The sequence below is a fragment of the Clarias gariepinus genome, chromosome 14 (assembly GCF_024256425.1).
Source record: "Clarias gariepinus isolate MV-2021 ecotype Netherlands chromosome 14, CGAR_prim_01v2, whole genome shotgun sequence".
In the NCBI taxonomy this organism is placed as follows: domain Eukaryota; kingdom Metazoa; phylum Chordata; class Actinopteri; order Siluriformes; family Clariidae; genus Clarias; species Clarias gariepinus.
In genome coordinates this window covers 3,556,609-3,628,697 of record NC_071113.1, presented here as the reverse complement: position 1 = coordinate 3,628,697, position 72,089 = coordinate 3,556,609, and the positions used below count along the sequence as shown (strand labels likewise).

Genomic DNA, 72,089 nt, shown 5'->3' with positions numbered 1-72,089 from the left:
GTTTTTGATGATCAGAAACATTTAAGTGTGACAAACATGCAAAAGAATAAGAAATCAGGAAGGGGGCAAATAGTTTTTCACACCACTGTATAAACACTATAAAACACATATATTCCGCTAACAAAAGCTTGTTATGTTTTACTTTGGAAGGAGTGATGGGGTCCTTTAGAGCAGATTTTATTATGCTTTCTTCATAATAATGCCGGTCCTTTGTTCCTGTAAATTTATAGTAAGTCGAAATTCAGTCATTTTAATCTATTCAGCTACTGTATCTTGTTAAGTAAAATGTGCTGTACATTATATTGAACTAACCTCCAAAGACTATTGGTCCTGGTTCCTTACAGGATATGGTCCCGCAAAAGTAAAATTTTACAGGATGTTTGGCCTTAGGTTTTGCTACAGTAAGTGCCGATCCCCCCTTTTTTTGTAGTTCATCAACACAAAGCATTTTTAAGCCACAGTTGTTTCTTACATTGTCAAAGGTCTCTTTGACAGCCATCCACTGCTGCGCTCTGCTTAGATAAATATGTTAAATCTAAAATATAATGTATAGTCACTAAAATTATTATGCTTACTGGGCTTTGTCATAGGTCCATCCAAGTTTCTTTATTGACCTTCTAATGGTGGAAATTGATCATTTCAATTGCAGTTGGATCTGAAGCTCATTTTAAATCTGTTCAGCAGACCGTTTATCATCCTTGTACAGCATTTCTTCAATGCACTGAAGTAGAGCACTATACAAATAAAAATTGCATTTCATTCAATGTCGGATTTATGTAAAATTTTAGATTTTATACAAAACAAATACTACAGTAACATAACCTACCTGGTCACTTTCAATGGAGTTGGTGTTTTAATTGCAAGAGTCAGGCAATGAGAACAATGTCGTCTGTTTGTGTTGTTGGAGACATGAACACCTGACTGTATCAAGAATGTCCTGATATCAAAGAAAAGGTGTCCTGATTTCCACAGAGACCTGATCTTATTGCTCATTTTAGAGAAAATCTTCGTCATGGCCGATAGTGTGGCAGAAAGCTCAAGCTCAGAAAAGGTTATAGGCTAGCATTTAAAAAGAGACCAGGCATCTCTTGATTATTAAAGTTTTTTTTATTTTATTTTACAGTATATATTAGCTTACCTATCTGCCTTTTTCCCTTCTCCTTCTTCTTCCTCTTCTTCTTTTTTTCTTTTTCTTAATGTTCTGATTCTAGTTGTGTGAACTAGTGAGGATAGGTGTTAAGGTGTTAATTAGGTTGATTAAATCCTGGTAGAATGTACGGGGATAAAAACGAAGAATAGATTCTCAGGTATGGGCTGATGCTTAACAGTTGCGCAATTAGCGTTCATCTCATACAAAACATGCATCGCCACGCTTGGAAGCTCAGTTGTGAGTAAGACGAAATATAGCCTTCCCTGTCCCAGGAGCTGAATTAAGTTAGCCTAAACTAACTTTAACAGTGCGAAGTGCAAACGAACAACGAATCTGCTTTTCTTCGTCTTTTTCATTTTCATTTTCTTCTAAATGTCCTGATTCTAGTTGTGTGAACTACAACTAGAGGATGGGTGTTAATATTATGGTGATTACACCCATATAAAATGTATGGGGATTACACAAAGAAGAGATTCTCAAGTGGGCTAATGGTTAACAGTTGCGCAATTATGTTTCTATTCAATAATGCAAAACACAATTGTATTTATTTCAATAACAAACAAGAATATGATTGACGATTAGGTAATATCCCCGGTAGAATTATATATGCATTTTTTTTAAATAATTGTTTTAATGTATGGCTCTTTGCCAGGGTAAATCGTTCAGTGACAGACTGATGTAACTTTCCATGTAAAACAGGTATATCTGTACAAATAAATAGTTTAAATGTACACACAAAAAAGTTCTGGGTTATTTTTTCTACCCAAATGCTGGGTTGCCTCAGTTGCACCTGGTGGTCATTTTACGAATTACTTTAAAATGCGACTGATTTATTTTGGCCGCTGTCCTTTTGTCGCAGCGGTGATACCAATTCCCCTTGTCTACCTACTGTAAATAATGTATCTGAATTTATTATTCTCCTTTAATTTCCAAAAAAGATTCAAATAGATTATTATTTTTTAAATTACAGTGTTTTAAAAACCTCTTACTGGAAAACTTTTACCTCATGTAAACATGTCTTTGAGTGAATTTCAAACATCGCTGATACTTCCACACCAGTAGGGAGGGTAAGACAGATTTTCCTGATGCCCAGGAAAATACGTTTCCCATACTTCAATTTTAAAGACAGTGTGTTCATTCTGTGCGTTGTGTTCCCTTTGCCGTGTGTGTGTGTGTGTGTGTGTGTGTGTGTGTATATATATATATATATATATATATATATATATATATATATATATATATATAAACTTATAATTATATAAAACTTGTTGGCCAACACAACAGCCTGATGAAAGTGGCCAATCAATTCACTTTAACAACAACAGTTCACATTTATATACAAATATAATGAACATTACTGTAAATCAATAAACATTTACAAGCTATGCTGAGGCAAAGTTATAGATTACAGCGATACATGGCGATTGAAGAGAGCCACGGTTACCGCTGCCCGCATGAAGTACTTACCATTTACTTATTCACGTAAACGCCTAAAATTGCAGTTTAAAGTAACGTTACACTTGCCACTAGATGGGGCTGTACACCTTTAATGAAGTAAATATGACTGTAAGTGGCCACTAGAGGTCGATTAGAGGTAAATCTTACACAGTCAGGTCATTCATGTGACTGGGCTTGAGGTTGTAAGCCCATGAACAGTTTCACTGTTCAGATTTCTCTTGTCCTAAGCAAACTCAGTTCGTGTAATTCTGGTGCTGTGCACTGTTACATTGCAGTGCCTTATGTCAACATTTTTGTGCTGTTTAGCCCAGAGACCTTAAAGCTAACATTTACATCAGAAAGAAAGTGTAAAGGTTGCACCCTTGGTGAGCGGAGCTAGGTGTGTATTTTTTGGTTCCATGTTTAAAAGAATGAAAATCTTTAATGATGTAACATTTCTACATTTACTGTTTTTGGAATTTAGTTTTTCTTGTGTACCTTTTACCAGAAAAGTTTAATGTGTTGCAGATCAAAATATTGTTTATGTGTTAGTTTTAAATAACTTAACGGTCATTTTAATGTGCATGGCATATGTACAAATGCATGATAATGCACTGTAAAATATGGGAAGATTTATTTGGAAATTTGTGTTATGCCAAAGGCTTATTTAATTAGCTATTTGTGTGTTTACTTTTAGTTTTCGCGGTGCTTATGCTGGATGAAGGATAATAAAACCAATTGCACCTGTAAGAGACTCTCTCCCTTGTATTCATGAAGAAAAGGGCTGCGAAAAAGACAATTACTGCCATTAATGAATTGTACTTAATAATTTACAAACCATAAAATCCCTTCAAATTAAACTTGTTCTATCACAGTTTTTTCCTACCACTATGCCCACAAATTGCCACCATGCACAAAATCTCACCATTTGTGCTTTTGTTGCACACAAAAAAAGCACTCCATCTATTAAAAGATTACCTAACCTAAGTATAACGTCAACTGCAAAAAAATGTGTGCCCTTTCAGAATATTTTTTAAATTAAAGTGCAGGGTAATTTGTTTTATTTTTACTATATATTTAGAATATGAACATTAGTGGGTTGTGGAACAAATAATCTGAGTTTCCATTATTTCTTATGAGGAAATTCGCTTTGATTTGAAGGTTTGAAATACATTGCAGATATGCTCACTGAATATAAACTGAATATAAAACAGACTCAGATCATTAGGATCGAGTCAGTTAGAAATACCGCCTTTAGCCATTATGCTTCCTGGAGTTGGAACTAGCTTCCAGAAGAGATCAGATGTGCTAAAACATTAGTTACAATTAATTCTAGACTTAAAACTTATCTGCTTAGCTGTACATTTATTAAATGAGCAATGTGCTACATCCGAACTGACTGTACTGTATTTTATGTTTATTTTATATTTTCAACTGCTTTATTCAGATTCTAAATATTTTTTATAGTTTTAAAAGCTTTATTGCAAACTGTTTATATTTTTATTTTTAATTAAAATTTTAAATAATTTTAAACATTTTATTGCTATTATTTTCTACTGTATTTCATTTTATGATTATTTTTTCCCTTTTATGTAAAGCACTTTGAATTACCATTGTGTATAAAATGTGCTATAAACTATAGCTTGCCTTGCCAAATAAGAAATGCCTACATTTTATTTAAATGAAAAATTTGTACTGTAATTTTACTACAGTGATTATGAATTAGTTTAATTAGTTTAATGTTGCATTTGAATTTATCTGCTACAACATGCAGATCTTAATCACAGCTTACAAACATGGCTACTGTGAAGTTTAACATTCAACATTGTTATTTTAGCCCACCTAATTAATAATTAAACACAACTGGTTTTAATCACACACCACTTTAGAATTTATTTAAGCTCTGATAAGTATAAGCTTTGAGTTCAAGTCTGTACCAAGCTTTGCATTGCTGATTGCTATTATGGTTATTTTGTCTTTGATACTGCCCAGCCCTGATTTGTACTGTTTGAAGATCGTCTGAACTGTTTTGACTACGATATGGATTCCAGCGTTTGTGCATTTGGATTGTTGAAGTCAGTTGACTTGCATATCTATATGATAACGTAAAACGGTTAAGAGGTTTAAAGTGAAATATTCAACAAAACATATGTGTGTAATAATAATGTCCAAATTCTTTGTTGATGGCAGACTAAGCAAATAAGTGTTGCAAATATGTATGCATGCATTTCACTAACAGATAAATTATGTAAATATTGTTTTCAAAAGCAGCCTTATTCACTTGTTTTTTTATGTTTTCTTTTTATAAATGTTAAGAACAAATAATTAACCTATTTACCATTTTATTTTATTATTATTATTTTTTTAAATGTATGTTGTAAGCATATTTTAATTAAACATACTTGTGCGTGCAGCAATGTTATTGACAGACTATTAATCTTAGTAAAATAATATAGAGGTAAGGTGAGGAAACACAGGTGAGCCAAGGACAAAAGCAAATGACAAATACATGATGTCATAGCAGAAAAGACATGAGGTAATGATGCTCAGTATACAGTATGTACCCAACGAACCCTAGACAAGTTGTCATCCTAGACATGAGACGCTCAGTGTACAGTGTGTACCCTGTACACTGAGCTCTCTGTACACTAGTAAGCTCTGGTACACACAGCCTTCTGTACGTGACCATGTATTCTATGCTGGGTGGTGTTTTTAAGGCAGTAATGTGGACGGTAATTTATAGGCGTAAAATCATCTAAGTGGTGTGCATTACTACAATTTAAATGTAAATATATATGGGTATTGCTGTAGTTTAAAAAGTTTAAATTGCTTTTGAATTTCAATTACTTTAAGTTTTATATAAAACAAAGTCATTTCAAATTAATCTATAAATAAAGACTAATAAAAAAATGAACGGCGTCACATTGCAATGTATAAGCATCATTACATAGGAGGCAGCTAATACATTAATACATACATTAACTTAATCCATAAATAAATACATAAATTACCTTAAACACATTTCCTGTTATATTGAACCTCCAGTCTCACACAGTATGATGCAACACTCAAGGCTTCTTTCTACTGCCATCTCAGAGAGTTTTTCCTTCCCACTGTCACCGTCGTCCTCGGCTTCCTCATCAGGGACAATCTGATCATTTTGATTCATACTGTACACGTTCACATTTCATACAAACTTAAATAATTCTTTTAATTGTGTGAAGCTGCTTTGCGACGATGTCAATTGTTAAAAGCGCTATACAAATTAAATTGAATTGAATACCCAGAGTACATGATGTAATAGTAACCCTAGACATGATGTAAGCTTAGACATGACGTAATCTTAAACATGATGTACTATCAGCAGGCATGATGTACCATCAGCAGATATGATGTACCTCAGACATGAGGTGATCATAGAAATGATGTAACAGGTGTTGGATACACGTGCAAAATGTGCACCCACAGTTGTGCACATATGTCTAAAAGGAGCATAGACAAATAACCAAAAGACACAATCAGTTTTACAAATAATAAGTTTAAAAAGAGCAGACGCAAAAATAAAATAGTATGTGCATCTACATAGTGAGTAATATAATAATGCAAAGTATAAGGCCCAACATTAAAATACCAAAAAAAAAAAAAAACATAGGGGGCCAGGGTAAGCATCAATAGCAAAATAAAATGCATAAGAAAGTCGCACTCAAATCAGTCTGCTCTTGATGATGCTTGGATATACAACCTCGGCATTGCAAGGCTGGGTCACTTGGGTTTTATTGCTGCAATAAATCCTGCCTTACTTACTGCCTGCTTTTCTCTTGTTCTTATTACTAGAAATACAGTATTTGTTTAATATTTTAAATTAGGGCAACATTAACAAGTGGAAGGTAAAAATCTCCCACAATGTAATGTAAAAAACTAATTGTTAATTATTATAAAAAGAGCATGTCCTAATAAGCACATGTTGTAATTAAATAACAAGATGTACTTATTGATACTTTAACAGAGGTAGAAGTAAGAATTTAAGTTTATAACCAAGAAATGTCACCTTTTAGTGAAAGTTTAAACATTGGACACCAAAACCCAACAACCTTTAACTCTGTCAATTTGGTTATCCATTTAAAAGGCAAACACAACTGGAGAGAGGTGAAAATAAATGAGCCTGTGTGAAAGATGTTCCATTCATCATTACAATTATTTTTAAAAGATGAGGCTTATCATTGAATTTTTTTTTTAAATAGACAATATACCCTTTATTTAATTTAGATAGGTGCTCAAACTTAAAAATGCATTACAATATCTAGAGATATATTCAAAATTCACCAACATATACATTTTTATTGACTGTATTGTTTTATTGTGGTTTAACAATATCTAATAATAAAACCAATAGTACTTTGTAAGTGGTTGTTAAAAAAAAAAAAAACCTAATGAATTTGTAACTGGTGTGAGTGTTTACAGTGTTGGAATCTCTGGTTTGCAGCCCTTTGGGATTCTAAATATCTGCACCAGAAATACATTTTGCTGATGTTTTAATGTTAAATAATCACGTGCATAAATGAATTATTTTGTTAATTCTCCATAGGTTCTTAGCATGATTCAATGAGCTTATCTATATATTATATTATATTAATCTATATACTATAATAATATAGTACATATAATATATTAATATCTATATACAGTATATCTATATACTATATTAATAAAGTTCTTTGAATTTTTTAATCTTGAATAAAGTTAGAATTAATGCTTAATCTTTACATGTGATGCAATAAAGATCACACAATAATCAAAACAACCACACATGTGAGGCATAATTTAAAAAGTTTAAGCCTATATTTGTCACATAAAAATTACTACACAGTGAAATACTTTTGATAGCATATCACAGCTTGGAAGGCTGGAGTTGGAGTGCAGGGCAAGTCATGCGCCAACCCTGAAGCAGACAGGGTTAAACTTTTAATTTGGTTAACTATTTGAAAGGCAAACACAATTTGAGAGAAGTGAAAATAAATTTTGTTTTTATAACCCGTTCTAAACGCTAGTTTTGTTATTGAATATAAAGTTGTCGTTTTTTTTTTGGGGGGGGGGGGGATTTTGTATCATGTTCACTTCTTTTTGGGAATGCAAACAAAGAACGTCTCTGACAAAGATGGACTGGCTGACTCCATCAAAGACGAGCTGGCTGCTCGAGACCTCCCTTCCTCTCTTCAAGAGCTCATGGATCTCGCTACCCACATTGATGCCCGTAAGTGCGATCACCTTGTCAAAGCCCACCAGTTGCCCTATACCCCGGCCCAAGTCACCATCCCAGACTTCACCAGGACTAAAACCCCACCTAAACCCATGCAAATTGGCCGTACACGCCTTTCACTAAAGGAACGTCAACGCCGTTGTGATGAAGGTTCCTGCTTCTACTGTGGCCAAGTGGGCCACTTGGTGCAATCCTGCCTGTTAAAAGCCCAGGCCCCCAGGTAATTCTGGGAGTACAAGGGGGCCCTACGCTCAACCACCTCCCAGATGCGCGACCACTATTCTCGATAACCTTGAGCTACAACAATCAGTCCCATGTCATGAAACCCCTTATAGACTATGGAGCCTACCAAAACTTAATAGCAGCATCCACCATCAGCCGCCTCAAGATCCCATCCCATTTACTCAGCCAGCCATTTTGCGTTCAGGCACTCGATGGGAGCAAACTTCCACCAATCACTCATCGATCTGCCCCACTCACCTTACAGTTCTCTGGTAATCATTCGGAAACCATGTCTCTCATGATTATCCAAAGCCCCCATGCACCAGTAGTTTTGGGTCTCCCATGGCTCAAGAAGCACAATCCCCACATCAATTGGACTGGGAACAGTATTCTTGAATTGAGCCCCGCCTGTCTGTCCTCCTGTGCCCAGTCTGCTCCCCTCAGGAGCAAACCCACCTCCTCAGAAGAGGAGATTCCTGGTCTTTCCCAGGTTCCTGTTGAATACCATGACCTCAAGCAGGTGTTCAGCAAATCACGCCGCCGTCTCTCTCCCTCCCCATCGCCCTTACGACTGCACCATCTATCTCTTCCCCGGCACCAGCCCCCCACGAGGTCGTCTCTACTCATTGTCACGTCCTGAAAGAGAGGCCATGGAACAGTATATCTCTTAGTCCTTAGTCGCAGGGATCATCCGCCACTCCTCCTCCCCAGCTGGTGCCGGATTTCTCTTTGTGGAGAAGAAGGACAAATCTCTTTGCCCATGCATAGATTATAGAGGGCTAAATGATATCACAGTCAAGAACCGCTACCCACTTCCATTGATGTCGACAGCTTTCGAATTACTCCAGGATGCTAATGTTTTCACGAAACTCGACCTCAGAAACGCTTACCACCTGATAAGGATGAGAGAAGGTGACGAATGGAAAACCGCCTTAACACCCCCACTGGCCACCACGAGTACTTGGTGGTTCCATTCGGCCTAACCAATGCCCCGGCTGTGTTTCAGGCCCTCATAAATGATGTTCTCCGTGATTTTCTCAAGACCTTCGTTTTTGCCTATCTTGACGATATCCTGATCTTCTCTCGCTCACTGAAGGAACACAAAATCCATGTACGGCAAGTCCTGCAACGTTTAATGGAAAATAAGCTCTATGTTAAAGCGGAAAAATGTCACTTCCACCAACAATCCACTTCCTTTCTGGGCTACCTCATCTCCCTATCAGGAATCCAGATGGACCCAGCCAAGATCAAGGCAGTCACTGAATGGCCTACCCCATCGCCCAGACGTGAGCTCCAACGCTTCCTGGGCTTTGCCAATTTCTATCGACGTTTCATCAGAAATTACAGTTCAGTGGCTACGCCTCTCACCACGCTCACCTCTACCAAAATCCCACTATTCAGTGGAACCCTCAAGCCCAGGAAGCATTCAACCAGCTTAAACACTTATTCACCACAGCACCAATTCTGGTGTTCCCCGTCTCTTCACTTCAGTTCATCGTTGAGGTGGACGCTTCCGAAACAGGCGTTGGAGCAGTCCTCTCCCAGAGATCTCCACAAGATAAACTTCACCCATGCTTGTTCTTCTTTCGTCAGCTTACACCACCTGAATGTAATTACGACATCAGAGATCGTGAGCTCTTGGCAGTTAAGCTTGCTTTAAAGGAGTGGAGACACTGGCTGGAGGGAGCCAAATATCCCTTTCTCGTCTGGACGGATCACAGAAACCTCGAATATCTTAAGTCAGCTAAGAGACTGAACGCACGTCAGGCACGCTGGTCACTATTTTTTTCCAGATGTGATTTTACGTGTCTTACCGTCCAGGCTCTAAGAACACTAAACCCGATGCCCTTTCTCGACAATTCGCCACCCCGCAGGACACACTTACTACAGATACCATCCTATCACCCCAATGCCTGGTGGCTGCTACTCGGCTGGAAGTAGAAAACCAAGTCCTGCAATCACTAGAGCATGAGCCAGGTCCTAGTAACATCCCTCTCGGGAAGCTCTTCGTTTCAGCTTCAGTCCGTCCTTCAGTATAAGAGTGGGGCCACAACTCAAAGTTAGCATGCCATCCAGGGGCTACTCGCACTCTCGCCCTACTACTGCAACGATTCTGGTGGCCATCCATCACAAAAGACCGCATGCGACATATGCACCAGAAACAAGTCACCCAACCGATCACCTGAGGGTCTACTCAAACCTCTCCCTATCCCCCACCGCCCATAGTCCCATATCGCTCTTGACTTTGTCACTGGGCTACCCTCCTCCAACAATAACACGTGTATACTCACCATAGTTGATAGTTTCTCCAAAGCCGCTCACTTTGTTCCTCTACCCAAACTCCCTTCCGCCAAAGAAACCGCCAAGCTCATGGTCAACCATGTATTTCGTCTCCATGGCCTCCCTTTAGACATAGTCTCCGACAGAGGTCCCCAATTCTTAGCCCAATTCTGGAAGGCTTTCTGTAGGCTAATCGGCGCAACACCTAGCCTCTCGTCCAGTTTTTACCCTCAGAGCAACGGCCAGACCGAACGCGTCAATCAGGAGCTTAAGAAAGTACTGAGATGCATGACCGCTCGGGACGCAGCTTCGTGCTGCCATTTCCTCCCCTGGGTGGAGTACGCACATAACTCACTCCCCACCTCTGCGACTAGAATGTCCCCATTTCAATGCTGTTTAGGCTGCCAGCCACCGCTTCTTCCCACCCAGGAGAAGGAAACCGCTGTCCCTTCAACTCAAGCTTTTGTGCGGCGTTGTAGAAACACATGGCGACGAGCCCGTGTTCAGCTTATACGCACCGTGAGCACTTTCCAACGTAAGGCCAACCGGCACCGCCGTGCAGCCCCAAAGTATCGCATTGGTCAAAGGGCCATGCTCTCCACTCGCAATCTGCCACTCAAGACCACATCCAGGAAACTTTCGCCAAGATTCATAGGACCCTTCACAATCTCACGCATCATCAACCCCTCCTTTGTCAGACTGGCTCTCCCTCTCTCCATGCGCCGAGTTCACCCCACTTCCATGTTCCCCAGATCCGCAGATTGGTGCCATACCCTCTGGCCGTAAGCTGCTCAAGTCTCGCCACAGAGGGCGTGGCCTACAATATCTTGTAGACTGGGAAGGTTACGGACCAGAGGAGAGGAGCTGGGTTTCAGCCAAATTTATCCTGGATCGCTCTCTGATCACAGGTTTTGACCAACTTCATCCTGAGGCTCCCTCAAGAACGCCAGGTGGCGTTCGTAGGGCGGGGGCTACTGTCACGGCACGCCAGGTCACGCCCATCTGTCAAACCAAGCCAGGATCTTCCACGACTCCATTCCATTCTCTAGTCCACTGTTTCAATTTTGCCGCCTCATTAACCGGCTCCAGCACACCTGTTCCTCATTTCATTCACTACTCTGCTCTATTTAAATTGCTTACAAACAACCACCCATTGCCAGATTATTGTGTGCCTTAATGCCCAATTCTCCAGCGATTTCTCCTGCCTTGCTACTCAGATGTCGACTCACGCTTTGTTTTACAGATCACGATATTTGCTTCTCGTCTTGGATTATTGTTTGTTTGGATTTCTGTATAATGACCCCCGCTTTTGCATCTCGACCACGAATTCGGATCACGGACTTTGTCTTCTCGGCTTTGACCCAAACATACTCACCACCGCGACTCATCTCCACGAAGCAAGCACGGCACCTTTGCTTTGCAACCCGCCCGACACACACCTCATCTTTACAAGGCAATCAGCACATTCAACAACACGTGCTCTGCACTTGGATCCATCACGCCCGCCCGGACCATAACACAAGGCCATGTTTACCACTGTGTGAAATCCCCTCTTCTTTTATAACAATCTGCAAATGTCTGGGGACTAAGGGGACAAGTTGCTTAAGGTTAGGAATAGGAATGTTGTCCCTTTCTTATCTAATACAGGCTATTAGTTGTTCAACTGTCTTAGGTCCTCTTTGTCGCATCTTCCTCTTTATGATTCGCCAAATGTTTACTATGGGTAAAAAATCTGAAATGCAGGCTGGCCATTTCAGTATCCGGATGCTTTTCCTACGCAGCCATGATTGAAGCAGTATGTATGTGGTCTGGCATTGTCATGTTGGAAAATGCAAAGTCTTTCCTGAAAGAGACGACGTCTGGATGGGAGCATATGTTGTTCTAGAACTTGGATATACCTTTCAGCATTGATGGTGCCTTTCCAGATGTGTAAGCTGCCCATGCCTCACGCACTCATGCAACCCCATACCATCCAAGATGCAGGCTTCTGAACTGAGCGCCGATAACAAGGGTTGGGTTGTTCTTGTCAAGGGATAACTTAAGTTTAAGTCCGAATGACATGGGGTCCCAGTTTCCCAAAAAGAACTTTGGGGGAAAATATTTTTTGATTCGTCTAACCACATAACAGTTTTCCACTCTGCCACAGCTCATTTTAAATGAGCCTTGACCCAGAGAAAATGCCTGAGCTTCTGTATTATGTTTAGATATGGCTTCTTTTTTTACCTATAGAGTTTTAGCCGGCAATGGCGAATGGCACGGTGGATTGTGTTCACAGACAATATTTTCTGAATTGTTCCAAATTCTCAGAATCTTTAAATGATATTATGTACTGTAGATGATGATAACTTTTGTAATTTTTCTCTGATAAACTCTTTTCTGATATCGCGCCAGTATTCTTCGCTGCAGCATTGGGGGAATTGGTGATCCTCTGCCCATCTTGACTTTAGAGGAACACTGCCACTCTGAGAGGCTCTTTTTACACCCAGTCATGTTGCCAATTGACCTAATAAGTTGCAAATGGGTCCTCTAGCTGATTCTTATATTTACAGTACATTTAACTTTTACAGCCTGTTATTGCTACCTGTCCCAACTTTTTTGGAATGTGTAGCTCCTATGGTATCCAAAATGAGCCAATATTTGGCATGACATTTCAAAATGTCTCACTTTCAACATTTGATATGTTATCTATATACTATTCTGAATAAAATATTGAAATTTAAAACTTCCACTTCATTGCTTTCCGTTTTTATTTACAGTCTTTACAGTGTCCCAACATTTTTGGAAACGGGTTTGTACATCCTTATCCCAATTCTAATAATTTGAGGAATCACAGTTTTTTAATTATCTTTAGGTCAATATTTTGATTGTTTTGAAATGGTAAATCTTTTTGGCCAGAAAAATTTAAATCCAAATTTGACTGGCCACATATTTGTAGCTAAGCTGAAATATTGGATTTTTTAGTTTTAGAGTAAGCTAAAGAAAATAGTTTTTTTTTGTTTGTTTGTTTTAGAGTAAGCTAATTATTTTTGTATAGCCTATGCTGTCATAACCAGATTGTTGCATTGGTCTTGTGATGCTCTTTCAGTCCTAATGCACAGTTTGCCAAGTTGTTCTTTGACTACTATGCAATTGATCTGATATCATGGGTTCATCCTCATTTGAGTGAAGCAGCCATTTACACCCAAGCCAAAACACTACTACCATTGTGCTTGACTCATAAGTGTGTTTGTTTTGTTTAATTTTGCAATAGACAAAATTATCCAGTAAGTGGAAGTTCTGTTTATAGAACTGTTGTTAAAAAAAAGATGTCAACAAAAAGATTTCAGCAACTCATCACTTTGTAAGATTGTGAGCTACAGTCCAGCCTAGGGGTGGGTTAATGGTGTGAGGACTGTTTTTGACACACTTGTTTGGCATGTTAGTATAATTTTTTGCTTATATTTCACATTTTGCTGGTGTGTGTTACTAATCATGTACATCCCTTTTTGAGAACAGTTTTTTAATAGACACTTCTAGCACGATAACACACCATGCCACACCATGTCATAAAGTCAAAAGTAATATCTCAAATTAGTTTTATGACCATACAATAAGTTGATGACTTTAATATACTTTAAGGGCCTTCCCTAGTTACTGTAGATGAATCAAATAGAACTTGATAGGGATATGGTAGAATAGATAGTAGATTGTAGGAGTATCCACCTACATTAAGTAAGTGGAAGCCCTAACTTGATGGTTACTCTGTAATATTTAAAAGTGAAGTCTTATTTTACTTATCTCTGTACCCACCCATTAAGTATTTGAATGGGTTATTTGGTTATTTCTTGATGAAGTGTAGACTAAAAGGATGGGCGTTTGCATAGGCCATTAAACCTATAAAAGACAAAGCAAGCTCAGTTTGTCAGGCACAGAGCCAGATTACAGATATAGTTTTGCAATTTAGCTGTTTTTAGTTATCATTTAATTACAGAAAATTCAATTACATACGTTTTATTAATTTTCATAACAACATCTCAGTGATGGAGAAGTTTCTGTTTATAATTCTGTTTTTCACAGGTAAGAAAGAAGTGCAGGTGTAGTTCATACATTTATAATATTGTGCTTAGGTAAATACATTATTTCTATAGCTCATTTATTAGGCAGTAATTTAACCAACTGTGATTTTCAAGAGAATTTGAGAAAATTAGAGTTGTTATTAAGTTATACAGTATGTATGTATATAACAAAAGGTATTTAGGACCTTTTAAAGGTAAAATGAATTTTTTGGACCCCTTCAGTATAATCTTATTATTTGAACTATTGTAAGTTGGCTCTTTATTCTGGCTTATAGAAATTTAGTTCAATTGAGCAAATAAAACAGGTTAAAAACAAACCAAATATCTTTGCAAAGAATTGTTAGATTAGATTATTTATAACCTGCCAAATCATAATCATAAGTGAATAAATATTATATATATATATATATTATATATATATATATATTATAATTTTTTTATTTAAAAAGTGAAACTTTATATAACTTCATATATATTTTATATTCATTGTGTGTAAAAATGTAATCTTTCAAAACTTTTTTTTGTTTAAATTTCAATGATTATGGCTTAAAGTTTTGTTCAATACATGCATGCGGAAGACTGCTTGCCTAATAGTTTTTTCAGAAGATGACCCCACATTGAAAGTCAGCCACAGAAACTACTGTATTTGTCACATTAGCTTAATGCAAAGACACCAGAACAAGGGTGTAGTCTTTTCAAAATTTATTATAAAAAGCAACACTAAGAATGCATGAATGGTGCAAATTAAGCTAGGGCAAGGAACACAATGGGCAGAGACAAACAGAACTTTCTGTAGATGTGGTCAAACAATTCTCACTGTAGCAATACATCAGCACACTAAAAGCAAGCTAATTGCAAGTCAGGAACAAACTTAAATATTGAAACCTTGAGACAAATGCATGTTTTGCACTTAGGCCTTCTTATCCCTTTTTCCAGAGTTAGCATGGGCCTTTTGGCTGCTTCTTTGACCAGTGCTCTTCTTGCCCGGCCTGTCAGGTTAGGTGGATGAACATGTCTTGATAGGTTTGCAGTTGTGCTTCATATTTTTCCATTTTTGGATGATGGATTGATCCATGCTCTGTGTGAAGTTTAAAGCTTGAAATATTTTGTTTATAACCTAACCCTGTTTTAAACTTTTCCACAACTTTATCCCTGGTGTGTTCCTTGGCATTCACAGAACAGCTGTGTGAACTTCATTTACTAATTAGGTGACTTCTAAAGGCAGTTGGTTTCACTAGATTTTAGTTAGCAGTAACAGAGTGTAGGGGGCTGTATACAAATGCATGCGACACTTTATACATTAATGTTTTTTACTTTGGAAAAAAGCAATTTACCATTTTCCTTTCACTTTACAATTGGGTTCCACTTTGTGTTGGTCTATCCCATAAAATACAATTTGTATTTGTGGTTGTAAACGTGACAAAATTTTGAACATTTAAAGGGGTGTAAATACTTTTGCAAGTCACTGTAAATCATTTGTCAGGCCCTAAAGCACATAGAAATTCTTCTCCACAGGAGCCCCTCCTCTGGTCCAGCCTGTCATTCGCGAGTACCATCTGATCCAGAAAGGGACAACCTGGACCGATGCTCAGGCTTACTGTCGGACCAACTTTGATGACCTGGCCACTATTGAAACCAGTGATGACATTGTGAAAATTCAAAATGTTTCACAGAGCCAACAGTTCATTTCAAATGCTTGGATTGGATTGTACACAGAGAAAAGTGGCTTTTTCTGGTCCATGGGAAACGAATCACTGGGTAGTTGGACAAGTTGGTTTTCTTCACAACCTTCATTACAAGATCAATTGTGTACATTAGTAGCTTACTCTACTGGTTGGTGGGATATGCCATGTGATAGCCTTCGTCCCTTTGTATGCTTTGATGGTAAGATACATTATGTTATTTGTATATACTCTGCTATTTTTTACAATGTATTTCTGAACTGTGTGATGTATATCTAAAGTGCTATAAATATAAAAACAAATCTAATCTACTGTATAAATATTTAAAAAGGCAGACAAAAATAGATCTAGCTCTTAATTAACCTAAAACTTTATTCATGCAGTGCTGATCTGTGTTCTTTTTTCTGGACCTGAGTCTATATAAACATTTAATGTATACAAAAGCACAATTGATTATATTACAATTTATTATTAACAGCATTATTGTAGGCTGCTGTCAGGAAATTCTACCTGTATTATTAAATTACCATACCAGTATGTTCTCTCTAACATGCATTCACAAAATACATTCTTAATCAACTAAAGTTTCACATTTTTCTTGGTCTATGGTACCCATTGATTTTTAAACATCTTTAAATGAACTTTATATGAATGAATTTGTTAGAAACACATATCTTGGGCATAATTAATATTGATATTATTAATATATAATATTATTAATCCTTACAGCCAGCCAAGTTGGCAATGCTGCTTACATTTTAGTCACTTCTTCAGTGACCTGGTATGATGCTCAGAGCTACTGCAGACAGCATTACACAGACCTGGCCAGCGCAAGAAGCTTAACAGAATACCAAATGATACTAAAACCAATGTCGGGGGTGGCTACGCACGTTTGGATTGGATTGTTCAGGGAGCCCTGGAAGTGGTCCGACCAGTCCAACTTAACCATCAATCTATGGATGTTAAAAGAACCGGATAATGCCCTCGGAAATCAAAACTGTGGTTATATCTCTAATGGTCTGGCTGCTGATGCACAGTGCTCAGACATAATGTATTTCTTTTGTCACAAAAGTAAGTAAAGTTGTATCCATTGTAAAATGTATTCAACAAATGTTGTGTTTGTTAATTAAAATGTTTATCTGTATAATTACATATCCTTTTGAATCCAGTTGTGTACCCGAGAAGACTATGGACCATTAAAGTAAGAGTCCAGTCCAATCAGGATGTGAATGGTCCTGCGTTAAAGGAGGCCATCTTGGAGAAGGTCGGTTTGATACTGGGTTTGATTCCTTTGGTACTAAGGTGCTTGACAATTAGGTGCTTTATAGGCCATGATATAACAGTGTGGATGATTTGTAGATTCTAATATGTCAGAAGTTGTTGATTTATTTTCTATAACATCAGCTCTGACAGTAGTGCAGCTTCAAATCACAGGTTTTTATTAATACACTCATTCTTTTTAAAATTATTATTATATTATAGCACATATGAAATATAAAGATGAACTACAAGCGGTGTGTGTGTGTGTGCGTGCGTGCGTGCGTGCGTGCGTGCGTGCGTACGTACGTGCATGGGTGTGTGTGTGTGTGTGTGTGTGTGTGTGTGTGTGCATGCACAAGTGTGTGCAAGTGTATTAGTTTGTAGGGCTGTAAGTATGTAAACAATTGAAAATATATAACAAATGTTACAATTAATAAAACAATACACTACACCTACTACTACTACTATTTTTACTATTAATAATAATAATTACAAAAAGCAATCTTAGCAATATTAGTGGGTGAGAGGATAAAGGCGATAATAATAGTAATAGTAATAATAATAATAATAATAATAATAATAACTCATCCTCCACCACCCAGGAAACTCTCCACCCTAGACACTGCATACACATCACTTCCATGTTTGTTTGTTCAGTTCCTGATAGATATTTATGTCTCTCTACTGTACTGGTGAATGATGCATTAAAAAGTGCAACTTTCTATATATTTCTTTATATTGATTAGTGGTGTTACCTCACCCCTTCCCTTTTACCATTATATATGGATATAGTAGTAGTAGGCTGTAGTTGTGGTTGGTTTTTAAGCAAAGATCAGCAGAATTATAACTTTAGGAAGTTTGTGACAAATGACCAAGAAGGGTATAAATCCAGGGTATTATTTTGGAGGTGGTTAAGTTTTCCAAGGATACAGTATGTATTGTATTAGTAAGGATTTCCAATTGCAGTGTTAGGTGTTCTCTGATTTCCAGTCCTTTAGGACAGTTTTCTTGACAATAGTTAGCGCAACAAACCATAATTTACTGTTTGTGTTGATTAACTTTATTGTAAATATCTCACTTAGTATCGGGGGCATTGGAATGTGACACCCCATAAATACAAGTAGTGTTTCAATGACCAGATGTTCAATGTTACCCATTTGAAACAATTTCCATTTAGTGAGGTGCAGTATGTGGAGTAGTATATAATGTATGAATTTCAGGTCGTTATTTTTCTGGATATTTCTACATCCATAAACCGGCTTCATGAGTAAGGGGCAAGTAATTGTATTCCTTTAATGTGGATTTTGGATGCATAGCTGCTGTTCAATTTTTATGAATATAGTGATGATGGGACAGTGGGCATCCTTGTCTACTTCCTGTGTGTATTGATAAGTTGTCAGTGATGTTAATCCGTTGGTAATAAAGGTTGTTGAATGTGATGTGTAAACAAAAAAATGTCTGTAGTGGCAAATTTTAAGGACTTCAACCATCTTCAAACAAAAATTACTGAACTTTGACTAGAGGGAACTGTTAGGGCTCTCAGGGTTCCTTGCACATCTTTGAGCACTCCACTGGCAGTCCAGGCCCCAGATGGGAGCTCACTCCCATCCATCACACGCAGAACGCTTCCGCTTACTCTAAGGTTGTCGGGAAATCATTCTAAGGATATCTGTCTCTTTGTTATAAATAAATCTCATGCCCCTCTGGTCCTGGGCCTCCCTTGGTTAACTTTTCCCCCAGATTGAGTGGACCAAGCTGGTCATTACTGGTTGGAGCCCCTCCTGTGCCACATCATGCTTTCACTCCGCTCATCACGCACTCCTCACTTCAGCCAAACCTGAGGAGACTCTGGGTATTTCCAATGTCCCCACTGAGTACCATGATCTCAAGCAGGTCTTTAGTAAGACCCGGGCCATGTCGCTTCCACCACATCGACTGTATGACTGCTCTATTGACCTCCTCCCAGGCACTTCCCCATCGAGGGGTCATTTATACTCCCTAACCCACCAAGAGAGAGGTGTCATGAACACATACATCACAGAGGCCCTCACCACAGGAATCATCCACTGGAAAGAATCCTGCCCCCGCAGATGATTCCTGCCCCCGGGGCTCAATGAGATCACCATAAAGAACCGGTATCCACTTCCACTCATGACCACCGCCTTTGAACTGCTCTAGGGGGCTGATGTCTTTACCAAGCTAGATCTATGGAAGCCTTATCACCTGGTCCATATCAGGGAAGGTGACGAATTGAAGACAACTTTCGACACCCCTATGGGCCATTACGAGTATTTGGTCATTTCCTTTGGTCTGACCAACGCCCCCGCCGTCTTCCAATCCCTAGTTAACGATCACCTGCGTGATTTTCTTAATTCATTTGTGTTTGTCTACTTGGATGACATTTTAATTTTCTCCCAAGGCCTGAAGGAACACCAGCATCATGTTTGCCAGGTTCTACAAAGACTCTTGGAAAGCAACCTCTATGTCAAGGCAGAGAAGTGCGAGTTCCACACCATCTCCACCACGTTCTTGAGCCTTGTTATTTACCCTGCCAGGATCGAGATGGAGCCAGCCAAGGTCCAGGCTGTCTCCGAGTGGCCCACTCCGACTTCACGACAAGACCTACAGCGGTTCCTGGGCGTCGCCAATTTTTACCGCTGTTTAATTCAGGGGTACAGCTCTGTCGCTGGGGCGCAGAAGGCGTTTTCTGATCTTAAGAAGAGGTTTACCTCCGCTCCCATCCTCATTATCCCCGATTCATGAAATAATTATTCATGTTTGTGTTGGTTTCCTTGGCCTTCTTAATTTCTTGTTCTCTGTGACATTCCATCAGATAACTTCATGTTGCTTCAATCTTTCTTCTAACCTTCTACCACAATGTATAAGTACTTTTAGGTTATCTGATTTCTTTCTTATTGGCCTCTTATTGGCCTAATACGTCTGCTAATACAACTCCCCACCTCTCCAGTGTGACAACAGAATTTCCTGTTGACCCCAATACAAATTTATAAAATGTTAAATCTAGCTTCCAATGTAATAGTATATAAAACTGAAAGAGTTGTGTACATTCGGCTTTACCCTGTAATTTTGAGGTAAAGATGATAACATAAGAAGATCAAGTCTGGTAGCCCAGGTGTCTGAGACATTAACTTTTTGTCTTCAGGTACAGTACTTCCTAACCACTGGATAGGGTCCCAAGGTAAATGTTAATGCTAATTTCAAGTCCAGGCTGTGTCTTTGTCTCTGTGATAATGTGAAGGTCTGGGTGATACTGTCAGGCTGATTATATTAGCACCTATGCATTTGAAAGGCACTGTTATGCTAATGAGATCAGGGCTGGGGAACTTCCATTACCAGGCTGATTCCTGTACTACACTATTTGTATTTGCTTTGTTTAGATTGTCTCCACCTCTTTGTATCCCTCCCTCTTGAAAAGTATAAACTCTCCAGAGCTGAGTTTTTGTCAGATTTGGATGACTACAGCGACACTCAGCGAGTTCTCATTAAAGAGTAACTTTTGCTTGAAAGATACCCCAACGTCTCCTGGTCTATGATTTGACAAAAGGGGAAAAAGTTCCCAAGAATACACACTCAATTTTGTCTGTGTGATTTTACTGTGACTTCACTTCATTACATCACTTAGTCACAAAATATTGTACTGTAAAAGCATATCCTGTCTTATTCCATTCTTTATATAGTAATATTTAATAATTAAAACAATAGAGTAAGAATGAATAATTAAAAAAAAAAATTATGATTATATTTTCAAAAGCTTTACTGGGTAAGTTTTCCCACCGTGTTTTTCTTAGGGTATTTATTTAGGGTAATAAGATTATGTTCTGTTCTACAGATCAAGCAGACAGCACAGGCATATGGAATGCCTGACAACACTACAGTGGATTGGAAAGTGTATCAAAATGGAGTTGTGTTCCACAAGGAGAAAGACCCTCCAGAAATTGCAGAGCAAAACTGTTTTCTCTAAGCCTTCAAATGTGGTTCACATTTAACTATTTTGTTTTGCATTTTTAAACTTTCTGCATATTTTTAGTGCACTTACAGTAGTTTACTCTGGATCATTTAAAGAGATGTGTACCATTATAGAAACGTGACTTATATGTCCACAAAATCTAATGTTAAGGTAAAATAATGTTGGAAAATTCACATGGAGAGGGTGTTTAGTTATTTATAGAATATATTTATTTATTTATTTTATTATTTATTATTAGTTTTATCATTGTTGCTGTTGTTGTTTCTGTTGTGGTTATAGCTTCTAATCAGTTTAGCTTTTTCTTTTGATTATTGGATTACTGTTCTGGTAGATTTACCTACAGTAGACAGTTATTGCAATTCTGTTATCATTACCTAAAATGTTAGAAATCTACAATGTACATAAATAAAAATTGTTATAGACGATTTATAAAGCTCTCACCAACTGATAAGATTAGATATCCCTTTATTTGTCCCTCAGCGGGGAAATTTATTTAATTTATAAATAATTCGTTATATAAAGTGTACACATTATTATTTAATTTCTTATGTAGTGAATTTAAAATGTAACCCCAGGTTTTATAGAATTTGGTTTAAAATTATTTATAAAAATAAAAACAGGACTTAATTTTTAAATCAAATAAACAATAACACATATGCCTCTATGAATGTGTGTTTATTTTCTCTGTTAGACCAAGTCAAACTCAATAAAACATACTTTAACTACATAATTTCCTAACTGCTTATTGGTTCTGTCTCACTGTAGTCATTTCTAGCAGTGGTTCTGAATTAAAGGTCAAAAGATTTTTATTTAAGCTGAGGTCCGAATTTCTTGTTTGTGTTAGGATCCGGATCTCTTTACTGTATTTGAAGTCATTGTAAGTCTAAAAATAAGCTATTTTCAGTAACTACATTATATAAACAAGAATCCCTAATCAATCTTTCCTGCATATCGTATTGCCAAAGTTTAGAATAAAAAAATGGCCACTGGAAAAACTGAAATGCACTTTCTCCTTTGGATGATACTAATGTCCCTGCCTTCACTTCAGCTGTTCTGCTGCAGTTTGCAAATGCATTTAAATATCAATTTATTTTATTAGATTGTTTATTGTCCAGCACTATGGCTGTTCCAATTACTATTCATTCTTTTGCATGTAATAGTTGCCTCACACAGCTGTGTGTTAATTTTATTAGGATTACACAAATATTATTTATTTTCACTTAGAGAGAAAAACATATCAGAGCCATAAACAGTGTTTTGATATTAAAGCCATTTATCGCTGACTTGCCAGAAAGAGGCTATAAGAAATCGCCACTAGAGGGTACTGTTTAGTTCGTTGTAGTTTTTGTTTGCAGACTCAGTTTCCCAGAAGGCACCTCGGTCAGGTTATGCGGGTGCTCACCTGACCGGGGTAGCTCATTAGATCGTCTATAAAAAGCTGTTAAGTCTGGGAAACTGGGTTGAGCATTGTTTGTTTGTAATTACTGTTATTTATGTGGGCATTTTGCTTTGTATTTTGGTTTGCCTTTTTTGTATTTTGGTTTGCTTTATATTATATTGTAGTTGGTTTTGCAACGTAACCAACAAACATGTCCCTAGGCTCAAGGTTGTGGTCAGATGTAGGTCCTTTGTGTTTCAGTGTGTGTGGAGCTGATTCGGTTTCGTCAAGTCTTGTGTTTGTCTCAAGGTTTTGTAAATACTGTTTGCGTCTCTAGTGTTGCTGTGGTCCCTTGAATGTTCAGCTCTGGCATGTTTGGCTTCCTCTATGTTTAGGCCACTGTCTGTGTGGCTCCCTATATGTTTAGGCCACTGTCTGTGTGGCTCCCTGTATGTTTAGGCCACTGTCTGTGTGGCTAATGGTAAGTGTAGCTGTGTATGTTGGGCTAAATAGGTGTTTAGCTAATCGGCATGTCTTTAGCCCTAGTCTTGTCTCGAGTCCCCATGTTGCTAGTCTTGTCCTGTCTCTAGCCTAGTCTCTCTGTATCTCTAGTCTTGTTTTTTCTCGTTTCACCTCTGTGCTTAGTTTGTGGGTAATATAATGTGTGTCGTCATTAAGCCTGTGTCACAAAATAGAGCCTACGCCTTGTATGGACCGGTGCCGGTGTCTCGCCATAGCACCTGTTTCACAATATGCCTTTTGTGATAGTTTAAGTTTGTTTGTTTTTAGTTTTGTCTCTTCATTGTGCTTGGTTTGTTATTGTTTCATTGAAGACTTTTAATTTTTGCGCCTATGCTATACCTGCCCCCTTTCTGCCCACAGCAATACCATCAGCCAAAACATCTGACTCATGACTCAAGAGGCTGGAGCTCAGTGATTTTGCTTGTCTTTCACAATCGGTGCTACCAATTAATTTCTCCTGCACAATCTGTATATACACAGTAAACTATTGCCCTAATTGGCTCTGTTAAGTAATGCTTATGCCCACACCCACCTTAAGGGGGAAAAGGGCTAGACTACTGGTACATTGATTAATCTCACTCATCAGAAAAGTAACTGATCTGGACCATAAAGTGATGCCTGATCTATACACTATTTACACTTAAATTTGTAACCATAATGGAAGAGAAGTAACCATTCAGATGTGGCCATTAAGAATGTGTGTGTTTTTCCACGAAATTCTGCAATTTGGTGCACGGCGTGCCGCGACTTGCCGCAAGCAACATTGGGGAATTTAAATAAATGTTTTGTGCTTTACTGAATATTCGTCAGATGGTGCATGGAAGGACTTTATCTAAAAGCTGGACCAAGTACTGTACAACGAAGAACTGTGTATAATTAATAAGCCTAAAACAATATTGTTTCCAATGCTGAAGCAAACATGAATTTTATTTTGTTTTACAACAAATATTTCATAATGAACGTGTATATGTGCTTTATATTATTTTCATAATGATGAAATGAGATGCCCAAATTCATGCCTTAAAAGTTTTTGTAATGTCTTAACAGGGACAAAACAATGAAAAACATGGCAATGCCTCAGTTTAAATAGTATTAAAATTAATTAAATTTCCTGATAGTAGGCTATCTGATAGTGTTAACAATGCGAATGTGCAAAATTGAGGCGTTTAAAACAATTTAACAAGACGGAGCAGACGTCTCTGCCTAAAATGTATTTCGCCAGCAAAACATAGAATTAATAGAAATAAAATGTTTAATGGTACCAGTCAAATCAGACTTTATAAGTTTAATTCACAAATGTACTGAATATATTATGTTTTTAGGTGTATACAGTATGTGTTTGTATGTGAATATATTATATAAGTATGTGTATGTGTATGTGCGCGCATCTCATATGTAACATTCATATAAAATGCAATTCGTGATAAGTGTATGTTGTTAAAGTATTTGTGGATAAGTATGTTATGACGCGGCTTGCACGAGGGGCAGAGCCGTGCATAAACTGTTCAGAACGGGCTGGGTCGTGAGACCGCGACACTCCGTGTGATCATTCGGTCAAAATCATCACCGGTAAAAGGTGTCAGGGCCAAAGACAAAGCGCGCTGAAGAAGACACAGGCAAAGCTCAAGCCTCTGTCTGTCTAAGACACCGGCAAGAAAGTAAGGGAGAGCTACATGCATCAGTTTAGCACGCGCTCTCAGGTTAAAGTGCACAAAGCACAAACTCTACTCTCTCTTCATACTATAAATCCTCAGTAAGGCCATAAGCCCAGAGAACATCTTTAGTTTTTGTTTTAGTTTCCAGAATCCCGTTCGTTCTCGGTTAGACGGCAGAGCTCGGTTGATTTTGTGTTTTCAGTTTTCTTTTGGTTTCCTTTTAAATTTCCTTATTATCAATCCCACGCTATCTTCAAATGGAAATGTCTTCTCGTGTCTGGCATAAGCTCTCACAACAACTCCTATTTCACCGACCCCCTCTAAAGCCCTGCGTCAGGGCTATTATAATCAGTAAAGCATCTCTTGTCTTCACACCGCACCCTGTAACAATATAATTAGGAGAAAAATGTAAATTAAGGATGTCTTGATACATAATGCAGTAACTCTTTATTTATTTAAACACTGTAAAGGTGTTAATGTTTTGTAACTTAGGACCTTGAGGAGAGACGCTGCTTTTTTCCGAGCTCCGCCAGACTGACCAATTTTTCAACTTTTTCGTCCCCTTACGAAGAGTAAACATATAACAGATAAGTATTTTATACTATCTTATAATATATTCACTCGAAACGCGTGTTATATCGTTTTTGTATAAGTTTATATCGTTTAAGTTTTAATTGTTTTGCAGCACACCGCTTCTAGCCAGCTTTCCATTAGCATCGCTAGCCCGTTAGCCCGGCTATTGCAAGTTATTTACGTTCTTTCACACTCTGCACTCGGGGGATTTGGAGCTGGAGGCTGTGGAGAAGCTGATCCGCGACTTACAGGTGAAGCTGGCCCGGCTACAGCAGCGGAAAGCCACGCTGGAATCGTCGCAGACCGACGCTCACCTGTCCCAAGTAAATTCTCGGCATGAGAATTCTCCTACAACCTCTACCCCGCGTGCTTCTCTACCCAGGTCCAACGCACTGAGGACGCGGCCCGCCCAGGTTTCCCCCGGCGCCGGGATACCACGAGGCCTGGATACTGCAGCAGCGGAAGACGCGCGCCAAGCCCTGGGCGAGGACCTCTCCTCCTCCGCCACCACCAGTCTTCGAGATCTCGACCCGAAACCGCTTCACTCCTCTCCGCGAGACGGCACACGACGCGTTGGTCATCGGGGATTCCATCGTCTGACACGTGCGTACTACCACGGCTAAAGGTACGCTGTTTCCCTGGTGCACGTGTTCTTGATGTTGCTGCACAGGTGCCTGTGGCCCTGAGGAAGAACATTCGCGCTGTGGTCCTTCATGCTGGCATGAACGACATCAGGCTGAGGCAGACGGAGATCCTAAAGAAGGACTTCAGGAGCCTGGTTGAGAAGGTGCGCAGCACATCACCCATGACAAAGATCGTCGTTTCTGGACCACTTCCGATATTTCAGCAAGGAATCGAGAGGTTCAGTAGATTATTTACCTTTAATGAATTTGATTCAAGATTCAAGATTCAAATAACTTTATTAATCCCAGAGGGAAATTGCTTATGCTCGGTTACAGGTGCTCACAGTTGTTAACTAAGAAAAGATAATAAAGAATAAAGGTAATAAATAATAATTATAATAATAATCTTAAAAAAAAAAGTTCCTAAAACAGTAAGTACCATCAGAATATGACTCAAGGCCACTTGTAAGTATTGCACAGTAATCTAGTATATTTATGTAATATTGTATCATTATATGTAATCTTGTATTACATATTTTATTGGGAAGTAGGCAGTAATCAATGCCTACGTAGGCAGTAATCAATGCCTATGGTAAGTGATAATGTCCTGTTGTGTAACAGTTGTGTAACACTTAGTGAAAACAGTAGTTGTGTAACAGTTAGTGAAAAATCCACATACTGTACATGTGTGTATGAGTTACATAGAAGTGTTGTAAACTTTTATGGCTGTTGGGAGAAAGGATCTCCTGTGGCGCTCTGTGGAACACTTAATAGTAATCAGTCTCTGGCTGAAACTGCTTCTCTGTTCAGCGAACACACTGTGTAGCGGGTGAGAAGGATTGTTCAAAATGGATTGTACTTTGGATAGAATCCTCCTCTTCGTTACTACATCCACAGAGTCAAGCTCCATGCCTAGCACAGATCCGGCCTTTTTAATTGACTTGTCCAGTTTGTTTTTATGAGACACCTTAATGTTACCACCCCAACAGACCACGCCGTAAAAAAATGACACTCGCCACAACGGTTTCATAGAACATCCGCAGAATTGTGTTACAGACGTTAAAAGACCTGAGCCTTCGAAGAAAGTACAACCGACTCTGTCCTTTCTTGTAGAGTGCTGTTGTGTTGAGTGACCAGTCAAGTTGGTTGTCCAGATGGACTCCCAGATATTTGTATTCAGAGACCATGTCCACTATCTCCCCCTTTACAGATATAGGAGTCACAGGGGTCTTGCTTCTCCTAAAGTCTACAACCATCTGCTTTGTTTTCCTGATGTTCAGTTGTAGGTGATGTAGGACAGACTGGTACTCCGAGGTGTCACCCTCCTTTATACACCCAACAACCACAGAGTCGTCAGAGAACTTCTGCAGGTGGCATGACTCTGAGTTATATCTAAAGTCAGATGTATATAGGGTGAAAAGAAATGGAGACAGTACAGTCCCCTGGGGAGCTCCAGTGCTGCAGATCAAAGTCTCGGACACACAGTTCTGTAGTCGGACATACAGGGGACCCAATACCAACCAGATTTTTGAAAGAAGTGATGCTTACGGTTGGAGAGCCACTTCTAAACATTATTAATTCTTCATTATGTCTAGCTCACATCCCTAAACCTTTCAAGTTGGCAGTTATTAAGCCGCTTCTTAAAAAATCTAATTTGGACGCAAATGAAATAACAAATTACAGACCGATTTCAAACCTTCCGTTCATATCAAAAATATTAGAAAAAGTAGTATCAGCTCAAATATGCACATTCTTGCAGGTAAACAACATCCTAGAAGAATTTCAGTCAGGTTTCAAGCCCCATCATAGTACAGAAACTGTACTAGTTAAGATTGCGAACGACTTGTTTTTAGCTTCAGACCAAGGCTGCATCTCAATACTAGTCTTGCTTGATCTTAGTGCTGCATTCGACACCATAGACAATAATATTCTCATAGATCGCCTACAAAATCATATAGGTATTCAGGGGCAGGCATTAAAATGGTTTAGATCATACCTGTCTGATCGATACCATTTTGTAGATCTAAATGGAGTACCATCTGATGTAATGCCAGTGAAATATTGGTTCCCACAAGGGTAAGTTTTAGGACCTCTGCTGTTCTCAATATACATACTTCCTTTGGGAAACATCATTAGAAGACATGGGATTAGTTTCCATTGTTATGCTGATGATACCCAATTATATATCTCAACAAAACCAGACGATATACCCAAGTTGTCTAGATTAACCGAGTGTGTCCAGGACATAAAAGATGGGATGACCAATAACTTTCTTTTACTAAATTCAGATAAGACAGAGATATTACTCATCGGCCCAAAAACCAGCACACAACAGCTTTTACAATTCAGCCTGCGTTTAGAAGGATGTACTGTTACTACCAGCTCAACAGTAAAAGACCTGGGAGTAATATTAGACAGTAACTTGTCTTTTGAAAATCATATTTCCAATATCACAAAAACAGCCTTTTTCCATCTTAGAAATATTGCCAAACTTAGGAGTATCCTATCCGTATCTGATGCAGAAAAACTAGTTCATGCATTCATGACCTCCATACTGGACTATTGTAATGCATTACTAGGTGGTTGTCCTGCATCCTCAATAAACAAGCTACAGTTAGTCCAAAATGCAGCCGCCAGAGTTCTCACTAGATCCAGAAAATATGATCATATAACCCCAATATTATCATCACTGCACTGGCTACCTGTTCAGTTTAGAATTAATTACAAAATAGTACTACTTACATACAAGACTTTAAATGGTTTAGCTCCCACATACCTAACCAGTCTTCTGATACGCTACAATCCACCACGTTCCTTAAGATCACAAAACTCCAGACTTCTGGTAATTCCCAGAATTTTAAAATCTACAAAATCTACCCCAATCTTTGGAATAGCCTTCCAGACAGTGTTTGGGGAGCAGACACGGTTTCCCAATTCAAAAGTAGACTCAAGATGCATCTCTTTAATCTGGCATACGCATAACTCATCCCATAACCTCATACTCCAATAGACCTATCCTGAATAGCAACTACGCTAATTCTCTCCATCTTTTCTGTATTTTTCTACCCATCCCGAGACATTTGGAGATTGTGCCAGCTTCAGCAGACAAAGGCCAACCCAGGTTTCTGAGGCATCCAGAGAAGGACCAGCTCCAGCTGGATTCTGCTTTATGATGGCTGGAGCTACACATCCTGCTCCTGTGCTTCCAGTGACCCAGACCCCATCTGCCCTCTGCACCTACTGACTTCCTGTGCTGAACCGGACTTGTTCAGTCTTGTTCAGAAGTTGTTGATGTACATGACTTCTGTTATATTAAACTTTCACCTGCACAACACACATGATGTTATTTCTATCTGTTATCACCCAGATGAGGATGGGTTCCCTGTTGAGTCTGGTTCCTCTTAAGGTTTCTTCCTATTGCCATCTCAGGGAGTTTTTCCTTGCCACCGTCGCCGTCACCCTTGGCTTGCTCATCAGAGACATTTTATTCATCATTCATTCATCCAATTATTATCTAGACACATTTTTTTCACACATACACACTTCCAAATATTTTCTTTTCTCATCTTCTCTAAAAAAATAAATAAAAATTCTTTAATTTTTGTGAAGCTGCTTTGAGACAATGACCATTGTTAAAAGCTCTATATAAATAAAATAAAATTGAATTGAATTGAATCCCTTTATTCGTCCTTTCTGTTTGTGCTTAGGTTTCACTGTTTTCCATATACAGTGGGAGCCACGTCAAACAGCCGCTTGGAGCATGATAGGTCCATGACAGGACCGTGACAGGACCATGATCGATCCGTGCACGGAATGTGATCCCCCGCGATGACGTAGTTAACGATGCCCCACCCCATAAACGCCCCCATGCGCTTTCTAAAAAGATAGTTGCAATGCTGTATAATTCCGCCAGATGGAGCATTGACTGCTTCAGTTAACTGCAGTGTCCAAGCAGCCGGTTACTATATTTAATATATATATAACATAACTTACGTCAACATAGTTTCATAAAAAGATGATGTGGTAAAAAAGAGGGATAAAAAACGATTCATAAAACAGATTTAAATCACTCAATACACAATCCATGATGCTTATGCTATTTTAATTAATGATTAAATTAATTAATAAAACTACTTATTGCAATATTTTTCACGACATCCTTAATAATACTTAAAGACGGTAACATCTGTAATTTATCTATACCAGCCGTTATAGGTACGGAATACAAATGCGGGCTATGTACAGTATTTTACATTACGGTGTTTTTATCTATTTCCTTTTAATACACTGGTAGATAATATTTTACTGCAAAGTAAAGCTTGAAATTTAACTTCTGCTTGAGCTTGTTTTCGTTATATTTTGATGTTTTCGCTGATGTTTTTTTCGCTGATAGTCAAAAATTGGCATAACAAATCGATTAATGGCGCATAATATCTGGAACAAATATCTGTCCATACGGATCAGTATGTCTTTAGTCATTTAACCAGCATAACGTCTCCCATTAAAGATCTGATGGGACATTAATCACTTATCACTACGGTGAATAGATGCGGCTGCAGAAACAGATTAAATCCCCATAAACATTCACACATGAACACAATACTAACAGAACTAAACAGTTCCAGAGGGTCAGCGCCTGTTATTAGGACAGGGATCACCTACAGGATACTACTGTAATTTAGTTTTTTTGTTTTTGGTTTTACGCGATTTCATGTTTTACTTGTTCGTGTGTTACGTGTGTGTGTGTGTGTGTGAGAGAGAGAGAGAGAGAGAGAGAGCGTGCGCGAGAGAGGGCTTATATAGTGATTTATCCAGGGTTACTAAAGCCTGGCTTACTACTACTAATAAAAAATATTTCAATGTAACCCATGGGTCTCAATCACAAAATCAGCCAACGCTGTAAACAGATGACAAGACAAATTATATAGGCTACCCTGAAACGTTAATTCGAACATAATATATATATATATATATATATATATATATATATATATATATATATATATATATATATATATATAAGATCGACTATTATTGTCAGGGTCAAGTTTACGGGGCTTCTCAGTCTTTCGTTAATTTTACTACTGACTCGAAACCAATGTGGCTTATTAAAGATGCACTGTTTTATTGGACATGGCTGTTTTGTAATGTTCTGCAAAATAAACACTGTCTACGGTTTGAATATACTGTGAACGTCTCAAAGTCACGTCTCTAGATCCTTCTGCAGTAATGTTATCGTGGTGTAAATTATTAACGTATCGATGTATTTCACTTGCAGACAAAATAGACCATGTCTAGTAACGAAAGTAATGAATTTGTCACTACTCTTCTCTTACGCAGCACGGCTAAAAAGATAAGAAAAGTTACACCAATCCTGCCACGATGCTACCCTGTCCATACACTGGCTGGGGAGATATACTCATACCAAAACTCCAAAACTTACTATTATTTCATGAGATGAAATTAAGCTAGGATGAAGAAAACAAAAATTAACTCCCCTCTGTGTAATATCTAAGTGGAGTGTAACTGGAGCAGCCACAAAATGCCCCCGTCTAACTCTGATTAGGAAAAGCTCACGGACACCAAACCTGCAGCACTTTGGTGTAATTTTTATTATCTTTTTAGCCGTGCTGCATAAGAGAAGAGTAGTGACAAATTCGTTAATTTTAATAACGTGATGTTTGATTTGATATTATATCATTTCCAAGTTTGATAGTGTCGATTTTAGAGTGCATTACGTGCGATGCGAAAAGGAAGTAAATAAACACGTATGCAAAGAGGACAGAGCTGCGAAATATTTAATCAATATAAATTCAACAAAGTGTGATCATAATGGTTGTTGTTGCTGCTGTTTAGGTAATTCGTTCCATCGTGTTACTGAACGCAACTGTGTTCACAAAACCGAGCGGAGGGAAGGAAAAAACACTCGCTAACGCGTTTGAATGAAAAGGGGCGGCGGCTTTTCTTTGAAGATAGCGATTGCGTAATGGGGGGCAATCCGTGCCGTGGGGGGGGGGGGGCGTTTTAGGGCATAACACACCTCTGAACGTCTTTTGTCTTGTAAATGATTATCTTCGTTCACCTTCCAATCCCCCACAGCGCACACACTCTCCACACTGTTGCTATGTCTGTTGGGGCACTTTGTTATACACAGCACCTTAATGTATGAAATACTTACTTCCTGGTTTGTTTTATTTTAAATATTGCTTATTACCTTTTCCCGCAAAATAAACATTAAACATAAACAACATGTTATCATTGTGTAAATTATTAACATATTGGTGTCTTTTAATTAAATTTAATTAAGTGTTTAGGACTGATGCTGAACAGCTGTGTTCATAGGTTTAATCAACGATTTACAAGACAACAGTTAAAGCGTTTGTGGATGAGAGGTGTGTGTGTGTGTGTGTGCGCGCGCGCTCCGGCATTTCTCCGTTGCTTTAACACAAACATTTGGGCAGAGACAAGTAAGTCTGAAGTACCCCTCCCCCCGCCAAACACACACACACACACAGAGAGCAATTAGCACCATGTCACAGTCAGTATTCTCCACTGAGGTTTCTTACCTTCCACTCCTTCTAAGTTTGTCTTTGCTCTTTTAATGGAGTTCTTAAAAAACCACAAAACTTTTATACTGAGAAAAAATTATTATGGGTCACATAGTCACAAACTAGCACAGATACATATGATCAAGTGTTTAACTGTTGTTTTAATTTGTTTCTATAACCAGTAATAATAATAATAATAATAATAATAATAATAATTATTATTATTATTATTATTATTATCATTATTATTAGCCTAACTATTTGACTATTTAAAACAACGTCGGGTCCCATTTTTGCACATTGAAGTTGTTGGTTTAAGTAAATGTATTTTTAAATACACAAACAATCCCCCAACAATTAAAACACGCACACATGACTTTAAAAATAAAATTTATTCTTCCAAAACTAGTCAAAGGTAAAACAATAATTTGTATAAAACAGGTAAAAACATGTTAAATTTTTGCTTAAAGGTCATTAAAATACCCGGATAACACCAGCTGCTTATCAGTCTCTATCTGGTTCTTTTATATTAAAATATCATTAAAAAAATTATAAAAATATATATTATATATAAAATATATATTAAAGATGGAACTGTTTAATTCTTTGTTTTCCCCCTAAAGTATCAGACGTTTTGCAACTCCATGTTCAGAACATACAGTAGACCTGACCAAACATCATTCTAAAGCTGTTGCACTGTGACGTCATCCCTCCTACAGCTCCCTCAACAGCTTGTTCAGGCTCCTCCAGTAGCTCTAAAAGGCCAACCGTCATCCGTCTGACCCCCCAATCCTCCAGGGCGGAGCTCTGATTAAGGAAAACAGGAGAATTTAGTGAAGACAGAGATAAATAAACGTTACAGAATATCTAGTTGTAATAAATATAAAAGATATTAGTAAACCTACACCACAGAGTGTGTAAAATACTGTTTTGGGGAATTCTGGAATGTAAATAAACTGGGATAACTTTAACCATTGAACTTTGTTAGTGTTAACCCCGGTCTGTCTGCATTATCGTCTGCATTAAATTAAAATGTGCTTTTCATACAAATAAGTTAGGCGATATAACACTCGTATATATTAGTTCATCTCTGAAGCCAAACTATAACTTACCCAGTACTGAAGCCCCCCACACCTCCTCACACACCTCCCCACACACACACCTCCCCCTCCTCACACTCCTTAACTGATAAACACTTCAGAGTTTGTATCCAGCTCGGTAACTAAGCGCTCGCGCTACCGCGCAAAGTCACGGCCACATTAAGAAAAATATAAACCGGGTTATGAGCGTTTAGCTCACGAGCTCCTGTACATCTATCCTCAGCTTGTGTCCTTCATGAACTGCATCACATTATATTCACAGATATAACCTGCAGATTAACTCTTACCCAAAGAATAAATAAATGCTGAATTTATCCAGACAACACGCGGTCAGATTCTAAAGGCATTTTTATAGAGCACAAACACTCTTCATCCGGTAGTGCAGCTTTTGTAATAGGGACATTAAGAGTATTTTCGAAGCTTTAGTGTCTTTTTAGTTAAAGAGGAGTGACATTGTGAGTTTGTGACACTGACAGTAAGCTGTAATGTTAACTCCAGACTTGGTAAACAGATCATTAAGTTATCTAAAGTTACATCTGACCGCTGCTGGTGCTGCCAGTGATTTTCAAAATGGCCGATAAAAAAAACTAAACTGGGAAATAAACTGTAAACTAATCCCAAACAAATTTTATAAAATAAAACACCACTTACCGCGAATAGTCCATTAAGCCGCCATCTTCATCTCTAGTGCAGTTTGGCAGCGTCAGTTCGGCGGGGGTGGGAGCGGGTTGTTAAAATCACGTGATTGCAACTCAGCGCAGCTAAATTGCTTTTGTGTTAACGTGTCATTGAGAACGAAGCGCCATCTAGTGGTGGAACCAGGTAAATGCATAAATATGGCTTGAATGGGCGTGTTTACTGTGAAATCTTGACACGCCTTTCTCGAAGAAAAAGGAGGGGGGATTACGGCGTGCATAAGGCAGCCGTACGCCATTCGTACGCAATTCACACGCCCGCGGCTATTTGGCGTGGCTCCATCTGTACATACAATGTTTGGACAACAATGTTCCGGAAGCTATATTTAATAAGGAAAATACACAATTTTGTTTCAATACAGTTTTATTAAATATAGAATAATTTTATGTTTTGCTGGCGAAATACATTTTAGGCAGAGACGTCTGCTCGGTCTTGTTAAATCGTTTTAAACCCCCCAATTCTGTGAATTCCCCCATCAGCGAAACCGGTTTGATAACTTCACACCTATTGTGGATGTAAGGTGAAAAGAGGGATTACAGTAACTGGTTTCTGTGGGTGTTCACCTTGGAGTGCGATGTCGGGTTGTATTCAGCGAATAGACTAAAACAAAATCATGTTTGCTTCAGCATTGGAAACAATATTGTATTAGGCTTACTTTATCAAAGATTATTCGCTTTTGTATTTTTTGTATTTGTCTTTTTGCACACACGCGCAGGTATATTTAAATTTGAACAGAAAATAATAGTGGGCTGATAATGTTATTTTTCATATAACTTAAACGGCTGAATAAAGTTAAATATACACAATAAACTAATAATTGCGTTTGCTTTACATTTGAGCACTCATTAAGCTTTTTCATTTTATATACTACCATTTCATATATTTGTGTCTAATACTGTTTTATTTACATTTTACAACATTACATGAACGTTGTAATTTTCTTGCAATTGTACTTTCAAAATGTAACCTACGTATCTACAGTATAAGCATATTTAACTACTTGAGCAGTGAATGAGAAATTTGGTTGGTCTGGCTTTTAGATAAAAAATCTTATTTGATATAATTGTGTTATTTAATTAATTATCTTATTGTAAATATGATTCTTATCCTCCATATCAGGGGTGGCGAACCCGTGACTCGTGAGCCGCTTGCGGCTCTTTCACTGCTTGTCTGCTCTTCAATCTATCCACATGTTCTGCGTTTACACTTGCAAAATATTTTTTAAATGTCAAAACATAATTTTTAATAAAGGGTTATGTAATTAAATGATTTTTTTTACACAACCTCTTGCATGATTTAACATAGACTAACACGATTGGCGTGAAGTTCGTTAGTAGCCTGTCAATCATCATGGCAGAGTCAGGGAAGCGTACAGCTAAGCGCAAATATGAAGATGAGCACCAAATATTTTTATTTAAATGGGAGGATTTATATTTTTTTGGTGAAAGAAACAAAAAGCCATTCTGTTTGATATGCCAGACTTCGTTGTCACATTTTAAGGCTTTAAATCTTGAGCGGCATTTTACTTCACTCCATTCTACCATAGCACGGTAATTTCCCAAAGGCAGTGAACTTCGCAAACACAAGGTAAAGCCACTGAAATATCAGTCAGAAAAGCAAACTTGGCTTTTCTGTAAATTTACCAAGCATTCAGAGATGGTCACATTAGCATCATATCAACTAGCATAGAACATTGCTCGTGCAAAAAAGCCATACCTTGAAGGGGAATTCGTTAAAACGTGCCCCAGTGATGCTGTTGCTATTCTTTGTCCCGAAAATTAAAATTTTAAACGTTCAGTGAAGGACCTTCAGCTGTCACGGCACACTGTTGAACAGAGAATAACGGACATTGACAATCCAGTAGAAACACTTTTATTATCAGATCTTCAGAAGTGCCAGTATTTTAGCATTGCGTTGGATGAGTCGTGCGATGTTTAAGACAAGCAACAATTGGCAATATTTGTACGGTTTGTGTCAGAAGACTGCACAATTAAGGAAGAGCTGCTTGACATTGTGCCGCTGAAAGATAGAACTTGTGGCATCAATATGAAAGAGACACTGATGACTGTTGTTGAGAAAGCAAATTTGTAGTTATCAAAACTAACAGCAATAACTACTGACAAAGCTCCAGCTACGTTGGGATCTGAGAAAGGTCTTGTATCCCTTTCTAGAATTTTGGGCATTTCACTGAAAAAATTCATCAAGTGCACTTGGTGTCTAAAAAGCTGAACTTATACCACATCATCAAACCTGTGCTGGAAATTGTCAATTTTATACGCACACATGCTCTCAATCACAGACAGTTCAAAAATCTCGTTAATGAACTTGATGAAGATCTTCCATCTGATCTGCTTTTGCACTGTGGTGTGAGATGGCTTTCAAGAGGTAATGTAGTTTCTTGTTTCTTTGAGCTTTTAAATCCGGTAAAGCTGTTGCTTGCAGAGAAACATAAGGATTATCCTGAGCTACATGATCCCCAGTGGATTTTAGATTTGGCTTTTTTGGTCGACATTCTGCATGATCTGAATGGACTAAATGTGCATCTGCAAGGGAAGTTAAAGATGCTGTCTGACCTGGTGCAGAGTGTTTTCACATTTGTCAACAAACTTAAGCTGTTTAGGACACATCTCCAAAAGAGAGACTTCACACATTTTCCAACCTTGTTGAAGGCAAGTGAACAAGCAGCAGAGGTTGTAAAAGGGAGTACTGCACAATATGAAACACTGCTTGAAAATCTTGAGAAAAGTTTTAAGGGGAGATTCTCTAACCTATGGCACAAAAGACCACAGATTACATTTCTGATCAACCCATTCACTGATTAATCAGACTGTTTAAAAGCCCTTTCTGTAGATTATGAAGCAGCATCTCAGCTTAAAATGATCAAACTTTTTGAGGATGACAGGCTTAAAAGCGTTGGAAGGAAAGAACTGTGGGGTTTTGGAAGATTATTTCGGTTGAGAGATATCCCAATGTCAAACAGGCTGCACTCAAACTACTGTCAATGTTTGGGTCAACTTACATCTGTAAATCACTTTTGTTGACACTGAAAATAGTGAAATCAACGCATCGCTTTGTTCATACTGACACACATGTGAAAGAGTTACTACGAGTAGCCACAACTGAATACAAGCCAGACCTAAAAAAGGCTGTGGAAATCAAGGACTGTCAGGTGTCCCTAAGACAAATAAAAGGAGGTAGGCTAATTAAAAACCATGAAAACTGTTTTGTTATGTAATTAAGTGTATAAGTTGTGATACTGTTGTTTGCACATCTGTTGTGTGGCTCTTTGCAGTGAGAAAGATTTTTTTTTTGGCTCATTATTGCAAACAGGTTCACCACCCCTGCTCTATACTCTTGTCGAGTATAGTCCTTCAGAGCAAGCATTGTGTCAGAAGATTCTGCGAAATCTTTTCTCACCTTTCATCCACGATAGGTGTGAATTTATTAAACTGTGTGCGCTGTTGGCAAATACTGTAGGGGGGTTTTAGATAAATTAAGAAGAGAGCGGATTTCTCTGCCTAAAATAGATTGAAAACAAATAAATAAAAATGGTTAATGATAGCAATTGAATTAGACTTAATAGTTGAATTTAATCCTTTTTTATTTACTGTATAATAATAATAATGATAATAATAAAAATAATAATATGTTAAATTTTTATAGCGCCTTTCAAAACCCAAGGTCACTTTAACAAAAGAATACAAGCAATGACAATTGACAAACAAGATACATCAGAAAAAAACAGAGGGGACATTTAGACAAGCAAGTGTTGACAACAAGGAACCATTAATAATAACATCAGAAGGTCTAGCAACTTTGTGAGAGAAGAGGAAGAGAGGAGAAAAAGTTATTTAGATGTAGTGAATAAATGAGTTTTAAGTTAAGATTTAAAGATCTGAAAAGAGGAGGCAGCCCGAATATCATGGGGCAGCTCATTCCACAGCTTGGGGCCTATAATACAAAAGGCCCTACCACCAACTGTAGAGAGCTTATACTTGGGCACAACAAGCAAATTGTCACTGCTAGATCTAAGAGTCTAACTCTGCAAGATATTGAGGTGCAAGTTTATGATAGGTCTTATAAACTAAGATTAAGAGTTTGAACTGGATATGTTTGGATACAGGAAGCCAGTGAAGTTGGTGGAGGATGGGAGTGATATGTGCAGATTTTTTGTTAAATGTACTGTAAGAGCACGAGCTGCTGCGTTTTGTACCATTTGGAGACGATTGATAGCTTTGGCAGATAAGCCACCATATAAAAAGTTACAATAATCCAGGCTGGAGTTTATAAAAGCATGGATAATTGTTTCAGCATCTCCAAAATTAAGTAAGGGACATAAACGAGCAATGTTGCGTAACTGATGGAAGCATGTTTTAACAGTATGACCAATATGTGAATCAAAGCATAACGCAGAGTCAAACAATACTCCCAAATTTCGCACTGTTTTTGATGGCCTAATCTGGACTCCATTGACATCTATGATCAATGGAGGGAGGGGCCCATGCTGTGAGGAACACTGTGATTTATGGCCAATGAGTAAGATTTCCGTTTTATCTGTATTTAGTTGTAAGACGTTATCAGACATCCAAGTTTTAAGTTCTTAAAGACAGCTACCTTTAGGTCTTGTGAAACATAACCAGTGGCATGAGATCTGTTTAAAATATAAGTAATAGGTTGGATGAGTGAAGGCAAAAGGTTTTTGAGTAAGTATGTTGGAATAGGATCAAGCGTGCAAGAGGAAGAGTTCCATTTGATAATCAGTTGTTCAACTGCAGTTGTATTTGTGGGTAGAAAAGCATTAAGTGGGTGACTTATCAAAATTGAAGAAAGGTGGGGAGAGAGAGATGGTGAAAAGGCTTGGTAAAAAAGATCAACAGAGCCACTAATTCCTGCGGATGATGGTTTAACAAGTTTGTTGATTTCAGAGAAGAGAGCTTTAGGCTTACACTTGGCTTTATTAATGACAGTAGAGAGATAGGTAGAGCATGCACTACAAGAGATGATTTTTAATAATGTTGTTCTAGACGCCTACATTCAGCTTTCTTTACTCTAAGTTCAGGGGTGAACCAGGGAGAAGAGTGAGCTGAAGGGACAGTTCTAGTTTTTAGTGGAGCAAGGTCATCCAGAACATCATAAAGAGTTTAATTATAGATTGAGAGTATCTCATCAAAGCTCGAAAGATTAAGTGCAGATAAGAGAGGGGAGACAGCAATAGCAGCAGTGAAATTGTCAATGGTATGGACAGTCGTATTCTGCTTTCTCTATGTTATTTATCTCTCTATATATTCTCTACTTATTACTTTTTTCCCCACTTTATTTATAAATTTTCCTAGCATTACAAAATTATCACAAACATTTAAAAAATACAGTTTACATAACCCTTTACCTTAACTATACATAGAAAAGGTAGTCAGGATGCAAATAAGGAATTGTCAAAATAAGATACAACCAATAACCCCCTAGTAATAAAGAACAATTATTGTGACCCCTCCCCTCCCACAGCCTCCTCCCTTCTCCCAGTGACAAAAAAAAGCAGGGGGGGGGGGGGTTGGGGGAACAAAATAGACATTATTTTTAACTAAACAGGGGAGTATATGTTTCCATGTACTCAAGAAAAGAGCCCCAAATCTTATAGAAGCTCTTGGAAGATCCCCTAAGTGCATGCCTATTTTTTTCCAGTTTGACACAGTGAAAGATTTCTTTAATCCACCTTAAGTGGGTGGGTGAGTCAGATGATTTCCATTGCATTAGAGTCAAACGTCTAGCCAGTAGGGATACAAAGGCCACAAAGTCCGCCTTATAACCTAGGTGATGAACTGGTAAGGGAAGTACGCCGAAGAGTGCTGTTATAGCTGCAGGTTTGATTGCTGTCCCAACTACCTGAGATATTGTTTCAAATATTTGGACCCAATATCCATGTAAACTTGGGCAGGACCAGAACATATGTGTCAGGGTTGCTGGACCCTGATGACAACGGTCACAGATAGGATTCACCTCAGAGTAAATTTTGGAGAGCCTGATTTTAGTCCAGTGAATACGATGGAGTATTTTGCATTGGATCCACTCATGATTGGCACATAGAGATGAAGAATGCACCCTATTCAAGACACTTTCCCATAATTCCTCTGGAATCTCTTCTGATAGGTCTTCTTTCCACTGTGTTTTTAAAGATGTCAGTGAACTACTATGCAGGGAACATATTTTATCATAAATATAGGAAATCATCCCTTTCCCAATAGACCTTGGTTCGAGAAATGAGTCCAAGGGATTTAGAACTGTCCAAGGGAGTTAGCAGACAGTATCTGCATTCTCTCATGTTTTGGCCTTGCCGGTTTTTCTGTTTCTGTGGGTGTGTGGGTGTGTGGGTGTTTGAGTGCTCTCTCTCTTTCCTTGCTCCCCCCCTCTACTTTCTTAGTCATGTCTTTGAATAGTTTACATGGGTAAAGGCTTATTTGTTATTCACCTGAATATAAGAAGCTTGCTACACAAAATTGATCTACTGAGGGCCTGGCTTGTTTATAATAAACCTAGTGTTATTACACTGTCTGAGACCTGGTTGAATGATAATATTTTAGATGAGAAAATTAGATTGGATGGTTATGTCTTGTATAGAGCTGATAGGGGTAGCCGTGGCGGAGGGGTAGTCACTTATGTTTCTTAGAAATTATTTTCTGAAATTATAATCCCAAAGGAAATCCCAGTACATTTTGAATGTCTTTTTGTCAGAGTTAGTTTTCATGCAAATAAACAGCTAATTATAGGTAATATATACAGACCTCCTAATTCCCCCACAGAGTCACTGTATGAATACATTGTATAGGAACCACAATTAAATCAGTGGGTAATTCAAACGAGATGATTATCCTTGGAGATTTTAATATTAACTGGTTAGATCGCTCATCTCTAAAGGACAGACACTTTTTTGAAAGCTTAAACCTGACTCAATTAATCAGTCATCCTACTCGAATTGACCACAGATCCAAATCTTTATTAGACGGGATTCTGGTCACTTATACTCATAGAATTATTGAGTCAGGAGTTTTATCCGACTGTTTTAGTGATCATTCCATGGTGTTCTGTGTGTGGAAAATTAAATTACCTTGCCTACCTCCCAAGGTAATCAGGGTAAGACAAAGCAAATATTTTAATCCGGAGTCTTTTATACAAGACTTGTTGGATATAAATTGGAACAGGCTCCATCTTATTCCATTTATTGAAGATGCTTGGCATTTTTTCCACACTGAAGTCCTTAAAGTTATTGATAAACATGCCCCTTGGATTTCAGTAAAGGTTAAGGGCCATCATTTACCATGGGTGGATTCTGACTTTATATATTTATTTAAACAAAGAGACAAGGCGTGGATGAAGTACAGACATTCAAAGGACTCAGTAGATGGGGCTGTTTACAAACAACTTAGAAATATGTGTACAACTAAAACAAGAAATGCCAAATCAAACTATTACAAAAATTTGTTATCCAATAATTTCAGTAATCCCAAGAAGTTTTGGAAAAATATAAATTCTTTACTCAATAACTCTACTAAAAGTACTGCTACCAAAATTAAAGTGAACAATGACATTATTAGTGATCCACTTGCAGTTGCCAATGCTTTAATCAACATTTTTCCTCTATTTCTAGCTCACAATTCTCTAATTTTTCTTATTCTGGTGTGACAAATAAGCGGCATAGCTCTTTTTCATTTGTAACAATAAACCCTACTGATGTTCAGCAGGCTATCTCTGAATTAAAGTCTGGTAATGTTGACCCTAATGGCCTGAAGATCAAGTTTATTAAGCTTTTTATATTTAAAATTATTTAAATATGTTAATGATTTTGCTAATTTGTTTCCCAATCAATCTGGTTTCAGGCCAAATTTTTCTACATCCACAGCTCTTTTAAAATTTACAAATGATGTTTCATCTGCCATTGATAATAACATGTCTACTGGGGCAATATTTATAGATCTTTCTAAGGCCTTTGATATGGTCAACCACTATTTGCTTCTCGATAAATTACAAGCAATAGGTCTTTCTAAAGACTCTCTTCTTTGGTTCAACTCTTATCTTCACTGTAGACGTCAGCGTGTCTGTCTAAATAGTAGTATATCTCAGTCCGTGATAATGGAGAAAGGTGTCCCCCAAGGTTCTTCCCTGGGGCCTCTTCTTTTTTCCTTATTTATAAACGATCTTCCACAAATTTGCTCAGACTGTAGTATTCATTTGTATGCCGATGATACAGTGATATACTCATCTAATGTCTTGGTTTCTAAGACTCAATCTTTACTACAGTCTAATTTTAATACTATTCAACGTTGGTTCCAGTCTAATCATTTACTGATAAATAAGAAAAAATCATATAGCATGCTGTTTGCTACTAGATCAGCCTCCTTGAACCAAAGTAATAATTTTTCACTTAAATTTTTAGACAATACTTTAATTGAACAACTTGCTGAAGTTAAATATCTGGGCCTCTGGCTTGATTCACAGCTTTCTTTCAGGTGTCACATCAATTCTGTCGTAAAAAAGATTAATTGCAACCTACGAATACTGTATCGCTCTATTAATTGTTTTACTCAACTTACTAGGCTGAGAATTGTGTCACAGTTAATATTTCCTTTATTAGACTATGCAGATGTTGTCTACCAAAACACCTCAGAATCAAACTTGAAACCTTTAACTGTTGCTTTTAATAATATCTGTAGATTTGTCCTGAGATGTCCTTTTACTACTCACCACTGTGTATTGTATGACTCATTAAATTTATTATCACCAGAGGCCAGAAGACAGTATCATTGGTACCAGTTTCTTTTTAAATGTGTGTATTATGATTATCCTTCTTACCTAAAGGAATACTTAATTCCATATAGATCTAGATATAGATTAAGACATACTGAGTATCCCTCTTTCACTGTGCCAACCATTTCTAAAGAGACTGGCAGACGTACCTTTAAATTTAAAGCCCCCTTAGACTGGAATAGTCTGCCTGGGTCTCTAAGATCTATCACTTCTTTGTATTCCTTCAAAATATTACTATTTACCTATTTGCAAGCAAAGTATTGTTGTAAATGTTTTTCTTATGTGTGATTGGATTTATCTATTTTTATTACTTTATCATTACTTATGAGTATATGATAGCATGGGGGTAGGTGTGTGTATGTATATTATGTGAATATGTGTAAATACATATGTGTATGGGCTACATGTTGTCATGCTTCCTACAATAATACTTACATTCTAATGTTTTTCTTTTTCTTTTTTTTTTTTTTTTTGTTACATGTATTTGTTTTCAATAATGAGTATGTAGGGTGGGTGGGGTGGCTGAGGTGGGATGAGGGAGAGTTTGAGTGAGTGTGAATGTACATGTGTTGTATTGTTTCTGTTTTATGTCTTGAGGACCCCCTCGAAAACGAGATGTTCCATCTCAAGGGGTTATCCTCCTAATACTAATAAACTTAAAAAAAAAAAAAACTGGAAGACTAGGAAATTGAGGATGCATATCACGAATAAAACTGCGAACCTGTAAATACCGAAAAAAAAATATTTTGGGGCAGTAAAAGCTTATCTGAAAGCTGCTGGAAAGATGCAAAGACATCATCTATATATAAATCTCTAAACATAGATAAGCCGTAAGTTGCCCATTGGGAGAAAGTCCTATCCATCATGGATGGTGGGAAAACAAAGTTTGATGCTATGGGGGCCGACATTGGGAAAGCTTGTAATCCATTATGCCGTCTAAACTGTCTCCAGATTCGCAGTGAAGTTTTTACGATTATATTTTTAGTAAAGAGAGAGTATGAACTGTTAATAGGGGAATGTAACAGGGCTGTTAATGTAGTGGGCAGACAAGAGGTTACTTCCATAGCAAGCCACATAGGTGAACACTGAGGCTGGCTTAGCCAGTACTGAAAGACTCTAAAGTTAGCTGCCCAGTAGTAGTACTAAAAGTTGGGCAAGGCCATACCTCCAAGAGATTTAGGGCATTGAAGAAGTACTTTACGGATTCTAGCAGTCTTTTTATTCCATATAAACTCTGTAACTAAACCGTCAAGTCTTCAGAAAAAGGACTGAAGGAGAAAAACAGAGATACACTGAAACAGATATGAGAATTTTGGGAGGGTATTCATTTTCACCATATTAATTCTGCCTGCCAAGGACAAGGGAAGCACTGACCACCTCTCAAAGTCTTTCTCAACTTGGGACATTAAATTATCAAAGTTAAACTTTGGAAGATCTTGCAATCTTTTGGTTATCCAAACCCCAAGGTATTTAAATTTACCCAGTGCCATTTTAAATGGCAAAGTATGTAAGGGATATTTTTTGGCAGCCGAATTTAGTGGGAAAATTTCACTTTTGGATAAATTTAGTTTATAGCCCGAAATAGAACCAAAAGATTGCAAAGTATTAAAAACTGCTGGAACTGACACTGTAAAATCTGAAATATACAGAAGAAGATCGTCTGCATATAGCGAGACCCTCTGTTCTGTACCTATTCTTGTTATCCCTTTTATTAATGGGTTAACTTTTAAAGCAATAGAAAGGGGTTCGATGGCAATAGCAAAAAGAAGTGGGCTCAAGGGGCATCCCTGACGAGTGGATCTATGGAGGTTAAAGTATTCAGAACGAGTGTTATTAGTTCTAACTGAGGCTTGGGGAGCGGAATACAACAGTTTTACCCATGAGATAAATCTTTCACCAAAACCACATTTTTTTAAAGTGTAAAAAAGATATCCCCATTCCACTGGGTCAAATGCTTTTTTCGCATCTAATGATATTACAGCTTCCGGGGTAGAACAGGAAGAAGAATTATACACCACATTACATAACCGTCTAACATTAAAAAAAGAATGTCTACTCTTTATAAAACCGGTCTGATCTGGAGATAAAATTGATGGCAATATAGATTCCAGTCGCATTGATAACAGTTTTGATAACAACTTAAAGTCTACATTAAGTAAACTGGCAGGCAGATATGAGGAACATTCCAAAGGGTCTTTATCCTTTTTAAGTATCAGGGAGCTTGAGGCTTGATTAAGTGTTTGAGGAATTTTAAGTGACTTAAATGATTCGTTATACATTTCTATTAATATGGGAGCCAATTTACAAAATTCTACTGAATATCCATCGGGTCCAGGACATTTGCCACACTGTAAAGAGGTAGCAGCTTGGATAAGTTCTTCTATACTAATGGGTGCTTCAAGTTGTTCAACTGAATTAGAATTAACTGTTGGGATATTAAAGGCACTGAAAAAATTATCAAAATCAGATGAATTAGCAGTTTGCTCAGAAGCATAAAGTGAAGTATAATAGTCTTTAAACTGATTATTGATTAATATGGGATCTGTTGTTATTCCTGTAGGCATTCGGATTTGCGGGATAAGGTGGGAAGTTGATTCATGCCTTAGTTGTAGGGCTAGTAGCCTACCTGCTTTGTCACCCTCTTCATAATACCTAGACTTAGTTCTAAGTAATAAATTCTCTGCATGACTTGTTGAAAGAATATCAAACTCCGCCTGTAATGACTGGCGTTCCTTATAAATATCTGAAGATGGGGGCATATACAGTATTATCTAACTGAATAATTTTTTGTGTTATCTCAGAACGTCTCTTTTTGTTTAATTTTGTCCTGTGACTAATATATGAAATGATTTTTCCCCTAAGAAATGCCTTCAAAGTCTCCCAAAAAAGAGATGCAGATATCTCTGGACTGCTATTCGTGGATATAAAAAAGTCTATTTTATTAGAGACAAACTCTACAAAGCTTTGGTCTAATAGCATACGAGTATTTAGCCCCCACAATGGACGTATGCCATCAGGCCCCTCAATACGGTGGCCCAGAAGGGCAAATCATCTTTCCCATATATGTGTGTGTTTTTTCCCTTGTAAGTGTGTTTTTTCCCTTGAAAATGTGCGCTTTTTCCCTTAAAAATGTGTTTTTTTTTTCCTTAAAATGTGTGCTTTTTCCCTTATAAATGTGTTTTTTTTCCCGTGTAACTGTGCGCTTTTTCCCGTGTAAATGTCTGCTCTTTTTCGTTTGTGCGCAACTACTTCTTTACCGTGTGAGAACTCTTTCTCCAGTATTTTGCAAGCTAAAAGCTAAAGCTAATGCGCAAAGGACTATGGGAGTGAGGTCAAAACGCAACTGAACACGGAACCTTTCCGGATATCAGCTCCAGGACTCAACATCATGGAGTATACAGTGAATTATAGCGTGATAATGTTATAATTTTCACTAAATTTTCAACTGCACACACTTACCAGGTAATGTTTAATATATATAATTAATCAGATTTTACTGTTTCTGGCACTAATGATAACTTTGTAGCAGTGTTAATACTATTGGAGTGTTTGGGGGAAATGCCGAGCCGAGTGTAAATGGCAGTGATTAAAAGGAATATTATCTCATTTAGACCATTAAACACTGATGTAAACCATCAGCTCCATGGCATCTCTGTAATATACATCCACATATGGATTTATAAGCAAGCTAATATCACTATGCTAACCGCTAGCGCTTAGCATGGGGAAACTAGCTTGTTTATTAATATATATATTAGTTTAATGGTGTATTTGGACACATATACGTGATGTAAACAGTTAGCTCTATTGTTTCTGTAAACTGCCTGTCCAAATATGAATCTATAAGCAAGTTAATATAACTATGCTAAGCGCTAGCTTACTAAAAGAGCTAAGATAGCAGCAACTATTGCTAATTATCCCTGAGCTGCTCGTGTTATGTGCTAAATGTTACAGATGATTAATGAATTGTTGTATGTAGTTCATTGGAGCTCCTGAGTGCCATATAATGTATCCTGCTGTATAATGTAGTGGTTTTATCATAGCTAGAGATCTTCTGAATAGTTAGTTATGTGCTTACACAATGTATGTAACAGTCAAGAAAAGGGGCTTTTGTTCAGGTTCTATCTGTTCTATTATAAAGTCATTAAATATATGTTTATACTCCTTATAATATGTATGATTGTGTTTTTCCTCTTACAGTGAACTGTGTGTAAATCATCAACTGCCTGTTTATCAGCTGATTTCTACACCAGCTTTACATCCTGAACAGAAGGTGAGTGATAACTTAAGAATCCACTTCTCTTTTTAGGAACACCACTGTAAATCCTGTATTTGATTTGAAATCAAAATCCCAGCGTCTGGAGGATGAGTGGAGAGACACAGCTTCCAAGTTGCTTGAAATCCAATGTTACGTTACCACACTCGGTTAGGTCATGACATTTGGTCTAACATACCATTGGTCTTGGTATTGTCAAGTCCAAAGTCAACACAAACATCTACCAGGAAATTTTAGAACAATTCCTGCTTCCATCTGCTGACATCATATTTCTGTGCTTAACACTGTAACATGAAAATTGTGGCTCAATATTTAAGATCTTTGTTTCAATATTAATAATTTGTCTGTTCATTTACAGGGTGAACTTACTCTTAAGACAAACCCAGACAGTGGACAGTTATGGTTCAGGGAGGAGGAAGCGTTGATGAGTTTGACCACTGGTGTCTTCAAGGAGCAACACAACTCATGTTTTGAAATGGCCCTGCATTTATTGCAACTTCTTCGCATCGAAACATTTTGAACTGTTAAAGCATTATTGCTGGTCACTTCGCTGCTTATACTCGTAATATTTCGTTCTTGTTCATATAAAGGTTAGAATACACGTTGCACAAGCAAGAGATCTTCAAATAAACTAAGCAGTTAGGGCAAATTGTTCCATATTCATGTCTTGTTTATAATTCATATTGTTTTGCACTGAGAGAGGTGATTCTTTGAACATCTTGTAGCTCATCTTGAAAAGCAGAAGACTGTTTATTGTGTTTTTAAATGTTTTTTTTTTCAATTAATTGTACCATATTTTTATAGTTTTTTTTTTTATATAAAAAAAGAGAAGTGTAATACATAAAAGTAATGGAAATGGCAAAAACATTCATAAAATTCAACTCTATCTATATACTGTATGTGCTATCTGTAGCTTATAAGGTGGCATTTTTAAGTGCGAGTGATTTTACTAATTGTATTGCTGTATAAAGTTATATTTTTATTTAAGTTATATATATACATATATATATATATTTTTGCTCGTACTTCTGAGTAAGAGACATGGTGATGTGAAAAATTCAAAATTTCGCAAATTTTGACTGTATTTCAAACACCTTGATTCTCAGGGGCGGACTGGGAGACTGGGACCAAAAAGTGGCCATGGACTTCCTGGCCCACAGCAGCCCAACAAATCCCACATCATAATACATTGCCTCATTAATGTGGAGATTTATTTTTGACACAATGTACTTGTTAGGTTTTAAATGAAGATGAAGTGTGTGTCCAAGGTAAGTTTTAAGCTAAGAGAAGAAGAGTTGTTTCTTCTTGTGTCCGCCGCACCTTGATACGCTTACCGGTCCGGGCCCGATCGACCGGGAGAGACAAACACACATGCAGGCATGATGTCTGAAGATCTCTGTTCATTCTCAGCAAAGAGAGCACATTTAAACATCAAAAGAACCAGTCATAGAGGAACCCGGAGACAGACAGGTGAGAGGAGATGCATTTGCATTCTCCTAATTAAACAAAAGGGTTTTAGCAGACGAGCCATTTGGATGTATCCTCGTCTGGATACAGGATATAGAAGGTGTTACCACAGAAAGCATGAGGAAGCACAGTGAGGGGTCTGTTCTCAAGGGACAGGAATCTTCATATTAGATTACATTGTCTTACAATATTACAAAACCTTACAGTACTAGTATAAAAATATAATGCAATACAGAAATAAATGCTTTTAAAGCATATTGTCTAAAGTATCACTGAACATATATTGGGTCATATTTGTAAAACAAAGGAAACATTAAGACAAACAACATATAAAACTATAAAGAGAATATTTTAGCTAGTGGGGTGGGGGTGTCATCTTGATGCAGTCAGTGTAGGATATACCACTCATCCAAATGCAGCAGGTCAGTGATGATGAACCAGTGCCTGCTGTTGATGACCAACACCTCTCCCCTTCTCCACCAGAGTAAAAATGATGCCAATCAAACTGAACAGGTAATCTGGAATAAAATCTGTAGCAGCGTCAGCTCATGCTAGTAATTATTATTGTATTCAATATTATTTCAAAATAATATTTACTCAGCTTTATTTTGAATTAATATTGTTTATAATAATAATTAAAATGAGTAACTAGTTTACTAGCCCGAGCTAATGCTGCCTCTGATTTTATTCCAATTTATCTGTTCAGTTGATTTTTACTTGGCTCGGGTACAGAAGGGGAGAGGTGTAGGGTACAGAAGGGGAGAGGTGCTGGTACAGAAGGGGAGGGGTGTAGGGTACAGAAGGGGAGAGGGGTTGGGTACAGAAGGGGAGGGGTGTTGGGTACAGAAGGGGAGGGGTGTTGGGTACAGAAGGGGAGAGGTGTTGGTCATCATCATCACTGACCCTGAGGTTGCTGGATCCAGACTCACTGTCCCTGACCGTAATGTTAGAGCTGTCAGAGCCTGTGGAACTGTAATTTCCCCTCACGCAAAAGGCATAATCTGTTAATTTGAAGAATTTTACAGCATCTGCTTTTAAAGTTTTCAGCTCCACCTTTTCTTTTTTTTTTTTTTTTCATTCATGGCAATGGTTCATTCTTTGATGTATCGAGAAATGAATCATATCTCTCCCTCTGTAAATTGAAAGTGAAAGGGGGCGTGGTTTCATAACACGTATGGAATAGGATTACAATACATTCACATGCACACAAACTGTGCCGCTTTAAGCTGGATAGCCGGGGAGAAAGAGCTCAGAGCCAACAATAGCGTTCAGCACAAAACCTTTATCAGCATTTTTCAGCGTCACAAAATTATATTACAAAACATACAATAAAAGTAAAGAAAAGGGTAAAACAATAGGGGGTTTGGGGGGGGGGGGGGGACACAGCTGAGCTCCTGCTCTGTGCTCTCCTCCTCACGCGCGCACACACCTCCTCAGCGCACACGCGCAGCAACTCATAAAGGGGAACATACTGTACATAGATGATTGTAAAGTTTTTCTAAAGTTGCGTAGTAGAAAAGGCGAGTTGCTCGGCCTGTTCGCTGTGCTTCAGTAAGTTTTTCTGGCCAGGAGAGACTCAGTCAAACACACACACACACACACACACGTTGTCTGTTAGAAAGGTCTCTGCTTATTAACAGCAAAAGGTGGGGTTTATATATGTTTGACCAAACGCCTGTGCCATAGACATATGTTACTACAAAGAACATGAACCATTGTAAATGTCCTGATGAGATTCTGAAGAATCAAAGGAGAGGAAGATAGAGGGGTGTCCGTCCAGAGACAGATCACAAGATGTTGGCTCGAGTTAGGGGGAGATGGGAAAGGAGACAGAGGGGGAGAGACATAAAGAGAGAATGGAAAGGTGAGCGTGGGAGCGTTCACACCTTAAGGAGCAGAGGCAAGAGGAGACAGGAAGATTTAACACGTTAATATCAGATCTATGAGGAAGAGAGACAGAGAGTAGAAATTACTCCTTTATATATAAAATAATTCTAACAATAATTTAATGTATTTCACGGAACGGTTGGCCTAATATTACATCTTTAATGTTATTTACCAATTACCAAAAGTCAATTAAATACTATATTACACTATATTACAGTCGTAAAAACATAGTCAACATCTATTAATAAGGCCTCATATTGCGCCTCTTAACAACGCAGCCTTCCTGACCCTGCATTGGTAGCAATGTGTGTTTTATGCAGACGTGGCAACCATCCTGTTAATAACCGCTACTCGGTTTCCCATCATCCTCTGCTTCTTCTATCCCAGAGATTGGGAGGTTAATCGGGACATTTACACGGTACAACTACATTTACAACTTTGTAAGACTAAATATTATATGATGTGTATGTATAATGTATGATGCATTACTATTATTATAATTATTAACAATTCGGAAAATACTAAAGTTAGATAACAGTACTACCAATAACATGCGTTATCCCGCTAGCCATCACGGTAGGGCAGCTTTTTCGTGCACACACTCCTAATATAATAACTAATGTCAGTATAAAAAATGTAGATATCTAGCGAAAGCAAGTTTACTATCTCGTTGTACTAAGCTAAAACAATACTTACTGTGCTTCCAACAGTGCTGACGGTCATTTCAAACCCATGTGACTTTAGTGTTTGCCTGCTAAGCTGTCTAGCTGATGATGCTTTTTATTTTTGTCTTAAATAATGTGTATGAAATCTCTTTCAGTAAAAGGTTGTTAGCAGGCAGTTAACATTACAGTAAAGATTAAACTTGCATTTTTTGTCAAACTTATTTGTGTAATGTTTCGTACATTGCTTTTATTTTTTAACCGGATGTATTGCCCATTTTGTGGAGAGCAGCTGGACGTTGTTAAAGAGTTCTGCAACCACTGTGGCAAAAACATTAACTTTTTGCCTAAAGATGTTCAGCAAAATACAACTGAAAAAAAAAAAGACCATTCAAGGCCAAGTATGCAAATGAATCCATTGCATATTATTGTGTATCATGTCTTAATTACACCTTATCTAAGTTATTATGTAAAGAATGCACTACCTGAATGTGAAAACAGTCAGCTATATTTTAAATTGTGCTATATCTTTTGTGGGCATGCTGTGTGCCCAACATACATATTAAACAGGATAATTAGTGAAAGATATTATAAATATTATAATCTACATAATATAATCGAATGTGTGTGTGTGTGTGTGTGTATATATATATATATATATATATATATATATATATATATATATATATATATATATATATATATAAGCAGTCCTAGGTATGGTCACAATTTAGTTTAATCACCCAATCTAAAATCATTTAATCAACATTTCATCTGTTTAGTATTTTTCAGTGTATATTAAGTGTGGCGCAGGGAAAGCTCAATGGTTAAGGCGTTGAAATACTGATTAAAGTTTAACCCTGAGCAACAAAACCAAGTTACCACTGTTGTTACCCTTTACCCTCAAATGCTTAGATGTGTAATGAGATAAAAATGTAATTCAGTCTGGATAAGGGCATTTGCCACCTGCCGTAAATGTATGTAAAATAAACATTGGAAATACAGGAATGCACCATCTTTCTACCCAAGTGTAGTTGACTGTTTCATTCAGCTGTTTAAGTTAGTCACCTATTCATTATCCATAGCTGGGATAATATTTTTATAATTTGTTTTGATTAGTTCTTACAGCCAATCACTCTCACTCACCATCTATACCGCTTTATCCTTCATTCAGGGTCGCAGGGGGCCTGGAGCCTATCCCAGGACACTTATGGCACATGGGGGGGTACACCCTGGCCAATCCATCGCAGGGCACACAGACATACACACATTCATTCACACACTATGGGCAATTTGAAAACAACAATTAACCTAACCTATATGTCTTTGGACTGTGGGAGGAAACCGGAGTACCCGGAGGAAACCCACCAAGCACGGGGAGAACATGCAAACTCCATGCACACAGAGACAGTAATCAAGGCTGAACCCGTACCCTGGAGGTGCAAGGCGACAGTGCTAACCACTAAACCACCTACAGCCAATTATTAGTATAATAATACATTTTTTTTATCTTCTGGCTTCAAAATAATTAATTTTCTCAGTTCTTATTTATTTTCTTCTTTTCTCTAGGTTTATCATCTCCTCTTCAAACGTCTCTTAACTTAAGGAGAATGAAGCAATCCGATAGGATTCAACACAGTTTTAATAAAAAAAAAAAAAAAAACTGGAGGAAAAATTCAGGTACGTCGCAATTCATAAAGGGTTATTGATTTCATACCTGTCAACAGACACATTATTAATTTTCACACATTTACAGTAAGATGCAGAGTAGGCTGAGCTGAGATTATATACAGAACACTAAACACTCTTCCTTATTGCTCTATATTTATTTTTTATTTTGTCTAGTTTTATGTTTCCTGGAGGCAGACAGTGCTATGGTGGACCTAAAAATCAACCTAAACAGAAAGACATTACTTGAACATAGGGCTGGACGATACGGCAAAAATTTATATCACAATATATTTTTTAATTTTGGTCGATACGATATAATTCCGATATCGATATGGACAATATTAAAAAGCCTCAGAAAAAAAAGCTTCCAAGGACACACACAATGGATGTCTGCAAACTGAAAAAGTCTATAATACTTCCAGGCTCCTTCTATTAAAATTATATAATTTTCTTTTTCTAAAACAGCTAAAAAAAGTAATGTTCACTGTTTATTGTATGTGTTTGTGTTTTTTATTGTATGTGTTTCAAAAGGAGTTGGGGTGGGAGGGGTGCAGTAAAGGCGAGAGTGTGTGTCTATGAGTGTGTGTCTATGTGTGTGCGGGGGGCGGGGGGGGGGGGGGTGGTGGGGGCGCTAGGGGGGTGTCGGTGCTTTCAAGGGGCTCTGATTATGAGGGCCCTGCTAGGAGGCCCTAGGTAGGAGGGTTTAGTGTACCTTTAGAGGGCCATCTGATTACAAGGGCCCCTACCATGGGGCCCCTGGCTTCTGGGGGGAGGGGAGGGGGGCGTGTTAACAGCCTTACAGAAGGCCCTCTGACTAGGGAGCGGTAGTATGGTGGGATGGAGGTGGTTAACCTGCCCGCTGAGTGGCCCCCAGTCTTATTTATCATTTGCCCACCGTAGCTCTAGTTGGCAAGAAATTCACAGCACATATTATTTTGACCGCATCATATTTCTTGTTGAGTCTATTTGTTGCACCTTATACCATCGTCAGATTTCTACATGTCAACTTGCATCTGGCCAGCTAACGCTCGGCCACCTCTCAACTACATGAGCGCACTTCTCCACAACATTCTGACAACCTACATGTAAATCTGCTGTTTATCTAAGTTATTGGTTTATTAAATATGACACGGGTGGGTAGTATTTGTGATTTCGTTTACTTTACTATTTTATTCTGTTGGTGTCCTTGAATTTATTTGTTCCTGGCCCTGCGCATAATATGACTGCCTCCTAGCTAAGAGGATGTAATTGTCTTCTTTGGGAAAGCTGCAAAGCAACAATTGCGGTCAGGGGTAGCTCAGTGGTTAAGGCATTGAACTACGGTTCAGAAGATCCCCAGGTTCAAACCCCACAGCTACTAAGTTGCCACTGTTGGGCCCTTGAGCAAGGCCCTTAACCCTCAACTGCTTAGATGTGTAATGAGATAAAAATGTAATTTAGTCTGGATAAGGGCATTTCGCAAACGTTTTGCCCAGGGGCCCACACAACCCATAATCTGTGCCTGCCCCCACCCACCCCCAACTCCTTTTCGGCTTCACACACATATAGATACACACACTCTCTGTCTTACACACAAACTCTGCTCTGTCGCGAAACACGAGAGGAGAGGAAAAATGGATCTTCACCCTCTGAGACTTGCTTTTGCTTTATATGCACGCTGTACAAATACGCTAACAAACACAAAATTAAATATGTTTTACACTCACACGTGGTCACAGTGTTATAGTAAACAGTACACGCGTGCACTGATGTTGATTATACCAGTAAGAGACGGGCACTAAGACCCAGCAGGGGAGACGATTACATACAATTCCGCAGTGCAAGAGAGAGAAAAACCCGTTGGCTCATATATTCAATCGTATCACCGTTATTAAAAAAGAATTCTATCACGATATATATTGATATCGAATTATTGTCCAATCCTACTTAAACAAAATAATTGATTTATTGCAATAATCACATGTTTACCAGCACCAATACCTTTGATCATGTGCATGTAAAAATTAAGCAAAAACTATAAAACTTTTTTATAAGGGGGTTAATATATATATTGGATATATATATATTGGATATTACAGACAAAGAAATATATCACTGATGAAAAGGGAAATTAAGGAAGTTACTTTATGATAATCAACCTGCTCAACCTACATCTCGATCTTCTCCTTTATTCATATGCACTGCTATCACATTCCTATGCATGCACACATAGATGGCGTCTCCTGTCTTATAAAAGTCACAGACCAGTCCCTTACAAGCAAATTAAAGCATTTTTCTAGGATTTTCTTCTACTAAGTTTACTGATCATGCAAGAAGCTTTATTGGTCCCACATGTAAAACTCAAGCATAAAACAAACTTTGTACCATATAAACATTAAACATGTTTCTTTACAATTTGCAGGTCACTGTTGGCATTGTGAACCGAATGGCTGATGGTAAGTTTCGATCGAAGAGGGGTCGTAATATGCCACTCTGTGCAGATCCAAGCTGTACAGCTGTGGACTTGCTTCACCAAGCCAAGGCCAAGCTCCTTGATTTTAATAAGGATGTTAAGGATGGAACATGATTACACCCATGTCGACATGATATCTGGTACCACCATACCTTTCACATTGAAGGGCTATAAAGAAGCCTCAGGAAAACCCTACAACAAGCTTACCTTCTTCATCTGCTTGCTTTCAGAATTCGAAGGTATTTGCCTTTTTTATATATATATATATATATATATATATATATATATATATATATACAGTATATATAATGACAATTGTTAAAATTGTCACACAAACACACACACAGGTATGATGTCTGAAGATCTCTGTTTATTCTCAGCATAGAGAGCACATTTAAACGGTGCTACGTCCTGAACATCCAAAGAACCAGTCATTAACATGTCAGTCATAGAGAGACCCGGAGACAGACAGGAGAAGGGAAATACATTTGCATTCCCTTGATTAAACAAAAGGGTTCTAGCAGACAAGAGCAATTTGGATGTATCCTCGTCTGGATGCAGGATATAGAAGGTGTTACCACAGAAGGCATAAGAAAGCACAGTGAAGGGTTTGTTCTCAAGGCACAGGAATCTTATTATTAGATTACAATGTCTTAAAATATTATAAAACCTTACACTAAATAACATTAGTATTTTAAACAGTAATTTGGTTAAAATTAGTATTTGGTCCAATAACCCCAATTTGCAAATTTGCTTTTATGCATCTTGGCTCTCCACTAGTTTTTCACATTGCTGATGGGTAACTTTATACTACTATGTTGTAAAAAAGCAAACAGTTCAGCATTGCTTGATGGTTTTTGACCATCCATCTTCCTCTTGATGACATTTCAGAAGTTTTTTAGAGTAACTTGCTGTGCTCTCTTATTTTTTCAGAGCTGTATATGTATAAGAAGCTTATCAGTATCACATAATATATATCAATATTAAATATTTAAATTGTTGCATACTGTATATGAATATCTTTAGCATTGTTTGACCTTCTGAAACATTTACTTTTTTGGCCAGGCAATGCACTAGTGTCTGTAAATCTAATATTTATAAGTAAACATGATTTAATGTTGCATTTTTCTAGATACAAATTCAGATGAACACAATTCTGATTCATCAGATTCTGTGGTATCTGTAAAGCAAACTACAGGTTCTTTACTGGATGACACCTTGGTGAGTTGATTAAGTAACTGAACACAAAGATCAATATGTAAGTGCATTTAACAATACAATTTTATCACTCAAAAGTAGATATATAACACATTTTTTTTTATTACTGGGTTATCTGCCACAGGAATGGGATAGCAATTGCGCCGTTGTGAAAAAAGACAACACAAGAAGGTAATCGTTCTTTTTTTTTCTTTTTTTCCCATAGTGGTCTATAACAAATTGACTACTAAGAGTTGATGATTGTTGTGCAGATAATTTGTAGTTTGTAGTATGAGACACAAGCAGGATCCTGCAGAGATCTCTGCCAAGTGTCCCTTTAATCAGAAAGTTGTCACGTCAGCTGGACTCATTTTAGATAGTTTGAAATGTTTTGTTTCTCATACTAATAGCTTTTTCAGTCGCGAATGATTGGTTAGAAATCTAAAATATATCCTATATGGGCATTTCTGACCAAAATACCCTCAGGCTGGACAATACAGAAGGCAGGTCGCTTCTTACATCTCCATCTCAGGTCTCCATTCCAGTTGTGTCCAGGTGGCCTTTTTTGCCGCATCTCTCAAACCATCTATCCTTTCTGTCACAAACGTGCACACTGTTGTCATCAAATGTGTGTCCCGTTTTTTCATAGGACAGAATTTCTATAAATTTTTGCCTCAAACCAACCTAGCAGCTCCTCCCTCTACTCCCAACACAAGCTGGACCTTCCTTCTACAGAGTACTTAATGGCTTTTGTTAGGTATAGTTAGCTTATCATGTCCACTTAAATGACCCCCAGCCAGAAATCACTTCTTGACCTCAGCTTGAGTTGTAGAGCCTTCCAATGCTTTATAATGCTTTTTAATGCTTTGCAATATAAATGCTGTGCACAATATAAATGCTATGTAACATAAATACATGAATGTATTTTTTTTACTGTTTGTGATACACAAAAAACACGAGCATATTGCTATACATCTGTTTTTCCCATATTAGAATTTCCTTTGCACTTTGCATATATGCAGTGTTTAGTGTGACTGCATCTATTTTTCCTTCCAGCAAAATATTTCTTGGTCCTAAGCAGCTTTTTTTGGGGGGGTGAATAAGCTATTTGAATAAGTGGGCAAACAAATTAAACCAACTAAAAGATGTGCGGTTGACATAATGTAACCTCCAGACAACTTTAATATTTTCTTCAAAGAAAAAATGTTTTAATTTTGAGATGTTTTAAATTTACTATTATTTCTGTCATTTTAGATTATCACCAAATAAGGAAAAAGAGGGATGTCCTGAGGTCCGTATGGTTTACATAAATAACTGTTATCTTCATTACATACCTTAAATTTAAAGTACAGACAATTACCTAATGTTTGGAATTTTGATTTTGATATACATTGGAAGTAACTAAAATGTCTGGTTAACTTTGTAGTGTTACACCCTGCATGGCTGAAAGTAAATGGACAGCCCTTCTAATTTATGGCCATTTTTCCCACACCTTTTAACACATTAATAATAAAAAAAAAAAATCAACAATTCAGAAAAGGGTACCAAATAGTTCTCCAGTAGGTAATACCACCTCACAATACATGTTAACTGAGTGCTGAAGTGTGAATACCTTTTCACTCTCTTCTGATCTACAGCTGCCTGGCGAAAAATGATCAAATTATTATATACAGTTGAACCTTGGATTGCGAGCATAGTTTGTTCCAGAACACTTGTACATAAAAAGAATTACGACAAAGTACATGTAAAAACTAAACAAATTAACCTGCATTTTACCGTTTTTATCTCTTTTTATCATGGCTATCGTTTTTATCTATTTTTATCATGGCTGGTGTGAGAGGGACGAGAGAGAGGAGGAGGAGGGGGGTTATTATGGAAGGATGACTGTCTCTCTCTCACACACACATACACACACACACACACTAACAATCTTTTTCTTTTTGTGCAACTTTACCAAGGAACCTCTCAAATGACATTTACTTCTGCCTCTTTTTAAGGAATTGGCGGAAATGTAAAGTTGCGTTGTTGTTAAACAGATGCATCTCCCGCACTGCTACAGCCTATTTACCCTTTGTTTTCCTTGCGGGGTAAATGTTGTAGTACAGTTACTGAAGAACATGTAGCATGGGAGACGATTACCCACAATCCTGCAGTCCGTGAGAGAGAAACCATTGGCTCAGTTGTGATCACATGATGCTTAGTGGACAATGCGTATACATACTACTTGTATTTCAAGAGCTCACTCGTTTATCAAATTAAAATTTAATTATCATTTTTCCTTGTCTTGCAAAACACTCGCAGTCCAATTTACTCACAATCCAAGGTTTTATTAAGTGTCATATGATATACAATGACAATTAATAAACAAGACTTTAGATTATCTTATAATGTTATGCTTGAAATTTTTTTTGGCTCTTCAGCCTCTCTTGGCTTTATCAGATTCTCCAGAGTCAGAACAACCAACCACTTCTCGAGGACAAGCAATGGATTGTTATAGGTATTTATGCATTATTAATTGTGCAAAATGATCTTATAAATGCACCTAATTTATTGTCAGCAAATATAGGGCATTCTCATTACAGGGAACCATGTGCAATCATTATAATGGAATATAAGCTAACTTGATTATGTGTCACATTTTTAGCAGGTTTCAGATAAGAACTAATATGCTTTCTGTTTCCTGTATGTAGACTTTGTGTCATCTTGTATTTGCCACAACTATATCACAAAGAGAAACCTTAAAATTTAACAAACATGTTTTTCATTAGTCATTTTGCAAGGATTTAAAGACACTTGTGCAGTACAAATATTGATAGAATAAAACAATGATTTTTCTGTGGATTTTCAATAAGTATATTGTTTCCTTTTATTTAAATCTTAACTACACATTAGCACATTTACTCTTGGGTGTAATTAAGTAATTAATTTCTGTACATTTCCTAATTCACAATTGTTTTTAATTAAATTTTAAATTCTTAATCCTTTAATTTTTTCAGGAAATACACAAGAATGTTTGCAACTGAGATATGCAACCACAGTAGCAGCAGTGACGAAGATACTTCTGTAGTTACTGCCTGTTCAACAACTGTAGACAGGTTTTTTTTTTTTAACTGTAGACAGGTATTTTTTTTTAAACACATACAAAATGTAATATTTGCTATAAAAGCCTTTTATAGATACATGATACAGTGGGGACAATAATGCCTTTTTATTAGAGGTTTCTTTTAAAGGATAAAGACAAAATATTAATAGAACATCAAGAAAAAAAAACATATTATATAAATGTCATGATATTTAAAGTTATAATTTGGTGAACTTCATATTGGTGTTAATTCTTTAATAATTTTTTGATGAGAGCCTGATTATCCAAAACCATGCCTATCATCAGCCAAGTGTTATGGAAAAATAATTATGTAAAAACTAGCTCTAGGAATCAATTGCAGAGGCTTGCACCATGCAGAATGTTACTTGTATAGTGGAACCTTGGATTACGAGCATAACTCGTTCAGGAGGCGGGCTCATACGGTTTCACTGTATCAATAATGCTGTCATTGTTTTGTTGTTGGGCAGTTCAGTAGATTCTATTATTTATAACACCTGCAATTCTTTCCCCACCAGTGATCTGGTTACAATTGAAGACATTGTGGCTAACTTATACACCCAAATAAGAAAGGATTCTTGTTCAAAATTTTTCATCAACAGAGAAGATGTTTGGGGTAGCATGGTTATCGCACTTAGGAGAAAAAACTTCCAGGGAGACAATGATGTCTTCGTAAAATTCTCTGATGATTCAGGTGTGCCTGAACCTGGAATTGATGTTGGTGGACCGAAAAGGGAATTTTTTACTCTTTGCATGGAATCTCTCCAAGATCAGGTGATGTTTGAAGGACCATCTGGACAAAAAACAATCAGACTAAATCCAAAAGGTAAGATTAAAATATTACTATTTTCTAGGGCTGCATGATTTGATTAAAAAAAAATACATTGGAGTTATTTGCATACTGTACATAACACGATTGCAAATAAAAATTGTGTACTATTTGATATTTAAAAGTTTTTTATTTAGGTTAATTGCAATTAATTTCTTGAATTAAAAAATTAAAATATATAAACAAATATTAAAATATTGACAAACTTTACATACAGTATGTTCCTAACTATGTATATATATTAAATGTTAGAAATTGCAGACTTTTAAAATATGAAATGGACCTGTGCAATTATTTAGATTTTGTTTTGTTAATCAAAATTTTGTTTGATTAATTGTGCTGTACTACTGTTTGCTAGGGATGAGGACCACCTGACATGATATTATATTGATATCCAGGGTATAATTCAATGTGGATTGCAAGTCCAAAATTATCATTATTTTATTACCTCCCCTTATTCTTAGCAATTTTTTCTCCTACTACACAGAAAACTGTTCTGCCTGTTAATGTGTGAATAGTTTACAGCAAACCAGGCAACATTTTACAAGCCAAGTGCATATATACTGTAAATAAAAAAAAATAAAAAAATTTAAACCTACACGTGATGACCAAAGCCTTTGTGGACACTCACACTTTTATCTGCTTGTTAAAGGTCCCATTCCAGATTTATTATTGTTTTTTTTTTTGTTAAAAAAACTCTATACTTTTCTGGAAAGGCTTTAGACTAAATCTTGGAGAATGGCTGTGGGACCAGGCACTATGATTGGTTGGATCCCATCAGGGAGATCTCTAAATGTTCCAGCTTATCCCAAAATTATTTAGTGGAGTCCTCCACTCCAACCATAACACATAATGTTTTCATGGAGCTCATTTTCTGCACATGGGAATCCTCAATCTGGAAGAGGTTTGGGCCTTTTAGTTAAAATGAGAAGAATCTGTGTGCTAGAGTATAGAAAGACATTCCAGACAATTGTGTGGTTTCAACTGTGGCAAACGTTTTGACCAAATGTGGTTGTGATGGTCAGATGCCCACAACGTTTTAGCCATATTGAGGCTTTATTCTGCATCAGTACTTACATATACAGATAAGAATATACAGTACAATTGCTTATTTTTCTGTGCCATTAATTTTGTGAAACCTTGGATTGCACGTAAGTTGATCTGCGAGCATTTTGCAAGATCAGCAAAATATAAATGAGCGAGGTCTTGAAATATGGGTAGTATGTGCTTTGTCTGAGCCAATAGTTCTTTTCTTTTTTGCTCGTATAAAGCATTTTTTTTATTTTGTTTAGTGACTGTTCTTTAGTAACTGTACTATAACAATGGCCCCCTCAAGAAAAACAAAGGTTAAAAAGGCTGTAGCTTTGCGGGAGATGAATCTGCTTAACGAAAATGTAACGTCACATTTCCATGAAATCCTTAAAAGGAGACAATAACAAGTATTATTAGAGAGGTTCCTTGTTAAAGACGTTTGCAGACATAGCAGTGATTCCATTAGTGTGTGTGTCTGTGTAGTCACCCTGCACCTCTCCTCTCTTGCCTTACTTCAGCCACGATTCTTTTTAAAGGTAAAGTCCAGGTTAATTTGTCTAATTTTTACTTCTTTTTTTTTTTACTTATATTTTGTATTAATTATTTTATATGAATATTTTTGGGCTGTGGAAACAATCGTCTAAGTTTTCATTATTTGTTTATGGGGAAATTCACTTTAGTATACGATGGTGGATTACAAGCATGCTTCCGGAAAATATATTATGCTTTCAATCCAAAGTTTAACTGTTCATTAAACTGAATCTCCCATGAGACTTGCATTTTTCTTTTGCCACACAGCTTTGAAGAATGATGAATACTACATGGCAGGACAAATCATTGCCATTTCAGTTGTGAATGGTGGACCAGGCCCAGCCTTTTTCACGGATGAATTTTACAATCATCTAGTGGGAAGGCAAAGTGCGTTTACTTTGGAGAACATTCATGACCAGACCATACGTGAAGTTCTTGAGCAGGTAAGCTCACATCCACAAGTTTATGAGGAATTTTGCCTAAAATTTATTGCAAGAATGTTTTAATATTTTAGTTGTCAACTCACTCACTGGAGCCTATTCCAGGAGACTTAGGGCATAAGGTCAGGTACACCAGAACGGGATACAAATCCCAATCCATTGCAGGTCACACATACAGTGGAGATCAAAATTAGAGAACAATTTATAAACAATTGAACAATTCTGAAATAATGTCATCTTCACTGCTTAACAGTTGATGGAGTTTTCGTCCTGTCTATACCATGTTACCAGAACACCTTTTCCACAAAATAACTAAGGCATTTCAACAAAAACATTATTTTGCAGAAAACAAACTGATCAAAATTAGAGAACAACAATGACTGTAGCATGGAAAAAGATTACAACAAAATTTTCTGACGGTTACAACAGTCAGCAATTAGTAGGAAGTGTACAGGGCTCTGCTCTGAATGACTTCAGCACATCTGCGGCCACAGGACAGCACTAGACTCTCACACTGCTCTGGTGTGAATTTGGCCCACTCTTCTTCCAGTCTCCTCCACAGTTTGGTGACTGTAGTGGGTTTCTTGGCCATAACTTTGTCGCCATGGATTTTCTAGAGGTTCTCTATTGGGTTGAGATCAGGACTCTGGGCAGGCCATGTCATTATTTCAATGTTTTCAGTTTCAAGGAACTGTTTTACCCATTTTGCTGTGTGACATGGAGTGTTGTCCTGCATGACTACTGCGGGCTGATTGGGTGATGAATGCAGGGAAGGAACCATTTGTTGTTAAAGAAGGTTCTGATAAACATTTGTATTCACTCTGCCATGTAGCTGTATAAGAGGCCCAACTCCTGCTGCAGAAAACATGCCCCAAACCATCCACTTTTTACTGCCTTCTTTACACACTTCAGTCTGTAAAGAAGTTTGGTCAGAGGGTTCAGTCTTGCTCCAGTTTGTCGCAGAACATACTGTTTCCCATCGGACCCAAATAAATTAAACTTGCTTTCATCACTGAAGTGAACTTTGGACCAGTTCTCCTCTGTCCACACAACATACTCCTCAGCAAAACTTAGTCTAGCCTTTTGATTCTTTCTGCTAATGAGAGGTTTGGTCACTACAGAGTGGGCTTTTAGTCGAAATGCTCTTAAACGTCGAGACACTGTATGACGAGACAGATCCTTACCCTGTTCGGCGCTGAACTCGTGAACAAGTGTTGTTCTGGCAGCATGGTATAGACAGGACAAAAACTCCTTCAACTGTTAAGCAGTGAAGATAACATTATTTCAGAATTGTTCAATTGTTTATAAATTGTTCTCCAATTTTGATCTCCAGTGTATATACACACTTACACGCTCATTTACACATTATGGACAATTTGGGAACTCTGCATGTCTTTGAAATGTGGGAAGAAACCGGAGTACCCAGAGGAAACCCCCCAAGTGCAGGGAGAACATGCAAACTACAGACACCACTGTGCCGCCAAGTAAAGTAGGCCTTTTATTTTTATTTAAACAATACAAAATCCAGTGCACATTGAAATCAAACAACTTTCCTCCAGGACAAGGATGCTACATACAACATAAATTTACCAAATTGGCTAAGAAGTATACAAAAGGTCAAGCTCACCAATCACAGTGTTTTTATTAGTTTACTTCTGTTGAATATTAAAATTGACTGAGTTGTGGAATTAATTCTTATCCATTAATTAATTCATTTATTTATTTATTTTTGTCTCAGATCAAAAATGCAAACACTGTCAATGAGGCAAGAGAAATCTGTGAGAGGAACAGTGCCATGTTTTCTTCTGCAGGATGTTTTCGCTTCCTAAGGACTCTTGAAGATAAAAACGACCTGATTTCTGATTACATTGAGTGGTACCTGTTCATTAAAAACCATGCAGCAATTCAGAGGTAAAAATTATCACAAGCAGTGTCAATGATATGTTAGTCAAAAAATGTGGGGGTCATGGTCCCAGAGCCACTATATCACAATCTGTACTGAAATGTGCCTGTGCCATCAGGGAAGAAAAGCTCCATAGATGTGATAACCTGGTGATTCAGTACATACAGATCATCAGCTGACTTAATCTTATTTCCACCATACGTTGCTGAGTATAGACCTGAGTAACTGATCAACCCCAGATCATAACACTGTTTCCAGAGACTTGTACAGTGGACACTATGCATGATGGGAGCATTGCTTCATGCGCTCCCCTTCTTATCCTGATACACACATCAATCTCGAATAGGCTCAATCTGGACTCATCAGGTCACATGACCTTTGTCCATCACTCCAAAGTCCAGTCTTTATGATCATAATACACTACAGGCCTTTGTCTACAAATACCCGTAACAAGTGTTTTTTATTTTTTCATGGCCAAACCTATTTAGTTTCAATCCTGTAATATTTTGACACATTGTGTGTGTGTATATGTGTATGGAAATGTGCTTCCTTTTAATATTGAATATAGCTGTGTTTCTACTGTACAGTTTTATATTGCAGCTGAATCAATATTTTAAGTGATCTCGAAAGACTTTTCTTAAGTGACATTTCTTAAGTTGTCCTTCCAGTACCACATTCCAGGAAATTCAGTTATTTCCTTAGTTTTTTTTTTTTTAGTTTATCTTAAGTGCACATAGAATATGGAAATACTGTTGTCTTAATGGCATTTACCATGCTTAAATAATTAAATGGATAACCTTATGTAGAGGCGTTCCTAATAAAGTGAGTATAGTAATTACCTAAAAAAAAATGCAGTTTTTTCATGTTTTGTTTATTTCTTATCCTAGATTTAAAGAGGGGCTAAGCACACTAAATGTTTTAAGTGCCATGGAAAGTCATCCTGATATTTTTTACCCAGTGATGTGTTATACTGCAACAGCAATTAACGCACTGTCCTTAGAGAACACCTTCCACAAAATGTTCAGTCCTTCAGGTAGTAACAAACGGAGAAGTGAAACACAGGTAGCAAGCTACTGGGGAAATTTCCTAGCTGATGTTGAAGGTAAGTGCTATTGTGGTCTACTTTGTCTCAAAAAATTTCTGGACTTCTGCAAGATTGTAATTAAGGCATTTTTTTTTTATAGATGAAGAAATCCCTTGGCTCAGCCTTAATGATATTTTGATGTTTGGTACGGGCCTAAAGACATTTCCCCCTGCTGGCTTCCAGCCGCTACCTTCGTTGGAGTTTAGTGAAGGTGCCTTCCCAACAGCGAATACTTGTAGCAACGTGATTCGTTTGCCATTGTGCAACACCTATAAGGAGTTTTGCCAAAACATGGAGTTTGGGATCAAGAATTCTCCAGGATTTGGTGTGTACTAAGTTCAGTGTAATTTACATTCAAGCAAACAGCGGGATGTTGAAAACATGTTGACATTGAAAATCGAATCATGTTGCTACAAGTATTATTGACATTGAAAGTATATTTCAATGTCAATATATATACAAGTATTATTGACATTGAAAATGTCAACTTGGTTTGTTAAGTTGTCTTTGTTTTTGTATTCTTTCTTGAGCCAAAATTGTTTTTCTGCTTTTTATATTGTCATAAGGTCCAAAACCAGATTGTCTGGACTCATCACTCCTCATGACCTTTCGCCAATGTTCCTCTTTGCATTGCATGTTTATTTTTTTTTATTCTGATTTAATTTTACCAAGTGTTTAAGTGGTCTCCCATCACGCTCATGCAGGATGTTTTTCCAACTAATTTGAAGATTATTGCTCACCAATATCCTTCCAGGTTTTAATATTGTTTTACAGTCTAATATTGTGTTGGAAAGTAACTAATTATTGTCATTTAAAATACCCTTGCTTATCTTTGCTTGATTGATGCCAATAATGTGACCGCTTTAGAATGACAATTGTTTATGGGCAGATCGTGCCTAAGCAGAAATTGTAAATGGAGCATTTGACCTGTTTGACCATGTTATATAATTGATCTTGGTTTCAATTAAGGAATAAAATATTTAATGTTTTTTCTTTTTTTATTGTTTTCAATCTTAATACCACGAACATTGCATTTAACATTGCTAAACAAGATATTGGACACTACACAAAGTAGCATGTACAAAATTAGGGCCAATTACTGACCGATTTGTTGCTTTATATATTTACACACAAACATTATATTATATATATATATATATTTTTTTTTTTTTACATTTTTAAAACATCACAAACAGCATCCATGGAGTTGCATTAACCTGGTAGATTAAAGAAACACTGCCAAATAAACATGCATGAATATACTGTATATATAAAACGGTACACCTGTGCCCCTCATGTGTATCTGTTAGGTTAAGGTCATGGTTGTTTCAGTGAGGCATGTCGTTTACAATCTACATAAGTCCTTGAGATTTATGTACAAATTCATAGCTTCTTCCCATGATTGTGGAACAGTTAGACGATTTCTCGAAACTGCCTGTTCAAAGAAGTCCTGCATCACTAGATCACCACACTTAGCAGGAACCTGTGTGAATTCCTGAAATGGCAAAAGTTGTTGGTCTGTCATCTGAAATCCACAATCTCTCGATCCATGTCTGTAAAAATATGGGAAACATCATAAATTAACAAAACAAAAATAGTAATAAAAGTTAAATATGTTACAGTGCAAGAGAAAACATGCACACCACATTTCAGAATTGGTAATAATCCGGTCTCTGGAGTAATACTGATCTTATTAAAAAAAACAACAACTAATAGACAAATATTAAAGAACATTAGCAGTTATGCCAGGACAAAGTTTCCTAAACTTTTTGTGCAAATAATCTCATATGGGTTGTGTGAGACAGAGCTCCACTAAATATTTTTGTAAATCATTTATTCCTGTAAATTCATCAGTTTGTATTCAGGGGTGAAAGGTGTTAACCTATGTTGTCTCATTCTTCTTTTAAGGTATTATTCTAGATGTTTAAAATGTTGTTGTTGGTCTTTCGGCTGCTTCCAACAAGGGGTCGCCACAGCGGAATACCCAGTCCGCACTACAACTTGGCACAGGTTTTACGCCGGATGCCCTTGCTGATGCAACCCTCCCATTTTATCCGGGCTTGGGACCGGCACTGCATCCAGGCTGGGATTTGGGCACTGGCTGGGAATCGAACCCGGGCCTTCCGCATGGCAGGCAAAACACCTACCACTAAGCCACCAGTGCCCTAAAAAAGTGAAAAGATTATCATTTAAAATATCCATCAATTCATCTACGAACCTTTGTTGGCCAACTATTACTGATTAGCAGCATATGAATAATTGTCCAGTAGTTCCACAGAAACAGTGAAAAATCATTTGAATTTATGGGTTGGTTTGTGTTAAGTTTAAAATTCATTTGAGTAATCTTAAAATCATTGATTGGTATAAAATTTTAGAGTTGATAACATATACATTATAAAATATTATATATATATATATATATATATATATATATATATATATATACACACACACACACACACACTACCGTTCAAAAGTTTGGGGTCACTTTCTAGATGTTTAAAATGCTTTTTAAAAAATTTTTTATGTATAAACCTTTAACACAGTATTATTATGTATTATTTTAAATGCTTATGGGTTTTAACAATTTGTACAAGCTGTACTAGGAGACGAGTAATCGCGTACCTGTGAGGAAGTTGGTAGAGCTCATCAGGCACACCCCCTGGACAGTATGAAAAGCGAGATGGTCTGATGCGGTGTTGATTCCATTGTAGCTTGCACTGGCCTAGATCCTTTTGTAAAACTTCCATGAAACAGAAGCGCATCAAACACTGATGAGTATGACTTCCGTCAAAAAGTCCCTGGTCAAGCATGTCAGCAAACAGCTCGATCCAGAACTGTGCCCTGTTTGAAAAATAATGATTTTAGGATACTATTAGTACCCATCATTGATGAGAAAAGAGTTTGTAGAAATAGTTAAAAGGTTTAATGTAATCAGTGATATTATTTCAGGTTGAATCTGTAAGGTTGAGTGCGTTATGTCTTCTTGTACTTTTTGTCTTAAAGCGATTGAAGCGTGTTAAAATACAACTTCAGCGCTGTTAAATTTTTATTTTAGCAAAGGTACAAATATGAACTAATCCCAGTAAAAATATTCAGTTTATCTTTTCTAATTAATATCTATTGGTGCAGGTGTTTGTTCACATTGAGCAAGTAGCTCATTAGTAACATATTTTAAATTAAATTATTGAATCCAGCACATAACTGTTCATAACATCACTTTTACTCAACATTTTGGGGGCTCTCAGTTCAGATATGTTACACGCACTCATTTCACACTGATGTGAATATGCTTACTCTAAAGACCCATGTTTTATCTCATAGTTGCTCCTCACATTATTGCTTTTTGTGACTATATTTGTAACAAAAAGCACTGAATGCTGCAAGTCATCTTGCACATAACATCCCTTCTAGTCGTTTTGATTTTGTTTATGAAGCAGATTTAACTTAGGGCAAATACCAAAGAACTGGCAATGTATAATAAAATTCTGTCCAGCCAGCTGCTGGTGTGACAAACAGTACACAGACAGACAGACAGACTTTTGAAATATATGAAATTTAGAGATAAAATTGAAAGAGTGGGTTCTGACCAAATGTACAAAAAAAAAATCTTGTTTATTTATATAAATAACAGACAATGCTCCATTAAATGTAAAAGGACAAAGTTTATACCAACCTTCCCTTTCTAAAAACTGACCACCAGGATTCAATCCTCTGGTTGCTTGTACTGCCATACATGGGACTCCTTGCTCCTGCATAATAGTCAGTGTGCTCGGAACGAAGTGTACATTGTATAGCGGCTAAAGTACCATTTTCTGTCCCACAGTCAGTCCTAATTCTCATAGGAACCACTCCAATGGAACTGACACAATCCAAAAAGTACTTGGCAATCACAGCGGGATTGCTGTTGGTCGGTCCACACTCTAGCCACATTATGCGCCTGGAAAAACCATCAATGCAACCATTTAATGCAAACCCATATGGTTTTAGTTTGTCATAACCATCCACGTGCCATATGTAGTTCGACCCGAGTGAATGATATGCGCGACGCAGTAAGCGGTGCTGTCTACAGGTATGGGTTCCCACTGGATTCAGTGCAGACAATAGTCTTATCACAACAATCCGTTTCACAGTTAGGCGGTATTTTTGTCTAAGTACACGCCACATTGTCCTATATCCAAAAAGCTGTCCTGGCCCTCTCAACTCGCATACAACTGCTCTTCGAACATCAGCCAAATCAGAAAAGTTTTTTTTTCTGTATAATCTCAGATCACGCAATTTGTTTTTTAAAGTTCGAAGACAAAAGTGGATTCCGTGCACGCTTGATAACAAATCTAAAATGACAGCGTGTGTGTGACCAGCATGGAAATAGTTAACTATTAACTCTTCCACAGAAGTTTCGTGTGTTACCTGTTCTACTTGGTTGCCTGTTTGCTGATTACGTCCACAAGAAACACAAAACAAACCCGAACGAGCCAAGGCATGTCCACAGAACACACAAAACATTTTGTGCCCTGTAGAACAACAAGTTTGAGACAAGGTTATTAAAATGTAGTACTACTCCATCTGCTTCATCGCGCCACGCAACGCATGACGTCATCTGCCTCAACGTCACTCAAAAAAAAATTGTTGCAACGTTTACATCAGTGTTTTATGGTCTAAATGAGATAATATTCCTTTTAATCACTGCCATTTACACTCGGCTCGGCATTTCCCCCAAACACTCCAATAGTATTAACACTGCTACAAAGTTATCATTAGTGCCTAAAACAGTAAAATCTGATTAATTATATATATTAAACATTACCTGGTAAGTGTGTGCAGTTGAAAATTTAGTAAAAATTATAAGGTTATCACGCTATAATTCACTGTATACTCCATGATGTTGAGTCCTGGAGCTGATATCCGGAAAGGTTCCGTGTTCAGTTGCGTTTAGTCCTTTGTGCATTAGCTTCAGCTTTTAGCTTGCAAAATACTGGAGAAAGAGTTCTCACACGGGAAAGAAGTAAAAGAGCAGACATTTACACGGGAAAAAGCGCACAGTTACACGGGAAAAAAAACACATTTATAAGGGAAAAAGCACACATTTTAAGGAAAAAAAACACATTTATAAGGGAAAAAACGACATTTATAAGGGAAAAAGCGCACATTTTAAAGGAAAAAAAAACACATTTATAAGGGGAAAAAACGCACATTTTCAAGGGAAAAAACACACTTACAAGGGAAAAAACACACACATATACGGGAAAGATGATTTGCCCTTCTGGGCCACCGTACCTCAAAGTAAATATTCATGGTTACTGGTGCATGGTCTGATATTAAAATAGCATTATAATCACATGACTCTACTGACTGAATAAGTTTATTATCTATTATAAAGTAATCAATGCGTGTGAATGTTTGGTGCACATGGGAAAAAAAAAGAGAATGCTTTACCATGTGGATTAAAAAAACGCCAGGGATCTGAAACTAAAAACTCGTCCATAAAAGATTGAATTACACAAGCAGATTTTGAGGGTGAATTACGTTTGAGAGACGAACAATCAAAATCCGGGTTAAGCCAACAATGGAAATTACCTCCTAAAATAAAAAAACTTAAAGATATATCTGGCAGTGAGGAAAATAAATGCCTAATGAATTTGTCATTGTCCCAATTAGGAGCATAAATATTGACCAAGAGAAGTTCAGTATTTCCAATTCTCCCCGAGACAATGACATACCTGCCATTTGGATCTGTTTTAACATCTGAACATACAAATTTCACTGATTTGTGTATAAGGATGGCTGTCCCTTTAGCTTTGCCCTGAAATGAGAAATGGTAAACCTCTACTTATGACTTGAATAAACTGGCTCACATCGGAGCGCGCTGGCGTGTTGGCAAAGCCAGCGTTTATCTATCGAGTAGCCTATATATTTGTGTTTGTTGGTTATCTGTCTGCATTTTTATCAATAAATCGCACGCGTTTATTATTCTTTTGATCAAAATGCTGCCTTTTGTTAAGTAAAAGTGCGAGCCGGGGGTTTATACACGCTGATGAAACGAAACGAGACTTGACACAGCACAGCAGCACTTACATATTCTTGCTCGTTTGTTGGTTTAGTTTTATCGATTGTGATGATCTAAGTGATTTGGATGAAAGTGTTCGTCTGCCAAATTATTATAAATATAATGTAGATGTAATCTTGACCGACCTGTTCCCTTACTGGCGAACATGGCTGGGATTTTGCAGCAGCGTGCTGCGTCTGCGGCCAGGGCTTTTTTTTTTTTTTACGCTGACTCTCTGCTCCTCCTTTGCGTTTACGATCCATTTTTTGAACGATTTAGTCAGATAGACC

The 72,089-nt window shown here is 37.4% G+C and overlaps 1 protein-coding gene across 1 annotated transcript; it reads left to right on the top strand.

The window, feature by feature from the left end:
• The first annotated feature begins 15,961 nt into the window (after positions 1–15,961).
• LOC128540776 (E-selectin-like) lies at positions 15,962–21,490 on the top strand. The gene is made up of 4 exons (XM_053510756.1): positions 15,962–16,285; positions 16,813–17,154; positions 17,253–17,347; positions 21,194–21,490. Exons 1-4 carry the CDS (start codon positions 16,141–16,143, stop codon positions 21,323–21,325), a joined length of 714 nt encoding a protein of 237 aa, XP_053366731.1. The 5' UTR covers positions 15,962–16,140; the 3' UTR covers positions 21,326–21,490.
• Positions 21,491–72,089: the final 50,599 nt, after the last annotated feature.

Coding starts and splice junctions, on each gene's coding strand:
- LOC128540776 (XM_053510756.1), top strand. CDS start 16,141: ATGGGAAACGAATCACTGGGTAGTTGGACAAGTTGGTTTTCTTCACAA. Junction 16,286..16,812: donor TCCCTTTGTATGCTTTGATG/GTAAGATACATT, acceptor TAATCCTTACAG/CCAGCCAAGTTGGCAATGCT. Junction 17,348..21,193: donor AGGAGGCCATCTTGGAGAAG/GTCGGTTTGATA, acceptor TCTGTTCTACAG/ATCAAGCAGACAGCACAGGC.